The sequence below is a fragment of the Gordionus sp. m RMFG-2023 genome, chromosome 2 (genome assembly GCF_954871325.1).
Source record: "Gordionus sp. m RMFG-2023 chromosome 2, tfGorSpeb1-WG-v2, whole genome shotgun sequence".
Taxonomy (NCBI): Eukaryota; Metazoa; Nematomorpha; class Gordioida; order Chordodea; family Parachordodidae; genus Gordionus; species Gordionus sp. m RMFG-2023.
The window spans coordinates 39,941,586-40,008,691 of NC_088776.1; the positions used below are offsets into that span (position 1 = coordinate 39,941,586).

A 67,106-nucleotide genomic window follows, 5' to 3' on the forward strand; every position below is an offset into this window, starting at 1 on the left:
TTCCCTAAAAATAGGCTAAAAAAAGCTTGCGTTATTTCAGGTTTGTGATCTGCAAGAAATATATATAAGTAAGTTCATAATTTTAAAAATTAAATGTGTTCGCTTCTCTTCTAGACCCAAGATTTTAAATATTGAAAATTATGTCAAAGCATATATAGTGCAAAATTACTCAGCTTCGGATTTTATTATAAAACATCTTAAACTTATAGAGTATGATGACATGCATAGTATAAATTTAACGATTGAGAATCAAGAGGAAATATTATATTCAAACAATTTGACAAAATTAGCAACTAAGCTTCAAAACAAGTATCAATTATGATTTGGCTTTGAGTGATTTAGAACAAGAATGCCATATTCTTCTCGGAAAACGCCATTCACAAGATATGAATCTTTTCTGGAGAGAATAGAGGATCGAACTTCCTAATCTTTCTTAAGCTAAAGAAAATTCTTTGTGATGCGGCAACTAGCACACTTAGTGAAAAAGTTTTCTCTACCGCTGGGTTAAAGTTAAATTCAAGATCATCATTAAAATTTAAATAAAATTTATTTTAAACATGATAATTATAAAATTATAAAATCGATTTCAAATTTATGAGATATCTCTTCAATAAAGATCTGAATATATTCCAGAATATCTGTAGTATAGTGTATATTTTATTTATTTTTTTAAAATTAATTAGCAATTAAAAAAATATATGTATTAAAAAATTTATAATGATGCGTCGATTTACGCCACAGAGGCTAAAAATCAAATCACCTTCAGCTGCAGATTAGATTTTATAAACTCGCGCCGACCGCTGATAGTTTCGTCGGCTCACACAGGTCTATATATATATAATGAATCACATAAAAATTCGGGTCTGGTCTAAATTGTTGTATAGCAATATCAAGTTCTTGGCGAATTTTTGTAAGTAGCTTCGCTTCAATTGCTAATGTTTGTACAATATGGTAGAATCTATTATTCCAACCCTTGCAAAAAAACATTGTTAAAGAATAATCTGCCAAGAATATTGTTTCTACCTTAAAAATAAGTAATTATTGTTCATTTATTTTTTTATCCGATATAATAATATCCAATTTAAATTTATTAACAAATAATAGTCACCTTAAAAATGTTTTCTCCTCCTTATTAAAAAGATAGAATTTTTGTTTCATGTTTATTTATATTTTCTCTTTAGAGATTTTTCCCCAGTTTTTTATTCTTAAGTTTTTTCGGTTGTTATTTATTGTACAAGCTTTTTATTATCATTATCAAGATGGAACATATTAAAGACTGGTATATAGGCTACACCCGTTTGGACCTTTAGACAAACTTGTAAAAATATTAATGAAATATGACCCGTAATTTTGCAAGGAAAAATCTAGTTAGCCTTTAATAAGTTGAAGATGAGATTATAAGTTTTTATACAAGAAAAAGAGGACCGATTGAGCTTATATTTCATTAATTAATTTGATAATTCTATTTTAATAAAAAAAAATTAAAGTATATACTTGTATCTTTCATTATAATTTAAGATTAAGAAATATTTTTGAAAAATGAGGAGGTTTTATTAGTTCAACATAATGAGGAACCCTTTTAAGTTTCATATATTCTTTAATAATATTAAATTTCATTTTTTTTAAGAAAAAAAGTTGCTAGTTTTGCAGTTTTGAAGGCTAAAAGTAATATTTTTCTAGAGGCGCCCGTGTAGGGATGGTGGGCTACAAACAAACTAATTTTTATAAAATTTGATCTTTTAATTTTGACTAATCATTAATATCTATATAAGCATTTTAAAAAATGATTACTTTTGCTTATTTTATTTATGTAATATTTTATTATTTTTTAAAATGACGGGTAATTAATAAATATTTTTGTAGACATTTTAATTGAGTGAAGTATGCGTCAGGACACCGATATAAGTCAAAAAATGGTTTTAAATTTGGTTTAATACTCTTATTTAAATTCGCAATAATATTCATTTTAGCAAAAAATATTGACTAACCTTTTTCCGACTAAAATATATATGTTAGATTTGTTTAACAGGGGCTCCCAAATCTGATTTTTCCGTAAAACTTTGATAGCCCTGCTAAGGCATTAAAATTTATATATATTTTTTTTAGGTCTGTGAAGTTGACCGACTTGAAGATCAATTAACATAATCTATGCCAATATTTAGAGTCTTAATTGATCCTAATTGTTCAAACCAAACATCAGCGGAATGAGTTATAAGCATGAAGAATTGTCATAACATAACATCTTTATTCTTTATATAGTTAGATAAATTATGCAGAATTGTGATACAATAACTTTTTTATTCAATATATTATTACAATTACAATTTGATTATTCATATTAAAATAAATTACATTTTTTTTAAATATTATTATGATGAATTACATTTTATTATTTCTTTTAACCAAAATAAATGTTCATTTTATATCTTTTTTAAACAATAAATAAATCATGAAATAACCAATTAAATGTTCGTTTAAATTTGAATTTAAATTGATATCAAAAAATATATCAATTGTCAAAATAAATTGATTTTAAAATAATGTTAATCTGATAAAATAAAACGTTAATATAAAGTAATCTCGATCACTTATTTAACAATAATGTTATACGATAAAATAAAACGTTAATATAAAATAATCTCGATCACTTATTTAACAAAGCAAAATAAGGAAAGTGTGAAATTTTGAAAACCGCTAACTTCACACTTTTAAAACTGATATAACTCGGTTACGGTTATTGATACAAATATGCGGTTTGTAAAGTGTTGTTAAACAGCTCATTTTGAGCCGATTTTTAAAAACGGCTAACTCAATATTTTATTAGGAAAAATATTATGCAAGCCTTAAGATTTTGCTCATCGGTGGCACAAAGGTTTGAACATCTATCGACGAAATCTCGAGGCTGACAATAATTTTCTGGCTAACATTAGCCGCTTTAAAAAATCGGTTCAAATCGAGCCGTTTAACAACAAATAGTACTTACTTTTTCAGGCGAAGATGATTTAACCCTTCCATGACCCTAATTTGAAACATATTTTACACCAATAAAGAAAATTAAGGGTACAAAGTCTACACTTTGTAAATGTAAAGTCAAGCTCAATGTCCAGCTGTTCAAACTTAAAAAAACTTAAGAAGGTAAAAAAGATAAATTAATATATTATTATTTTAAACATTACTTTAATAATAAAATATTAAATCATGGGTATTATAAAATAACCATTAAAAAACGTATTCTTTTATAATATTTTGAAAAACTTAATCATGAATTAAAATAAAAGCAATTAAATTATACAATAATATAGGGCTGGGAACCAACATTAAAAATCCAAGATTAACAAAATATTGGTATTGTTTCAAAATATCATATTGGGTTTAAACAATATATTCTATTTCTTGTTTTAGTATTGCTATTGGTCAGTGGCGTCACAAGGGTGGGGAGGGGGCGCAGGGGCTCGAGCCCCCTGCAAAATTTGAATAGCCACCTGAAGCTAAAAAAATTTTTTTAATGGCTCCTTAATATCCCCTTGAACTAAAAATAAATATTTTTTGATTGCCACCTGAATGAATTCTTTTATAATTCTATTAGGTAATAGATAGATATAATTTTATTATTTAAAAATTAATAAGACTATCTAAATTTTTATTAAATTAATACTATTTTAATTATTAGATTAAGATTAATACATATAAATTATATTTTCACTATGTCAGCTTGCAATCAAATTCTGTGTTAAAAATAGAATATTAATATCACTCACTAAATATTAATTTAGCATTAACAGTTGAAGCTTAATTTACTTTTATTATTTAAATTATTAACCCTAATTAAATAAATATAATCATTTAATAATTGAAAATTAATAAAATTAATATTGTAATCAGCCGAGTTCAAAATCACTAATCAACTATATTATTCATTTTTAAATTTAAAAACCATGCCTCTTCCTATAAATATTTTCAAGGTCCAAATAAGTATAAAAGATATCTTTATAAAAATTAGTAAACATATAGTTTATAATCCTCTATTATATATAATTGATTATAAAATATTAGGTAAACCCCTTCAGACGTATTTATAATATATTTTAATTAGTGCTGTGAAGTAACGTCGAAAAAGAAACGCCATTCATTACCTTCTTCTTGAGGTAACGAATAACGGTAGCGCGTTTCTTTTTTTGAGTAAAGGTAACGCAAAACGTTACTCGTTACTTTATATTTTTTCTTAAAAAATATCAACAAAAAGAAAAATATATTTTATTGTATTATAAAATTAGTTTTATTTATTTTTTAATTCTTAATATTAATAATTTAAGATGAATTTTAATTCATATCAACCACTTCCTTCATTTTTATTTTAAATTCTCGTTGTTAAATTTTCTTTCGAAATTGATAATCAATCAAAATTCAAAGTAAATGTTAATAATGATATTATTATTCTTATAATTTATTTTTAGAATATTATTTCCATAGTACTTACTTCTTCAGATGAAGATGATTTACCCCTTCCTTGGCCCCAATTTGATATATTTTAAACCAATAAAGAAAATTAATAGTACCAAGTCTACACTTTGTAAATGTAAATTATATCTCAACGCAAATGTTTCAACCTCAATATCCAGCAGTTCAAACTTAAAAAAGCATAAGTAAAATGATGAATTAATATTATATCATTATTTTAAAAATTACTTTAATAATAGAATAATATTCTTTCATAATTTTTAAAAGCTTAATCATAGAATATCGGATCGGATCGACATCGATATTTACCGTTTTCCAAAAATATCGGATCGAGCCAATACCTGTAAAAAACCGATCCGATCTTTTTACTTTTTTAAATTATTTTATGTTATTTATTTTACGTTATTATAAAATTTTCTAAATAATTTTTTTTAAACAATGCAAATGCACAACACCTTCTAAATTTTATTTCTTTTTTAAAATAGATTTATAGTATTTTAAAAATTTTTTTATAAAAATAGAAAGGAACACCCAAAGTTTTATTTATTTTAAATCTTTTTAAATAATAACGCCAATTTTATTATTTATGCTTTTAATAAAAGAATTTTTTTAAATATGGTGCCTTCAGTACGGCAGGGGATATAGATAGTCCATATCGTAGAGGCTTATTACCAGAAAATCTAGAGCCTCGTATCTAATATAATTTTATATATTAAATACAATTTTATAATTCATATCAACATAAAATGGATATATTATCAAATATATGTTTTTAGTCTTAATTGTAAAAATAAAAAAAATTAAATTAAATGCATAATTTGATTTTTTGCATAAAAAATATTGATTTCTTAATTACATTTAATATAAATATCTAATCAGTATCGGATCGGTTTTGAAGCAATATCGGGTCAGATCGGTGAAAAATATGTGGATCGACACAGCCCTAAATATAAGCAATTAAATTATACTACAGTATTGGGTGGGAACCAACATTAAAAACCAATAATTAACAAAATATTGATTTTGGTTCATAGTATTATATTGAGTTTTTTAACCAATATCTTCTATTTCTTGTTTTAGTATTGCTATTGGTTTGATTTGACTATAATTGTTAATAAATTTAAAGTATAATTTAAAAACTTTGTTTAAATAATATATATATGGAATAGTGGCGTAGTCAGGATTTATCCAATAATAAAATTTTACAGAGAATTTCATTATAGATTTTATTTTTTATTAAAATACTATATATAACATCCCATTATTTAACTTGCTGTGTTGAGCACTTAGCGCTCTTGTTTGTCTGATCAAAATTTCGAAATCAATTGTTGCTAATGTTATATTATAGAAATTAATAAATTAATATATTATATATTTTGGTTAATAAATAGTATATGTTTATAATGTAACGCACATTCATTTAATTCTGTTTATTCAAATCGCGCATTCATTTAATTAATAACTTATTCAAATTATATTTTTATTTTAGTTACCTTTTATTTTTATAATTTAACTTTTTTAATATTTCTAATTTTAGTTTGTAAAAAATATATAAATAGTAGATTGAAAAAGTAAATAAATGAACATTTTAATATTTCTTTATTTTAGTGTTCCGAGGACGTCTTCCTTCATTCTTTCTTTATGGTACCCCGGCTCTGGGTGGTGGACTTGAATTAAATGACTACATAACCTAATGAGATGACTAAGAATCAAGAAAATTCCCTAGCACGTTCTTTCACGCCAAAAGCTTCTTTCTTCATGGTGTCCCGGCTCTGGGTGTTGGACTGGAATATGATAACCAGCACCTAACCTAATGTGACAATCTAGAAAGAACTGATATGGAAGTTGAACGATAGGCTATGACTATATAGTGAGACCAATGATGATATACTAATAATTCTAAAATCCATGTAAGAAGAAAAGTTATTATAAATTAAAATTATATGCCGAGATTATGGTATAAATTATTAAAATAACTTAAATGTAAATCAATCATAATGGACATATTTGAAAACATAAAAAACCTTAAAAAATATTTACTTAATAATGAATTAACAATTGAATTTCTTAGTGAAATGCCTATTGAAATTTTTCATATTTTTGATTTCTTTAATTATGACCAATTGTGGAAATTAAGTGAATTACCTAAAGATGAATTCGATACAATTAAAAAATATTTACTTAATAATGAATTAACAGTTGAATTTCTTAGTGAAATGCCTATTGATATTTTTCATATTTTTGATGACCAAATGTGGAAATTAACTAAATTACCTAAAGATGAATTCTTAGATATAATTAAAAATATTATAAAGTTAAACCATTAAAAATCCTAAACAAGAAGATAAAACTATAATTTTAAGTCTATATCAAAATATAATTGAAACATACGAATTAAAAGATAAAAATCATATGATTGATTTAAAAAATTATAAAATTAATATAGCTCTTATAAGTAATACTTAATATGATAAAAAAAGTTTATGAAATTTAAAGCTTTGAAGACAAGAGTTTATTTAACATCTTCATTTTAGATAAATATTTAAATGATGTGATGAGGAGATCATTTTCTAAAAATTATCTTATGAAGAATTATTATTTAAAAAAAACACTTTTTGAATTAAAACTAGGGTGTGAAATTTAAATTTTTTTTTTAAAGAGAGGGAAATGTGAATAGGGGAGACCGGGGTAAAGCGATTGACGGGGTAACAATGTTAACGCAAATAACTTTTTAACCATTGAGTATAAAGACCTTAAATTTGGTGTGAAGATGTATTTTTATATCTAATTTCTTACCTATGTTCATCTTTTAAAAAACTTACCTGGTTTTATATATTTTGTCAAAAAACTGTTTTTTACCCAAAAAATATAAAAATCATTCTCTAGTATATTTTGCTTTTAGTAAAATTTACATATCCTCAGGATTCAAAATTTGTCACACATGTTCCTTAATGTATTAGCTATAAAATAAAATTTATCTGACATCTTTAGCTATATTAGAAGTCACGCAATAACGATATTTATAATATATGTCACCTAGGGGTAAAGCTGTTATGGGTAAAACGGTTAAAATATAAAATTATTCACATTAATTTTTCATTAATTCATTTATTATAATTTTTATTGTATCAATCAAATAATGAGAAATTATAAAAGAAAAACCATATACAGAGATGTAAATATAATAAATGAAGCCATAAAATATAAAATAACAAATAATACTTCTTTAAATTTGTCTGCTAAAAAATTTAACATACCTTATACAACGTTGAGAAGGAGATGTAAAATTGGTATTAAAAGTTCAGATCATCATAAACAAATATTTACAAATGAAGAAGAATCTAGATTGTGTGACTACATATTAGAAGCAAGTAGGTCATTTATGGGATTAACGCCTAAACAAGTAATTAAATTATATTGTTTGTATTATATTGTATTTCATAATTTTAATAACTCAATTTAAATATCAATATTAATTTGGTAACTTTAATAAAAATGCTCAATTGAAATTATATTGTATTTCATAATTTTAATAATGCTCAATCTAAATATCAATATTAATTTGGTAACTTTAATAAAAATGCTCAATTGAAATTATATTGTATTTCATAATTTTAATAATGCTCAATCTAAATATTATTAATTTGGTAACTTTAATAAAAATGCTCAATTGAAATTATATTGTATTTCATAATTTTAATAATGCTCAATCTAAAAATCATGTGGGGCAACAATTTCAGATTTATGATATTCCAGGAGTGTTAAAAAATGAAATACCAAGGGCAGTGACATCAAATAATATATTAAATGGATTCTTAGCATGTGGCATATTTCCTTTAAACCCAAATATATTTACAGAACAAGATTATATCTGCTGTAATAATTCAAATGCTAACTCAAATATTGAATTTGAAAATAATGATGAAAATATTACAGTGACTCAAAATAATGATAGTGATTTATCTATATTATTGAACGAAAATGTTCCAGATGATATTGATGAACCTTATCATGATATGTTACCATCATGCTCAAAAAATTATAATAAAGTATTCAATCCTTCATCTATAATACCTATTCCAAAATTATTCAATATTTCATCGGATAAAATATCTAAAAAAAAGAATTCAGAAATATTAACATCTACACCTTATAAAAAAAAATTATTAATTCAGAGAAAAAAAAGATATCAAAAAATAATTGTTTATGTGTTATTTGTAATAAAAACTATAAAAATAGTCGGGAGGACGATGAATGGCTAAAATGTACAATGTGCCTTGAATGGGCACATTCTAAATGTGCTAATTATGATAATTATTTTACATGTCATTATTGTATCTACTAGTTTTTAAATAAAAATCATAAATAAATCTTAAATTTGTAATATTTGTTAAATAAAACAATAAATATGTAAATATTAATTTAACCACTTTACCCTAGTGCTTATCCATTTTACCCTGTACCCAGGGTAAAATGGCGAAAATGAGTAGTTTTACACAACTAATCATAGCTCCTAAAATATTATAGGTAGAGGGCTACACTTTTTTTTATCTTGTAGAAGAGAGATGGGGCTACACATTGATCTATAATTTGTTGTGTTTGACTCTTGTTTAAAATTTTTATGGTAAATATGCAAAATGCCTATCGTATTACCCCGGTCTCCCTTAATATTTTATTTGCATATTTAACCTCGTGGATTGAAAATATTAATATATAAATAAAAATAAATTAAATACTAAAACGCAAAAAATTAATTAAACACTAAAACGCGAAAAAATAAATTGGACACTAAAACGGGAAAAATTAAAACGCTAAAAATATTATATAACAATCTTATTGATTTATCATTCTTCACTTATTTTTATATCCAACTTGATGAATTATTATTTCTCATTATTCGCAACTTACTGATGATAATAACAATTTTGAAAAATGATAATAATAACAACTGAGTACTACCAAGCAAGCTATATGACAAAATCATGATTTATGGAGACAACTTTCGATAAGGATATCAAGCTTACGATTTAAACAAAGCAACGATTTGGACAAGCCAACGATTAAGATGTGACTGATGCAACATTGACAACCAAAACGATAAACCATTTGGACAACAAACTCTCTATGACTGCTTAGATAAACTTATGAGAAGGCTTTTTTAGAAGAGGGAGGATGTTATATTATAGAAAATAAATTATATATTTTGGTTAATAAATAGTATATGTTTATAATGTAACGCACATTCATTTAATTCTGTTTATTCAAATCGCGCATTCATTTAATTTATAACTTATTCAAATTATATTTTCATTTTAGTTACCTTTTATTTTTATAACTTAACCTTTTTAATATTATATTCTAATTTTAATTAGTAAAAAATATATAAATAGTAGATTGAAAAAGTAAATAAATGAACATTTTCATATTTCTTTATTTTAGTGTTCCGAGGACGTCTTCCTTCTTTCTTTCTTCAGCTAAAAATAAATAAAAATTGATACATAAAGATGTTATCTTATAATATATTATTTTTGCATAATTTTATTTATATTATAATTATATATATGAAAATTTTTTTTATAAAACGATCTTATATATTCTTTATGTATAGTTTTATTTTATTATATATTGTCGGAAAAAAATAAATGTTATTTTGTATATATTTAATTTTTTTAAGTAACCAGTAGCCCGTTACTTTTTTGAAAAGTCGGTAACGCGCGTTCCTTTTTTGAAAAGGTAACGAGTAACGGTAACGCGTTCCTTTTTTCAGATGTAACGAGTAACAGTAACGCGTTTCTTTTTTCTAGTAACGTTTACAGCACTAATTTTAATAAATTTTACTAATAAATGCTTTTGATCAGGGATCCAAATCGAAACGAATATTGGTTCGGGTTCCTGTTCAGATAAAAATAACGGTTCAAGGTTCAGTTTCAGTTCGTAAAAAATTAAAATAAAGGTTCGATTCGAATCTATAAAACCGGTTTGAACACTTTTATATTTAAACCTGCATTCGAATTATGTATAGGGAAAATATTTATTTTATCATTAATTTAAAAAATACATGTATAAAACCTACATTTTTATTAATTGCACATTATAAAATAATATTTAATTTATTAAAAATAAATATCAATGATTAATTTTAATATGAACAATATTTTACTTTTTTTTTACTTAAATTTTTTTTATTAAGCCGCACAATTAATATATTTTCAAAATTCGCCCCACTTAAATTACATCTATAAAGAGATAGTATAAATTATATTGTTGAAAAACATCTTTCCACAGTCCACACTAACTTGGGTAGCCGGCACTGCCAATATGATATCAGATTTGATATGTGATTTACAATAATATTTTGGATTTAATTTTTCTCTAAGCATTATAATTTATAAGCTTAGAGGAAAATGTTGTTAAATGACAATTTACTAGAGTTTACAAAAATTATGACCGATACTTATCAATCAAACGTGATTGATGATAATCTTTAAAATAATTTGAATAATTGAAATTTTTTCAATATACTAATATTAACTTACATATTATTTTATAAGCATAAAATAATGAGGCAACCGGTTTAGAGGCATTTTAGCGGTTCGGTTCAGGTTCGGCCAGAATTTTTTTTAGTGGTTTAGGTTCGGTTCAGGTTTGATATAAAATACCGGTTTAAGCGATTTAACGATTCGGTTCAGGTTCGGTTTGGATCCCTGCTTTTGATAATAAATATAAGTAACAATTAGCATTCAATTCTTTAACGCTATCTATTTATTTAAAAATATTATTAAAATAAAAAATCTTATTATTCACACAATATGTAATAAATTTAGATATCTTTTATTCTATTTTTTACGTGTTAGGAAAGCTATTTTTTTTCTTCTTTGAAAAACAGTCTTGAGTTAAATATTTAATACGAGTATATTATTGATATTATTACAATACTATTATTTTAAGATATAATATACCAACTTGAGGTGGTGCGACAATAATATATAAAATCTTAATTGATTTCATCATATCACTCTGGTTCTTATTTTATAGTTTCAAAATGTTTCTAATATGGTATCCTTGCCATGTAAATAACTCAAGACTTCAATATATTTGCAAAATTTCTTCTAATTATTTTTAGTGTTTTTGTTTTATCAATTTATCAATTTATCTAACATACAGGGTTTCCCAATAATAAAAGGAAAAGTTTCAGTCATAAAAGGAAAAGGCCCAAACAAAAAAGGAAAAGTGTCAATCAAAAAAGGAAAATTCCCAAAAAGAAAGGAAAAAGTCCGCAAAAAAGGAAAAGGTTCAATCAAAAAAGGAAAAGTGTCAAACAAAAAAGGAAAATGTCCAATCAAAAAAGGAAGAGTGTCAATCGAAAAAGGAAAATTCCCAAAAGAAAAGGAAAAGTGTCAATCAAAAAAGGAAAATTCCCATTCAAAAAAGGAAAATCCTAATTTTTTTTAAAAAAATTATAAATTTTTCAATTTTTCTTAAATTTTTATTTATTTTTGTCATTCCTTCTTATTTTATTTCTAACTCTTTGCGATTTCTTTACTTTATTTGTATCTTTTCTCAATTAATTTTTCTTACTATATTTTTTCTCAATATTTTTTCTTCTCATTTTTGATAATTCTTTTGTATTTTTAAAAATAATTTATAAATTTAGTTCCATTTTTTAAACAATTCTTTACGTTTTTTTTTCATCATACATATGTTGTATGTTTTTAAAGGGATCATAACTATCCGGGATCTTCCCGGGATTTAAAGGTATCCCTTTAAAATTTCAATTTTTTAAAGGATAAAGAACTTTACGGCATTATCACGTTTGAACCATGATATAGAAAAATCTTATTTTAAAAAGCGTTTTCCACGCGTTTCGTTTTTTAATTTTATTGTTATTTATTAATTTTCAATGTTGTTTTTTTGGCCTTATGAAATAAGATATGTCGAATATAGGATATCAATAGATTGCTAATCAAAAGATCTATTCAACTGGAAGTCAATCTCTCCCATCAATCGATAGCTAACCAAAAGATCTATTCAACTGGAAGTCAATCTCTCCCCCATAATGGGCGGATCTAGGTCTTGGGGGGTCAGAAATATTTTTATCAACACAAAATATCGATATGGGTTTCAAATAAAAGCTAATTTTAATATGGTTTGACTGAAAGTCTTCATTCTTGGTATGGATGGGTATAATTTGGTCTGAGGGTGGGGGGGGGGGGGTGTATGGAGGGAGGGTATAAAAAATAATTTTTTGATATGGGTAACAAATAAAAGTTAATTTTAATATCTTTTTACTGAAAGTCTTTATTCTTGGTCTTGATGGGTATGACTTGGTCTGGGGGGTAAAGGTGGAGGGGGGGGGGGGTAAAAAATATTTTTTTTGGATATGGGTATCAAATAAAAGCTAATAAAAATATTTTTTATTGTAATAATAACATGAAAGGCGGGTATAGGTCTTGGGAGGTCAGGAATATTTTTATCTCCACAAAATATCGATATGAGTATCAAATAAAAGCTAATTTAAATATCTTTAGATTGAAATTATTCATTTTTTGTCTTGATGAGTATGACTGTCAGGCCCTCACATTGGCGTACGCAACGGGGGGGGGCAGGGGACAAATCCCCCCCCCCCCCCCAAAGCCAAAATGCAGATGCCGGACATATTTTTCAAAAATATTATTTTTTATATTTTTATATTTTTATATTTTATTATAATTATTCATATCTATTTCTTTTTAAATTTTTATATTATTACCTTTTTCATTTACTAATTAATTTGTCCTCTTAAAAAAATATTTTTTAATATTTTTTTTATGTATATTTATTATTTCTTAATTCACTCAGCTTGATTATCAACAACTTATTATCATAAAAATATAATGAATTTTTTATTTCCTTATTTCATTTCTTAAAATGTATGAAGCCTTAAAATCGTACTTTCTTTCAATTAACAAATCCAACAATTATCAGAAATTTTTGGAATTGATTTAAAAAACGCATATGTGATTTGCCCATTCCTTGATGTATAATTCATTAAAAATGGACAAAAAATTCAAGTCGATGCTTTAAGAGATATGTTATAGACATTGCATGTAATGAGTTGCTCTTAGGTCAGAATCTCTAGAATAAATGGATGGAAATAAAAATTCCAAGTAGTCACATTTAGAAAAGTCTATATAAGCTTTGAATATAAAAATTTTTTTTTAAGTTAAGTTGTTTAACCTCAGACAAGTTTATAGATAAAAATAATCAAAATTAATTAATAAAAAATTAGACATCTGACAAGGATTACTGCTAATCAGGTAGTGTTGTAAACGAACGCGTTTATAAAGAACGCGTTCAAAACGAACGCGTTCGTGAAAGAAGTTCGTTTTTTTGAAAAAAATGATGAACGGCCTTCCTTTTATTATTGACGAACTTTGAACGTGAACGCGTTCTTTTTTTATGACGAACGCGTTTGAATTTAACGTTCGTTCAATTTTAAAAATACTTTTTATTTTTATTTATTTGAAAAATTTAATATTAATCCGAATTTTTTAAAAAAATGTATTATTTATATTTTTTAATCGGCTGTATTTCCTTTTCACATTTATTTTTTTAATACGCCATTATTATAATTTATTAATTTGAATATTTTTGTTTATATTTTAATTTAATAGATTAGCATAAACATGGATATTTAATCCATCATCTGATTCTGAAAATCCAAAATCAGATGAATTATCATTAACATGGCCAAATATGATAAATGTTTTACAGTAACATCCTATATTGAAGGAACTAATTCAATGCTTACCAAGTGTAAAATGTGCCCAAAAAGTATTATATTGTCAAAATCTTCAGGTTCCAATTTAAAACGACATTTGATTGTAATATTAATTATTTTATATAATATAATATAACTAAGTAAAATCATTAAATTTAAAGAAAAAATGCATTTGAGTTATTTGACCCCAACAATAACGATAGTTATTTTAAAATTAAAAAAAAATTAGTGGCCTCAAATATGGTCAATTATTGATAGACGCCGTATTAAATGGGATTAATAAAAAATATTAAACTTATCACTCTCAATTAATTACATACATTTTATTTAAATTTGAACATATATATGAAGATCAAGATGTTCTTTCTGCAATTATACATCCAGTTTTCAAGCTTCAATGGCCATGAATAAAACTTTCACAAAACGAACCTATTAAAAATAAACTTATATTGAAAAATATGCTTTGAAAACCCTAGAAATGATAATGCAAGAACTGTTAATTTCGAGATATCCTTAAATGGATTGGAGGAGGATAACTTATCTCAATTTTTTGAAGCAAATAATAAAACAATAAATGTTTTTAATAAATTCCTCACGTTAAAAGAGTTATTTATTAAGTGTATTACCACAATCTCCTCATCTACCCTTGAGCGCGTTTTAGCATAGCTAATGCCGTAGTAACTGCCAAGCGTTTCTGTCTATCAGATAAGAATTTTGAAAAATATTGTTTTTAAAAATTAATAAGAAAAATTTTTTATAAATAAAAATATCTATTTATTTGCTATATTGCATGGCTAATATATTGTGTTAAAAAATGTAAGACATTTATTTATATTAGATTAAATTTAAAAAAAAATTTATCATAAAATTTTGAACGGTTCATGAACGTGAACACGTTCCTTTTTTTTGAAAGTGAACTTGAACGTGAACGCGTTCGATTTTTGTCAATGAACGTTGAACGCTAACGCGTTCGATTTTTTTAGAAATGTTTACAGCACTACCCTCAGGGTTATATTATAAATATAAATAAATTTTAATAAATATAAATAAAAATTGTGTAATGCTGACGCATAATTAGCCGAAATCCTTAGCCAATGCCTAATTAGTTTAGCTGATTTTTAGGCTAAGCCTAATTAGCATAGTTTTTGCCAATTATGCAACATAAGTCAGACCACAATAAAGCACTTATAAAATTTGAAAATAAAAATTTTAATCATAAAAATTTCCTTTCAAAAGTAATGAAAACAAGGATTACGTTAAGTGACACACAATATATTACCAACAGAAGCTCCTCGTTAGATTTTAAAAATGGGAAAATAAATATTATTAATGGTAATTACCATATTTTAAATTTTTCCCCAAAATCTACACACAACTGATTATAATAATCTCGATTATTTTTATGAATATTTTAACATTATAATTTACGCAATTGAATTGTGAAAGAACGTTTAGTAAATTTAAAATAGGCTTAGGGCAAATATGAGATTCAATAATTTATATCATTTTTTTATTGAAATCCTTAGTAAATTTTTGCTAGAAATAATTTTCTTTATTTACGTTAAAGTTCTAAATTAATGAGATATAATAGTTTTAAGAATTTTATCATTCTTTTAAGTAATTTATTTAAATTCTATTTGGGAAATGCGTGATTTTATACAATCAATCTTATTAAAGGTTTAATATGATTTGTATCATTTGTATTTTAAATTTTATAGTATTCTATATGTAATAATTTTAAATATGGAATCAATAATTTTAATTGTGCAATTTAGTGTTGTTAAATGGATAAGCCAAGTCGACTTAGCTGCGACTCGAGCCTAGTTTCTATCGAAGATCCATATTTATTCATAATTATATTTATCAGAAGATTTCATATTTATGAAAATAAAAATATATATTCTTCCAAATCATTATAAAGGTTTCATATTCATAAAAATAATTGAATCTCCTCCATTCTTTGTTCTTCACCAGCTGGCATCTTCTCCACTCCAAATCCAAAACAAAAGAATATTCTTTTTAACAACAACCCATGTGATGATCACGTTTTCCCCCCATCCACCAGGAAAACTAAATTCTCCTGTCAGAAAATAACTGACATTTGATGTATTAAATTAAATCTATTTCTACTTTTTTTCAACAGCTACAACAGTTTCTAGTCGAAAAAACGACTTCGATTTGAGTCGACATAAAAATATTATAAAATTATATATATAATATTTCATAATATAGTTTTTAATATATCAGACCTGCAGAGATATGATTAGCATTAAAAAATAAAATCATCCTCTTTTTATTAAATCTCTTAACCTTATCCCTTACTTTTTTAGACATCCGCTTTTTAAATCACTTATTAAAATTGTTGCAAACGAAATTATATCTTTGCATTTCCTTATTAAGTTTAATATAAACTCAGGTAAATCCTTAATCAAATTTGCTTGATCTCTTAAATATGATTATATGCTAATAAAAAATTTCTAAACCATCCCTCCCTTCGTAACCTCTTCTCTCAAAAATGTTTACAATATATAAAAGAATTTGTAATTTTTGAAATAACTACCATAATTTAAAATTTTTAGAAAAAGCATTTGTATAAAAGATAAATCAAAAATAATCACATCATCGACTCGCTGGGTCGGCTCAATTTTTTAAATTTATTTATAAGTAAATTATAATTTTTTATATCTTTTTATCTTTTCTATCATATTGGTCATAGACCTGCCGAAAGTGAAAGATTGTGTATTATAAGGAGGCCCAACCTCCCTATTATTTTGCTTTTTTTTTCTCAAGGACACCAACAAACCTTGTAATATAGATGTATATTTAATATCAAAATGAGTGGAATTACGCCCTATCCAATTTGTAGTTTTAGAGTGATAGTTATGAGTGTAAGGAGAAAAAGGTAAAAAAAAGAAAAACTATATCTTCCAAATACAAAATAGCTATTAATTATCTAGTTAAAAAAAAATTTCCCGTTTAGGTATAGTATTTTGTAAACCTTAAGACGATATTTAACTTCACTTTATCGGAAAATTTATAGTTTTATTTGCTTCTCATAGTTTATTTCTAACTAATAATCAAATTTATATCTCTCTTTATCATACTTTATAAAATATCATTATAAACAAAATTATATCGGTTAATTTGGAAAACTAGATAACATTAATTTAGAAACTAACAGTCAATATAGTATTAGATATCTTTTCTTAAAATTTTTCCTCTTAGCAGTCATCATTCATTTAGAAAACTAGATATTATTTATTAGAAAACTAAAAGTCAATAGAGTATTAGAGATATTTTCTTAAAAATAAATTATTTATTTTCAAAAAAAAAATAAAACTTTTTCTTCCCTTTTTTGCCGTCTAGTTGGCACCACAAAATTTTATTTTTTAGATTTTTTTCTTTATTCGTTATAAAATATCTATAAATAATCAAATAGGGTTGTAATAAGAAAAAAATATTTTGAAAAAAAAATGGTAAACAAAAAATTTAAGAGTAACCAAAGGCGATATTAGTCTCACTCATTCGTTATTTTCCATTATTTGTTACTCAATTTATGTATATAAATTTTTGTTTTTTATTTATGAAACTAATAGATATTGATAATGTGGCTTATTATCAGGGTTTCGAACCGTTTAGTATAGCGGTTCGGTTCGTTTCTTTTTAGTTTAAATACGGGTTTTTTTAAAATTTACATCGGTTCGGCTTAAAATTTATAACGGTTCTTTTCGGTTTGTTCTGGTTTTTATAAATTTGATTTAAAAAATAATTAATCATAAACCATATATATTAATCTTAGAGAAAAATCTTTTTAATTTATATTTTTCTTATAATTTAACCATGATAATTTAATAGATATTTTTATAAAGTTTAGTAAATATAAATTTGACAAATTAATTAATTTTATTTCATAAATAAATAAGATAAAAACAAACAAAACATGTGCAAATACAATGACGAATAAAATAACATAAATATAATGAAATTTATACTATTTATGTTTAAATGGAGATATATAAAGGATATAAAATATTTACTAATATTTCAGGATTTAATTTAGTCCTCTGCGCAGAGAGTATAAACTTAAGACTAGAAAATGCTCTTTCTACAGATACCTGCTGGAACTGCTAGCACAGTAATAGCTAACAGTTCTGTCATATTATTCTTTACATTTTTCCAATAATTCAAAAGATTAGAATCTTTTTCTGATCTCTATATTATCAAATGACCGAATTAGGAGACCGGGGATGGTTGGGACATTTTACGTTCAAACCTTAATAATTTTAATATTAATAAACTAATCTGAATAAGTGGAACATCTTCTGAATCCCAAAAGTATAAGCTATTTGAAATAATTATTATATATTTTATAAAGAAAATATTTTTTTAGAAAATTGGATTTAAAAATTTTTTTTTGTCCTAACCATGAAAGACTCTGTGTACATGGGACACACATATGTGATAGTTACAATAATGAAATAGAGGTCTAATTTAAAAATTTTAAATCAGTAATCCAGTAGGAATAGAGAGTATAACCCATTTGATTTTATTAATAATATTGTAATTCATAACCAATAACTAATTAAAAAAATTTTAGGAAAATATTCAAATGGCGTGTCCCAACTATACTTTGACCAACTATGATCGAGTCCACTAACTTTATAAATAACATCCAAATCATATTAATTCATTTTTTTTGATTCTGAAAGTTTGCCAGACTGAAAAATAGGGTTTAAACTTTCCTAAAATCTATATTAAAATTTTTAAAGCTCTATTTATAAATATAAAGTTTGCAAATATTTGGTATGCCAAAACACATTTTCTTCTGTAAAAATTAAAATACTAAATATTTTTCAAATCTTAGACGTAATTATCTATGTTAGGCTCAAATTTCCTGTCTTATAAAATAATGGCTCAAATTATAATTTGAGTTATCTAACGTTCCCCTGCCCACAATGTACCCTGGTCTATATTCTATTTCTATACATTTATTATAATTTTCTATGCTCTGGGAATCATTCTTATTAAGGCTTTCATGCGATATTAATAAATCTTGAAAATCATCATAATTATTTTGAATGTGAACACGTAGGCATAGCATCTAGAATTGATTATTTAAATTTTGTATTAAGTTCCAAGTTTAAGAAAGATGTTTTTTGGCGATCTCTTTTTCTTCAAATGTTAAAAATGCATTATATCTCAGGTCTATCGCTTAGTAAAAAATTCAAATTTATTTCACGTGCTTTTATCATGAAATCTAAAAGTCTGGCAAATTGAGTGTCTACTTTGCTCATTTGCATGATACATTTGATCCACACGGCATAAAAATCGCCCATTGTCAATTGTTTTGTATATATTTTGTCTAAATATAAGCTGGATATAAAGCTTTTAATATATCAGTAATTAATTTTCCATTCTTCTCTGATAGACATTTTTCGCGATCATTGCTTTGGAGTGATATTTCTTGGCAAAAGTTTTTTTTAACTCTATTAATCTCTCCAACATTAAATAGATTAGGTACCATCTTGTGCAATAATCTATCAGTGGTTTTAAATTTAATTTGGACAGAATAGCCATTGTATTGATTGATATGTAGATAATATAAAAAAATTTAATTTGAAAAGAAATCACGAATTTAAAAGTTGCCCCCAAGGAAAATAAAAATTTCAATTTAGGTTAGTAATTTAAAATTAATTAACTTTTAAATCCGTTTTAAATATTTATAAGGTTCGTTCTTCTTAAACTTTCTTTATAACGGTTCGGTTACGGTTATGGTTCAGAAAATTATAACGGTTCGGTTACGTTTATGGTTCAGAAAATTATAACGGTTCATTCCGGTTTGGTAGTTCGGTTCGAAACCCTGCTTATTATATATTTTTCATTTGAAAATTTTTACATAAAATATAAAAGAGCCTACTTGCGATAAATAAATATTTTTATAAATTAAAATTAGAGCTATTATATTTTCCAAAAAAAGGGGAAGGGGTTCATAAATAAAAATTTTTTAATTCCTTCTAAATGTTTCAAAATTTTCCCTATTATAATATTCTTAAGCACGAATATTATACTTTTGGATAAGTCATCCACACAATTTCCTATGGAAAAAAATCAATTTATAAATATAATAATTTATAAGTCACTACCTAACAGATATAGGGGAACCAATCATTGTTATTTTATGATGTAACTTCCTGTGAATGAATAATAGTCGTCCGAGAATTGTATGTATTTAAACACAATTATTATGAATGAATAGAATATATAAATTGTTGTATTATGACAGAATCAACCTTATTATATTGTGATTAATATGTAACATAATTAATGCTTGTAAAACTCACAAATTATAAAAAATAGTTCAAAATTTGCTAAAAATTATTTCCATGATCTTAAATCAAATAATAATTATAATCCTGTGTTTCAAATTTCCCAAAGTTGATGTAAAAAATTTAAAGTAATTACATATTAATATTTTTAGCATATTTTAAAATTAATTTTAAAATATAATCCTTGCACAACTTTACTCGTTTTTCTTATAAAGTGTCAGTCTCCTAAAAAGTTTCAAAGCAGTGTCAATATTTTATTAGACCTAATGTTTAGAATATTTTTCTACTATAAAAAACTTTTACTGGGCTCAAAACAAGTATATAATTTTATTTATATTTCCAGATTTTTAGGGGAAAGTTAAAAAGTAATGGAATCAGAAATTACTTACTGAACCCAAGGGTTATAAAATATCTTTCCAATATCAAAGTTATTTAAATAAGCTTAAAACAAAGATCTAAAATAAAATTTTTCTTCGTAGAATAAATTATAATGCCAGTGACACCATATTAATAGATCAAATGGTTTTAGAAAATATTTATTATATCAGAAACTTTTTATTTGGTTCTTAGCATAAGTAAATAATTTTTTTATATTTCTACATTTCACGATTAGAGTTAAGAAAAATGCACTATAAATTTATTTATAAACATAAGTTTAAAACATCTTTCTAAAATTATAAACTATTAACTAGGATAAAAACAAAGTTTTATAAAATTTTTGCAATTTTTTTCCTTATGGACTAAAATATAATAACATTGCTAATTTATTATTAAACCCAAAAGTTTTTGAACATTTTTTTAGTATCATATACTTTAAACTAAGTTTAAGACAAAATTTTAAAAAAAATTTATAATTTAGTTCCTCGTGGAGTATGCCAATTTATTACTAAACCCAAAAGTTTTAGAACATCTTGCTAATATCAAAAACGATTAACTAGGTTTATAATCTTAAAAAATTTACAATCTTTTTTCCTCGTGGACAGCAGTGCCATTTATTACAAGATCCAAAGGTTTAATAATATCTATCTAGTATCAAAAACTTTTAACTAAGCCTAAGATAAATTTTTTAAAAATTTTCATTTATTTTTTTCTCGTGGAGTAAAATATAATGGCAGTGCCAATTAATTACTAGACCCAAAGGTTTTAAAACATTTTCTAATATCATAAACATTTAACTAGGTTTAAAAAACATCTCAAAAAAATTCATAATTTTTTTCCTCCTGGAGTTGAATATAATAGTGCTATTTATTACAAGGCCCATAGGTTTAGGAAGATCATTCTAATATCAATAACTTTTAACTAGGTTTAAGATAAATTTCTAAAAAAATTTCACAACTTATATTTTTCTTGTGGAGTAAAATATAATGGCAAATTTATTACGACCCAAAGGTTTTAGAACATTTTCCTAATATCTTAAACAATTAACTAAGTTTAAAACAACGTCTTAAAAAATTAATAAATTATTTTCCTCGTGGAGGAAAATATAACAGCAGTGCCAATTTATTACAAGACCCAAAAGTTTAAGAACATCTTTCTAGTATCAAAAACTTTTAACTAAGCCTAAGTTAAATTTTAAAAAAAATTCGCATTTATTTTTTCTTTGTGGAGTATAAATGGCAGTGAAAATTAATTACTAGACCCAAAGGTCTTAGAACATTTTCCTAATATCATAAACACTAGGTTAAAAACAACGTCTTAAAATATTTCATAAATTTTTTTCCCTGTGGAGCTAAATATAACAGCAGCTCCAATTTATTAAAAGACCCAAAGGTTTAAGAACATCTTTCTAGTATCACAAACTTTTAACTGGGCTTATGATAAATATTTAAAAAATTTTCACAATTTATTTTTTCCTTGTGGAGTAAAATATAATGGCAGTGCAAATTTATTACTAGACCCAAAGGTTTTAGAACATCTTCCTAATATCATAAACATTTAATGAGGTTTAAAACAACGTCTCAAAAAAATATACAATTTTTTTCCTCGTGGAGTAAAATATAACAGCAGTGCCATATTATTACTAGACCCAAAGGTTTTAGAACATCTTCCTAATATCATATACATTTAACTAAGTTTAAAACTACGTCTGAAAAAAATTCACGATTTTTTTCCTCGTGGAGTAAAATATAATAGCAATGCCAATTTATTACTAGAACCAAAGATTTTTGAACATCTTTCTAATATTAAAACATTAACCCGGATTAAAACAAACTAATTTAATTTTCTATATATTCAACAAATTGACCCAGCAGGCTGACCCATCAAGCCAACCATGCAAGCCGACCCATTGGGTCGGGTCTGATCTATGGCCAAATAGGTTAGCAGGGTAGTTTTTTTCGGCTCAAATCTTGCTGGGTTTTTGGCCAAGCCGACCCGACCCAGCAATTTAACAACACTAGGTCCATTCTATAAAACATTGTGTAAAATGGCAACAGAGTTATATTAGTTTCATGACTTGTCAATGTGAGTTGCTAAGAATTATATTACCTTATGTTTTTTTAAAAAACATTATCAATTGAGGCATATGTATGAATTAATTAACCTTTTTTTATCACTTGTAATTCTTTAATGCAAAATTTTTTTTATCAGCGAAAATATTTTATACTGTAATAAATAGATTTTGTATTAAAAAATATATTTAGAAATGTCTTGTATTATTTTAATTATTTATATGCTAATTTATTTATCAGGCCGAAGGCCCGCTAATTGGGAGGAGGGGGGTATGGGTGCGAAGCTCCCCATAAATTTAGTTGAGCCCCCTGAGATTGTAAAGGCTAGTGACGCCCCTGCTATTGGTTTAACTTCAAATTGTTAATAAATTTAAAGAATAAAATAATGATTTTAAAAAAACTTTGTTTAAACAAATATATATTTTGAATAAAACTATGAAGCTATTGTTTTAAAGAAACCTGGATATTTTTCCTAATTCCTTTTAATTGATAATTCTGAAGCGAAGAAAAAATGCATTTGGGATATCTCACTCTCATAATAACTATTATATTAAAACTTAAAAAAAGGCTTTAAATAATTTGTTTTGTAAGCCGCTTATTATTTCAATCCTGGAAAGCTTAGACAAAAGGTATACAGTTCAAATATTGCTTACAATTTATATTTTGATTATCTTTTATTTTCAATAGATTCAAACACATCTATAAAGATGAATATATACTATCCGCAATAATTCACCCGCTATATAAATTTGAATGGCCCTGGATAAAATTAGAGGTCAACTAAGGAAGATTGCTAGCACTTATTTCCAGGAAAAGATCTTGTTAAAGAAAGAGGAAACATATTTCCTTTATCCAACACACATACCAGAATATTTTCTGATAAAGATAAAAATTTTCTTGATGAGGAAATTAATGAAGATCCTTGTGAAAATGATCTATTAAGCTTCTTTCAAAATAAATATTATTCTTTTAAATATTTTTAATAAATTCCCCGAATTAAATATTGATAATTTATTAAATATAATACAACTTTCCTATCCTCTGCGCCAATAAAACGTGTGTTTAGCACGGCGAAAGCTGTGTTGAGCACTAAGCGCTCTTGTTTGTCTGATCAAAATTTTGAAAATCAATTTTGCTAAAAATAAACATTATTTTTGTATAATTTTATATATGAAATTTTTTTTATAAGAAGATCTTATCTTATATATTCTTTTTATAGTTTTATTTATATTATTTATTGTAGGAAAAAAATAAATATTTTTTTGTATATTATATTTAATTTTTTAAATAACGAGTAAACAGTTACTTTTTTGAATAGTAAGTAACGAGCGTTTATTTTTTAAAAAGGTAATGAGTAAAGGTAACGCGTTTCGTTTTTGTAGTAACGCTTACAGCACTACTAAAACGCATAAATTTTATATAAAATGGTATAAAATTTTTATTCATAATTATAATTTGTAAGAAATGTCTAAGCATAATGTTTGTAATCATATTAAATTTAATCTTTAAAAAATAAACGATTTAAATACACCCTGCAATATTATAAAATAAAAAACAATTGATTAATGTAATATTGACCTAAATGCAAATAAATTATAAATAAATATCACAAATCCCAACACTGGCCAAATTTTAAATATAGATTATATAAAATAATTAAATGAAAGGGCAACGTGTTAATAAAAAAAATAGGTGCAAAAAAATTTACTATAAAAATTATAAAATGATACATTTAATTTATGTTAATAAAATAAAAAGGAGGAAATATTTTAAACGAAAAATATTTGTAGGAAATGTAATAAAAAACATGATTTAGATAGTTTTTCGGAATCAATACACAAAAATTTCATTATCACTGTAACCAAGTTTAGAAAGGGCTGGGCTAACGGCAAATTTAATCATAGGCGGAGGGCCACAGGTTAGTATTAGGGTTTCCAGATTTTCCACAACCCCGTTTGAAGTAGTTTGAGAAGTAGAACCATTAGAAACAGCAGAAGGAGATGGTAAATGTTGAGATATCATCTTGGCATTGACATAACCTATATCGTAGGGCCATTCTTTGCCAGAATCCTTAGGATCTTCAGTTAGTTTGTCGACAGTGTACCTAATATAGAGTGAGTTCAAATTAAGTTATATTAAATTAAGTGTTTAGAAAATTAGAAGTAAAATAACTTTTTCTGGTCAAGTAAACAATTTATAACTCAAAATCAAGTACAAACTCCATTTATTTAAATTGCCATGATTTACAAAGATAAATTTAGAAGAAATTAATTATTTCGGTGGATGTATTTATTATAATATATATAAGCAAACGATGTGAATAAATTATAAAAATTCTTATAGAGAATTTATAAAAAAATCGCCAATTATTTATATTTTTAGTCATACATATAGCGTTTTTTATGTATTAAAGTGACTAATCTGGATCTAATTAATAAAAGGGGCACATATGTTACTAAAAAGGTGTAAATCAAAGGATAATCCATTTTACCAATAACGAAAACGAGTAGGAAACATTTTAGCTAGTGCTTCAATTTCATCCTTTAATAAAATATCTTTTTCAGTTTGGTTGGCAAACAGTAAATCAAATTGTATGTCCTTATTTCCGGGAGTAGGGTTCAATAAAATTGCTTGGAGCATTTGAAACATAGGTGTAATACCTTTTTATATATTTCATAATATGGTAAATTATTTATAATTTTCGATCCATATTTCACGAAAGAATTTAATATATATGATGTGTTTCTTCTGATGTTATTTTTTTCAACTTTAAATCATTTTTTAAGCGCATTTTTTTTAAATTTAAAAATCTAATTTTACAAATGTATTCCAACATGTTTAGATTACCTACCCTATAAATGTCAGACAATATTACTATGAACTTTTGAACTTAATAAAATTTATATTAGATTTTCCACTTTTTAAATAATAAATTACTCAAATTTAACAGCAAAATTGTCTACAATTCATAAGATAGGTATTCCAAACATATGGAATATATTTCCGATAAAATCAGATTTTTAAATTTAAAAAAATGCGCTCAAAAAATTATTTTAACTTGAAAAAATAACACGTTGCCAGAAAAAAATGTATTGACGCTAGCATATATTCTTGATTTATTGTAAAATATTTAAGTTAGATAACCATGTAAAATCGACCGATTAGATTTTTTAAAAAAATTAATGTAACTTAGTGCGTATAAATATTGTAAAATTTATATAAATCAAAATTTTAAAGCTCTAGCTCATGGATCTGAGATGCGATCTCTGTTTTAAGAATCCCAAATTACTCGATAAATGTCCTTAAATTATATATCATTTTGCAGCCATTTAAATTGACTTTAAGGAAATGGCCAAATGAGTTGTTTTTAGGGTTGAGACGATGACTTCAGATATGTTTATTACCAGTATAGAAGATGCTATCGTTAAGTTTTTATAAAAAGATACACATTTTTTTTAATAAATAATAATATATATAAAACATCAAATATATTATAATTAATAGTAAAAGAGATACCTTAAGAGATACAAAAAAAAATCTAAGGCCCGGCTAGGATTTTTTTAAAATATATTATATTTATTCTTTTTATAGCTAATAATGGCGATTTCATTTGGTTTTAAATATACGGTTCGGCACAGACATTCAAAAAAAATTTCAGACCCAGTCCGGTTATATTTAAAAAATTAAAATACACTCCGGCCTGTGTACTTGGGCCGGCCATGCAGGTCTCCATGTAAAATAACCTTTATGTATGCCAATTCAATATATGATACAGCTACGATTATCAAACATTTGAACGTTATTGATAAAAATTTTACAATTTATGATAAAAATAGAAAACAGCGTTTATAAGAAATTTCTAAAAAAATCCTTCTTTTTTGAGCTCTTTAATTTTTTGGACATCAATATAATTCCTTGGGATAGGGCCTAACATATTTTTTCCAATCTGGACCTCATAGAATTTTAAAATAAAGGATTTACTTAAATCGGGTCAGAGCAGGCTCAAAATATTTGCCTCTGCTATATTCAACCGTATTTAATATTTTGTAATAATTATACATTTGAAAAAAATATTTAACAATATAGTTGCCTCTATAGTTGGATTTTTTAGTTTTGTTAAATGGTTCAAGTTGAGTTGAGCCGATTTTTTAAAATGGCTAGCTCTATTTTAGACCGAAAAACATTGCCCAAGTCTCGAGATTTCGCTAATAAATTTCCAAACCTTCCATCTATGACCGAAATAATCTGGCTTGTAATATTTTTCTGGATAAAATATTGAGTTGGCTGTTTTTAAAAATCGGCTCAAATCGAGCCATTTAACAATATTAAGTTTTTTCATTCCCAAAATTATGAAAAACGAAATAATTTTAAATTATAATTTTCTCCATTCTAATTCTTATTTGAATACATTTGCAATAAAAATATTTTACAACTTTCATCGTCATGGGGCTATTTCTAAAAAATCATATGGGCAAAAAATGATATATAATATGATTGAACCAAATATTTATCAAATTCTACAAAATTATTAAGACCGATCGCGCACCAGTATTTGGATTTTGAGAATTTATAATTCTGAATCCATTTGAGCTAGAGTATTAAACCTATAATAATTATATAATCTATACTCTATATAATTATGACATAAAGTTTAATTCGTTTTCAAATAGGTTTTTTGGAAAATGAAATGATTAAATATGTGCATAATTAGTATTCGATTCGAATGATTCAACTAATTCGTTTTTTAAAAATGTTAATTCATACAAATATATTGATATAATTATTTTTTTACACATCTAATTTTAAACATAAAAAATTATTGTAATAATCTGATGCTAAAGAATAGGCCTATTCAAAAAAAAATCGAATATTCGATTCGAATAATTCGAATAGATACGAATACGAATAATAAATTATTTGTTTTATCCGAATACGAATAATCATTTATTCGATTCGAATAAAACGAATTATTCGAATAAAACGAATTATTCGTAATATTTAATAAATTGCTTTTTTTTAAAATAAATCTAACATTTGTCATTTCTATTTTATAACCTGCCAATCTGACAGGTGATGAGTTTATAAAAAGACTAACAAAAATTTTAATTTTAATTTCCCGTATTTTTTCAAAATTATTTATATTAAAAATTACACAAACCAAAAGTATATAAAAATATATACAAACCAAAGGTACATAAAAATATATTAAATCTTTATAATAAAATATTGTTAGCTAGCCTAATTATGTTAGAGGAGAATGATTCTGATGAAATAGTTATGGTTGATGTTGACAAAATTTCTTCACAAAAAAGAGCGATTATATGGGATCAATATCAACTCAATGGTGAAAAAGGCTGCTTGCAATCATTGCAAGAGCATTATTAAATGCAAAGGCAAAACAACATCGCCTCTTATTAATCATTATAATAGGTTTCATTCACATCTCTGTAAAAACAGTAATAAAATTGACACTTTTTTAAAGCCTATATCACCTTTTTCTTTATCTAAAAAAATTAATTATAAAGATAACTTACTAAAATTATTTATTAATAATAATTTATCTTTTAAAATTGTTAATTCACCTGATTTTAAAAATTTTATAAATGATCTTGATTCTTCTATAAAATCAATATGCTCCAATACTCTTAAATTGCATATGTAGGATATAATATCCAAAAATAATAGTCAGATTAATTTTTCATCTGATATTTGGACTAGCCCAACTCAGGTTCCTTTTTTAGGGTTAACAGCCCATTTTATTGATGATAATTTTAAAATAAATAACATAATTTTGGATGTTGCTCCAATAAATGAACAACATTCAGGTGAAAACATATTTAAAGCCTTTATTAAAATAATTAAAAATTATAATTTGGAGAATAAAATTTTTTATATAACTCTAGATAATGCTACTAATAATAAAACATTTATTGATACATTTTCTTTAAAATATCCATCAATAAAAATAGGGCACATTCGATGCTTTGCTCATGTTATTAATTTAATATCCAAAGAAATTTTAAAAATTTTAAACCCATCAATTTTAAAACTACGAAACATTATTAGGATGATACGTAATTATCCTAAAAAATTAAATTTATTAAAAAATATATGTAGTTCACTACATCCTCCTATAAATTTTTTAAAACCCAAATTGGATTATGAAATAAGGTGGAATAGCACCTACCAAATGAATGATTGACGAGATTATTGTTAAAGCCTGCTATAAAAAAATTAGTTAATGAAGTTATAACTAATATTATAATTCTTCAAGAAAAACAATTATCAGAAGTAAACTAAAATTTATAAATAGGTAAATAATACTTTATTAACATAAGATACAGGAGGAATGGGACGATCTTGTAAAAATTAAATCTATCCTATTGCCTTTGTATGAGACTACAAATATGGTTTGTGGGGAAAATTATCCTACTTATAATTTGGTTATACCCTATTATATTCTAATTCTTAAACACTTAAAAAATGAGAAACCTTGTTTCCATAAAACCTCTAACAATGATTTCAAAGTGGCATGTGATAAATTGTTGGGCTATTACAATTTAATTGCAGATGATGCAATAATAGCTACAATATTGGATCCCAGGCTCAAAATAGAATATTTTAAATCAATATCTCTTGATTATGATATTGATATATCCAGGTTAACAGACAAGTTTAAAGAGATTTACAGCAGATATACAGGTATTTAATTTACCCCCATTTAAATACATATCATTTTATTTTATAAGCTGCTGATAATTACAACTCCCAAAATAAGAATGAAAGTCAACAAAACAGGCTTCATTGTTTTTAAACAAAATTATGTTCAACTATGTGTAATCGATTTTTACCTGAGTGAGCCAAGATCAAAGAGTGATACTGGTCCATTAATGTGGTGGAAGACAAATGCACATAGGATCCCCATACTCTCAAAAATGGCAAGAGATTATTTATCTATACAAGGAACATCAACTGCGTGTGAAAGACTTTTCTCAGTTGGCACTAATTTGTTGTCAAAAAACCGCATGTCGTATAAAGAAGAAAATATAAGAAAAACCCTTTGCCTTAAAAATTGGCTTAAAATTATAAATTAAATGAATAATATAATATTTTAATTTTGTTTATAACTTGATTATATTTATTTGTCATCGGATTATTATAATTTTTTCTGTTTGAAATCAAATTTGCAATAAAAAAATTTGTCAATATATTTGAGTATGATTTATTTTATTTCAATTATATTCGAATAATTCGAATCGAATACAAATAGTAGATTTTATTATTCGTACGAATTCAAATAGTAAATTATTCGATTCGTTACGAATAATGCACTATTCGATTCGAATACGTTTTTGAATAGGCCTACTAAAGAACATGCGATTAAGTTATTAACGAAATCAAAATGCATATTAATTTAATTTATAAAAGCCAACTAATTTTTAAAGCAATAATTTTTATTGTTTCTTCTTTATAAAGCATGCGATATTTTGACCTACAATTATCATTATAATCCAATATTTATTTATCAATTTTTATATAAAAATGAATTTAAATGATTTTTAAAAGATGAGAGAACAAACGTCTATCTGCTGAGGTATAGTTGGGTAATTACTATATTTGCCGTTTAAGCCAATTTTTAGCCATATCATTTTTGCCTCAGAGTTTTTCTTAAAAATATAGTAGCTAAAATTTGAAAGAAACTAGTATAAATTAAAACGCCTTAACTTTAACGGATTTTCTCTGATATGCGCCTGTAGATTGAGTCGAATTATAACATTTAGGTTCATATAACGTCCTAAGATCCTTAAAAAATTTATATAATTTAAAACTTAATTTTTAAAAGGTTTAATAAATAGTCGCAAGCTTAACTTTAAAAGCGATTAAGCGTCGTCAAGGTTATAAATAGAGAACTAATTATTTATTTATTTTTATATTACCCAACAATATAAAATATTAAAATTCATAAATGGGCTGAACTCGTCTTTTGAGTAAAATACTGAGTACAAATCATCAACGATTAGATAATAGGAATAGAAAAATTTTATTTTTATAAAAATCTTCGCCGGTTGTTAAGCCAACGTTAATTTGAAATTAATTTATTTTGTCAATTTTGTAAAATTGATTATCGTCCTATTTCTGTAATCAATTTCTACATAAATTTTTGAGATAAATAATATTTTTTATAAATTTTCAACAAAATTTATTTTAAAATAGTTTTTGTTTCATCAAAATTTTTCTTTCCCTTCTATTTATTTAAAAGTAAGAATTTTTTTTCTATTTACTCTTGCAACACTTACCCTGCATTTACAGATTGCGCGAATTGGCGGCGAAGTATATAATAATATATTGTAAGAATTCGTGTTAACTGTGAATGCATGGTTACTTTTTTTTATTTAAACAATATATTCATATGATTTTGTCTTTATTTATTAAAAAATGATAAATTTTAATATTTGGATCCACAATGTTTTTAAGGTAATAAAAAATGTATACCAAAAATATACATCATATCTAATATTTTTATTTAAAAAATCCTTAATTACCAGGGATGTGAATTCGATCCTCGTATTTTTGCTGAACCCAAATCCCTTTAAAAATTGGAAAGTTCAAGGGTGCTAGGTGTCAAAATAAAAAAAGATTTGTGGAATCATTTTTTTTTCTTCAGATTTTTCAATTTTCTGGTTTTTATATTTACATTTTATAGGTAACATTTTATTATAAATGATATCTTATTAGAACAATTATTGATTTTGAAAGATTTCTGTCTAGATTATATAGGCATGTGTTAAATCGAATTGTCGGAATATGATTGTAGTTAAATAAGGAAAATAGTGATCTGCATCGAGCCTAATTTGCCAAGCCCGGTCAGACATAAAATTTTTTGAAAAAATTTGTCCGGCCCAAAATAAAAATTATTTGACTGCCCAACCAGACCTGAATTTATCTAAATATAGAAAAATTTAATTTTTTTTATCGTAAAAAAATATTTAACAAATAAAAATTAATAGCGACATGTTTCTTGCAGGAATTTTAAAATATATCTATTTTTTTGACAAAATGTAATATCCTACTTAAAATTTTAAACCTGACCCGCGTGCCTAAAATTTTTAAAAAATATTAAACCCGACCCTGTCCGAACCGAAATTATTTCGTGATTTGCAGATTTCTATATTTGGAACTCAAAAATAACAACGCCTAGATTGAAATCAGAACAATTGTGATTGTCCATATTTTTTAATTCGTTTGTAAATAAAATTATTTAACTTGTAAAAATTGATAAGAATATATAAACATGTTATTTTAACAATTTTTTGCAGGTCAAATAATTTCATTTTCAAATAAATTAATAAATATGGAAATGTTTTGAATTAAATCTGCACAACACTGTAGTTAAATGCCAATTAAATTTTAAAAAACTAATTAGTCCTTTTTCATATGAAATATTGGAAAATATGAAAATTCGAGAGCAGAACTATTTGCAAAACAGTGTAGTATAAGCCTCTATAAATTTAGACCCTTGATAACAAGTTCTATTTAGTAATGAATTGATTAAAAATATATGATAAAAGACCATTTTAAAGAATTATAGCATAAGCTACACTCCATTTTTTACAAGATATTAGAGACCACTACCACATCTACTGGTTGTATTGATAATAAAGATAATACCTTTAATGACTTTGAAAATTTACTTTTAAGATAGAGAAAAATAAAAATAAAATTATCATCGGATAAAAAGGGATAGCACAAATAATTGCTATTACATTTTTAATTGAACAATTCTTACAAGTTAAGAGAATAAATAAGGATGGAAATTTTTAAATTCTTCATATTCCAGAGCTATATCTTCTATTTAGAATCGTCATGAGTGTACCAGCGACACAAGTATAATAATTTATAATATATTTAGATAGCTATTTATGTTAGGAGCGTATAACGTGCATTTTCCTCTTTGAAAACTGCCAGATTTGCATGGAAATCTTGAGCTATTAAATAAAACATTTAAGATATAAATAATAAAATAATTTTTAAATTTTTTACTTAAGGTATGTGTATTTATATGGAGTGTAAAAAAAGGGGAAAAAAATGAGGTTATTTTGACTCAATATTTCTTTATTCTTCAAACCTTGAACCTGGATCCATTTTTAAATTTTATTCCTGAACTTAGGCCACATTTTTGTCGAAGAGTTAACATCGAGTTACATTAATTTTAGTCGGCATATGCCTGCTGGCGGTAATTTTTATACAAAGAATTAATAAAATAAATTTTAAAAAAGAATCAAAAAAAAATTAGTTTAATATAATTTGGGTTGGGTTTTCATAAATAAATTTTAATAGTACGCCGCAATTTCTGCTCTTTGCACCTTTAACTATGTAAATTATCTGCCTTGGTATCAGTGCATATCTGCCTTCTATTGCTTCTATGGTCGCTTTGTCACTGCAAATTAAGCTTAATTTGCATTGTCTAACTATACAAATTATATTCTTTTTATCTCATAAATTTATAAAATATATTAAGTTGCAATAAAATTATATTTAATCAAAACAATATTCAATAATAATAATAAAAAGTAAATTAGAAGTAATGTATAATTTAACTCACAGTCAATTTAATTAAATTTATAAACGTATATTTATATTTCGTGATCAATATTTATAAAAATTATTCTCTCCAAACCCAATTTGGCATTGCTAACATTTATATGAAAAATTTTTAAAATAAGCAAACAAAATGGTAATTTTCTAAAATATGAGAAATATATTTTCAAAAAACTTTGAAATTCTTAAATCCAAACGTCAAAAAAATATATAATTTTGATAATTTAATATAATTTTTTTTATATATTTATATCCTAAAAATAAAAGAACCAGATGGGATGGATACTTGACCTTCTTTAGCTAGCGATGAAATATAAAAGTATTTTCAAAATAACAATTAAAAACCTGGAATAATAAATCTAGTCCTTTAATAAGCTAAAATGGATATTAAATTTAATAGATAAATTATATGTGCTAACCAGTGCCTCCAGCTATCATCCCAATTCTCTTAGTCCTGACAATTCTGGGGGGACCAACATTATCTTTATCTTTAAAGGTAAGTTTGATAGAAAACTTATCATCCCCCAAATATCTGAGTCTTCCACTAGGTCCCCTTACTTCAATTCCATCTCCTATTTTGAGACTATTTAGATGCTGAGTCATTTTCCCTCCATCTGGAAATTTGGGATGTACATCTTTGTGATAAATCTATTTATAATTATATTATATAGTTAATCTTTTATCATTAAATAAAATTGGAATTGCAACATTATGATTAACAACTCATTATAATAGGGCTGCGTAATCCACAAATTATTCATTGATCCAATTCGATATTTTAAAAACCAGTTCGAGAACTGATAATAATCCATTTATTTTTATTTAAATTTACTATCTTTGAAAATGTCATAAAAATATCGATTAATTTTTTTATTAACTGTAAGCTATGAGCAAAACAAGAAACACTGAATTTTTTTCTTTCCCGGGGCCAAGGCAAGCTTGCATGGACTGCCCGAAACCCAACCTGAATCTCGAACTGAAGACTTTTTCCAGGCTCAGGCCAACTAAATATTATACTCAATAATCATTTTGTTTAAGTGAAATGTGAATTAGAATAACATTTTATTTTTAATCTTAAATGACTCTCATTCAGTTACGTAATTTTTACCAAATTTATAATAGTCTATTTGTGGGAGTTAAATATGCTTTTATTTAAGGTAGCAATATGTAAATAAATACACCTAATTTTAATTTTTTCCTAGATATTATAATCTTTAAGCTCAAATTCCAAATAATTTTAATAGGGCAGGGCTCAGGCTGAAAACAAAGAATTTGTTCAAGCAGAGACCTGGCTTGGATAAAAAAAAAATTTTAAACTCGGGCTAGGGTGGAGTTCAGGCCACAAAAATTTCCCAGGGTTCTAGTGAAGGCTTTTAATTATTTTTCAGTCTGGGTCATGGTCTAACCCAGAGTTTTTAAAGTAGCATGCTACTTTTTCCCATTTTTTTAGTAAAATAAATTTTATATAATAAATATATTAAAGATCTGCAAAGTGTTCGGGCCTAATATTTTTTAAAAAATAGGTCTTGGAATTTTTTTAAAAATATATCTAAATTTATCAATTTTATGTTGAAATTTTGGGTATAATAATTTTTTAAAAAATTTTAATTATAATTTTAAAAAAATTTATTTCTAAATTTAAATAAATTCGGGCCGGGCTGACAAATAATTTTAATTTCGGGACAAATAAAAAAATTTTTTTAACTCGGGCTAGGGTGGAGTTCGGGCTACAAAAATTCCCCTATTTTTCAGTCTGGATCATGGTTCAACCCAGAGTTTTTAAAGTAGCATGCTACTTTTTCCCATTTATTTAGTAAAATAAATTTTATATATTAAATATATTAAAGATCTGCAAAGTGTTCGGGCCTAATATTTTTTAAAGGTCTTGGAATTTTTTTAAAATATATCTAAATTTATCAATTTTATGTTGAAATTTTGGGTATAATAATTTTTTAAAAAATTTTAATTATAATTTTAAAAAAAAACATTTCTAAATTTAAATAAATTCGGGCCGGGCAGACAAATAATTTTAATTTCGGGACAAATAAAAAAAAATTTGATTCGGGCCGGCAAAACTTTTTTAAATAAAATTCAGGTTCGGGTTGGCAAAACTTTTTTAAAAAAATTCGGGCCAGGCTGGGTTTGAAAAATCAGGGTGGATACAGATCACTAAAATATATACTATAAAAAAAATATTAAAATTTATTTATAATCTTTACTTCAAATTTATATTTCAAAAAATACTTTATAAATCTAAATTATTAAGTTATTTAAAATTTTAATATGCCGCCAATAGATAGACTTGGAAGATAATTCTGAGGCAGATGGTAACCACAAAAATTCACTAAACAATAATATTATGGAATTACCTTTTACTAAATTTGCAAAATATTTTGAACTTAAATAAAAACAAAATTAATATATGATTTATTCGATGCATAAAATAGTGAAGGACATTTTGGCTAATTTTTAACAAATGAAAGAGGATTTCATATTAGAATAATCAGATACCTCTTACATCTGTGCAACAGCAGATTGTTGGGACTCATGAACGTAAGTATTTAAGTTCTGATTTTTTATTAACTTAATTGGAAAGATCAGCTAAATAATTGGTAATGTTGATGAATTTATTCCCAACAAAGATACATTAATTAATAAATCGTTGTGGTATTTTTAAATCTAGAATAATCAAATGAACATTAATTTTTATCAGACTTGAAACCCTGCCTGGATACACTAGCCGCGTATTTTTAATTTTTAAAAATACCCAGGACGTCACGGGCCTAAAAATTTCTTTAAAAAAATACCCGGGCCGGGCCGTATATTTTAAATCGCCATCATTGGTTATAATAATTTTAAAAAATAGGGCGGGCCTGAAAATATAAAAGGCAACAAATTATTCGGGCAGTCTTTTTTATTAAGAAGTGGGCAATAAAATAAATCTAAGTGAGCAGTAGAAAAAACATTTAGTTGGTATTTTAATTTTTTGGGTAGTTAATATTTAATTCAAGTTCTTTTTATTGATTTGAGCGGTAGGCAGATCTGTGCGTGGTTACGCCGAAAACGCCGCCGTTTAAGATAATAACGCCGGCACGGCCGGCGCAGAAATTACTTTCATATTTTATACCTTTTTATTCTAATAATTGGTCAACATCACTATTGTAATTTTTTTAATGTCAATCAGTTTGATGAATTTTTATTTTCTACTATTTTAAAATCATAATTATATTGACGTCATTATAGAATTCAATCAATCAAAAATATAAAATTCTATAAGTTACCATAATTTTACATATTTTTAAAATGGAGGCATCTATATTTAATAATTCTATAAATAATTTTAGTATCCTAACTCTAGAAAATAAAAAATCAATAGTCTGGAAATTTTTTGGTTACTTACACTTAAAAAGAGATAACAAAACAACTTCCATAAATTCTGACAAATTTTACTGTAATTGTTGCTTAGAAAAGGAGACTATGATGATTCAAACAAGCCATTTTCATAGTTTATTTTTTTTAAATATTATTTTCTCATATATAGCCAAAATCTTTTCTAAATTAAAATATATTTTTTGTAAAATATAATCTAGCTATAAAATTCAAAACTTTTCAATAAACATTAGCACAGGAAATTTGTTAAAACACTTCTGAACATAATATTAAAGCAGATACTTCATCAAAATAGCAAGATTTAAAAAAATATTTTATATCCAAACCAAAATTCCAGACAAATTCTAAAACCTCTAAAACATGGCTTCTAGCAAGATATTGCGTTATTATGTTGTGCTGACTTATTACCTCTTCAATCAATTGATCATATAGGAATGAAAGATTTTTTGAAGGTATCAAATTTATAGATATATTATTTATTATAATAATAGATCTACCTTTATGTCTTTTTTGTTCTATTGAAATAGCATTGGCTACTGAGGAAGATTTATAATAGTTAAATTTTATAGCCATGCTAACAATATTATTACAGATAGACATATATGATTTAAATAATATTGGATAATTGCATATTCTTTTGTTTTAATCTCTGTTTTTGTATAGCTTTGCAACCCAGAATAAATTTTTAACAAATTTATTTCTTCTTGAAAAATTCTCCCTAATTTGTGCAGTACAAAAGGGGCCTACTTTAAACTTGGCGTTACTTTTTAGAAGTGAAATTGAAACATATTTAATAGTAAATGATAGTGATAGTTCTGAAATAAAGAAAATATGCTAAAAAAAACTTGTGCTACGATTTCCGGTTTGTAATCTGCAAGTAATAATATATAAGTATATTCTTTTATTTTTATTTAAAAGGTATTGGCTTCTCTATTAGACCCAAGATTTCAAAAATTGACAATTGTGTTAAAGTAATTAATAGAGCAAAAATGCTCAGCTTCAGAATTTATAATAAAACATCAACTTATAGAGAATGATGATAATCAGGTAGTAAATATAGCTAATGAGGATCAAGAGGAATTATTAAATTCAAGTTATTTGACAAAATTGGCAAATAAACATTCAAAAAATATAAATTATGATTCCAAGTTAGGTACTTAGAACAAGAATACCACAGTTTTTTGGAAAATCACAAGATGTTGACGTTCTAAAATTTTTAAGAGAAAAGAAGAGTAAACTTCCCAATCTTTCCAGGCTCGCCTAAAAAATTCTTTGCATTCCGGCGACCAGCACACCTAGTGAAAGAGTTTTCTCTACCGCTGGATTGACGTTAAATTCAAGGATATCATCATTATGTCCCGAAAATTTAAATAAAATAATTTTTATACATGATAATTATAAAATTACGAAATCGATTTTGGATTTATAATGAGTTTTCTATTAAATAAATATTAAAAATTATGCCGAGATATCTGTAGAGTAGTGTATATTTTTTTTTAAATTATTAAGCAATTAAAAAAATTTATGTTATAAAAATTTATAACTGCGCCGATTTTGTTGACGGCGGCTAAAAATCGGCGCGCGGCTGGCCGTCGATTTGAATTTTGAAAATTGAGCCGGCTGCCGATAGTTTCGTCGGCGCACAGGTCTATCGGTAAGTAGTTAAAATAATTTGGTAACTATTCAAAATTTTTCAGTTAATAAATAATTTTTCAGTTTTTATATTTACTTAGACAGTTTTAATTAATTACACAATTTTTAATAAAGATTTAATGAAACCAATTGATGAATATTGTTCCCATCTGATTACTATGAAGAACCTGGTAATTGTAAAAATGTAAAAATAAAAACTCAAAGATATTGCTGGTTTAAGGAAAAGATCTTCAAAAATTCTAAAGTCCAGAAATATCTAAATGGTAATTCCTGGGGACAACCATAAACAAATGATACAAATGGGTAAGAAAATTTATTTTAGATGTAATTTAGTATAAAAAAAAGAGCAATATGCTGCAAGAATTTATTTCCTTTATAATTCCAATGATGATAATGTAGCATACACATCTCAATATCATACTCATGAACTTATTGAAACTAAAATTCTCAAAATGCCTAGTGATATAAAATTAGAGATAGCAACTTTATTTAAAATTGGCCTCAAACCTAAAATGATTATGGAAATTTTTTTTAATATTTATTACCTTCAATAAATCAAATAATAAATTTTTAAATGACAAAAAAATATAGGCTATCAAATTTAAGTTTAAAAGGAATTGGGAGAATGGCTTACTGAAAAATCAATAATACATTTTCTGAAGATGCTGCCTTTATAATAAATTTTGAAATAAATGATGATAAAGTTAAATTTAGATTTTTTAGATCTAGAAAAAGATTTCTCAAACTAGCCAGTCTTTCTACTAAATTCATGTGAATGCTACCTATATTGTAATGTGGCATGGGTCAACATTGATAGTTGTAGGTACTTCTGATGCAAATAGCCATTTCCATTTTTTGGGAATTGGAATGCGTTATAATAAAAAAAAAGATTACAAATTTGTTTTTAAATCTTTATTTAATGGTGTAAAACAGATATCTGGACATTGTGTTAAAATAGAAGTATTAATATCAAATGCTGCAAAAGCCATTCACGGTGTAACAAACCTCAGGATCTAATTTTGATATATTAGATAATTTACTTATTTATATATATTTGATATGTTAATTTTCATAAAATATTCTTGATAACTTATATTAAAAGAGATATTTGTATAAGTATAAATACTTAAAAGGCCATTGTTGTACAACATGTAAGTTTTATTATCTTATCTAGAATGTTAATTAAATATTAGATATAAAAAATATTTTTAATAGAATGGTAATTCCATAACAATTTTATATTTTATTTAATTCATTAATTTTTATATATTTGATATATTAATTTTCATATAAAATACTTGATAGCTAATATATCAATATAAATTCTAAGCAACTATCAAATTAATGCTGTATGATACAATTTTAATTAGAATTCAACTTAATATTTTTTACTGCTCAATATTATAAAAATACTGCCCAAATTGTTTATTTTTTTTGATAAAAAAATACTCATTTTGATTAATTTACTGCCCAAAAAAATCATAGCCAATATAAAACCTGGGCTGGGTTAAAAAAAAAACCTCAGCCATGCCGAAAATTTTTTTTTAAAAAAATCCAGGCCAGGCTGTGCAAAAGGTGCGCCGATCTCTTTTTATTATATAAAAGGTTTATAATACAACATAGCCCTCAAATGCTACAAAAATTATTTGGTAAGGCAAAATTTATACTTTCTGATCCTCACTCTAGACTTGGAGATGATAATAAAACTGATGTATTAAATTGTTATTGTTATATTTTTAAATGTTAATTTTCATTATTATATTATCATATTTGAATAATAAAAAGAACATATTATTTTTGATATGAAATAAAAGAAAAAGAATTGCAAGAATTATTAATTGACTTATATTTCTATTACTACTAACAAGACTTTTATTTCTATTACAACTAACAATTGCAAGAATTAATGACTTATATTTCTATCACTACTAACAATACACTACAAGAATGGTGCAGTCGATAAAAAGTCTAACGGACAAACCTGTGTTACAAAGATTGGTACGACTAGTGTTATAAAATGGCTCAATTTGGGCCGATTTTTAAAACGGCTAACTCAATATTTTATCCAGAAAAATATTATGCAAGCATAAAGATTTTGCTCATAGATAGCACATAGGATTGAACATCTATTGGCGAAATCTCGACGCTTAGGTAATATTTTACTGGCTATAATGATATGTTAGCCGTTTTTAAAAAATCATCACAAGAAAAATCCCTGTTATTAACATCAATTGGATGTGATACTTATAAAATATTGGTAAATTTATATGCACCAGATAGTCCAGGAAATAAAGAGGTATTAGAAATACATAACATTTTAATCAAATTTTTTCATCCCACTCCTAATATAATTGTAAAAATAATTTTTATCAATATAACAAAAAAAATGAGAAAAAATAAATAGACTATACACAAAATCTTCAAAAATTAGCAACGACTTGTGAATTTGGGGAATATTTAAATACTGCAATAAATTTATATTCGGAATAAAAATCATAAAATTTTACAAAGATTATTATCCAAAAATGATATAAACATCAGAGACCTGCAGAGGTACCATTTGCACGGCCTGGCCCGGCCCTGATTAAAAAAGTTTCGGCCCGGATATTTTTCAAAATTTTTTACGGCCCGGCCCGGGTTTAAAAATTTTAGGCCCGACCCGGATATTTTTAAAAAAATTTTTGGGGCCCGGCCTGAATTTTTTAGGCCCGGCTCGGAATTTTTTAAAATTATATTCGACCTGGTATATACAAAAAATTCATCTATTTCGTATTTTCTCATATTTTTCGGCGAGTATTATCATTTAATAAGCAAGTATATTCGCTAATGTTGTTAAATGGCTGGTTTTGAACCGATTTTTAAAAACGGCTAACTCAATATTTTCGCCAGAAAAATATTGACTAAGTTTCGAAATTTTGATACTATATGTTTAGACATTTGCTCCTTCTATGAGCAAAATTTTCAGGCTTGCATAATATTTTTCTGGAAAATCGGCTCAAAACGAGCCGTTTAACAATACTACATATTTTTTTTTTTTATTTTAAACAGATATAGTATATTACAAATTGATACTATAAAAAATTTGTGTAAATAATATTTTGAGAATATATTATATTCATTGTATTTATAAAAAAAATAAAACTGATATTTTAATTAATAAAAAATATAACATATAAATCCTTTGCGTATTTATTCCATGGCAGAAAACTATAATAATATTATGTAATAGATACTATGATGTTAGCTAGTGTTATCTTTCACCAAACATTATATTAATCATAACTATATATAATCATTATTATAACCATATTTAATTGACGAATATAATAATTCATGTTAGTTACTGCAGTAAAAACAGCTATAAAAAATACAAAATTAATTTAGAAAATGATGAAACTTATATCAAACAGTTAGAAGGAGAACATAATGATAATATAAATAAAATTAAAAAAAGTTAATAATGATAATGATAAACAATCAAAATCATATAATAATTATAATACGAGCTACAAAAAACCAAATCCCTGCCACTCCTGAGTCAGAAACCAAAGGAAAAATTGTCTTTTCAAGAGTGCCACATGTAAATGCAACAAAATTGGGCACATTACTCGAGTAGTAGAAAAGAAATAGTGAATTTTATTTTAAATCCTATTACTTAAAAATTAGCATGGATGGTATAATAAAAAGAATATAGTAAAATATGTCATATATAAGTTCAAGTTAAAATAAAAATTAATATAAAGCATGAGAAAAAATTTTTTAAAAAAAAAAATATATATATATTTATAAAAAGAAAAAAAAATTTCTTAAAAAAAATCAGGTGGCGAGGTCTGGCCAGGATGTTTTAAATATTTAATAGTTAGATCTAATTAAAAAGACGGCGATTTTCTGCTTGAGTTAATGGAGAAAGGTATGATTTTTTGATTAATTTGGATATTATTTTGAAGAGATTCAATGCCGCTTGTCCAAAAGAGCAGGTTGATGTAGCTGCTATGGGAACAAAGTGGTTATCATAGGAGCGAGTATTTTTGATTTTTTTGAGATTCAGCTCTATTAAGGGGATCATGCAAATTATTAGATGGGGCCATGGGATCAATACAGGTATCCCACATTAAGGCTTTCCCATTAAAAAGGTACGATTGTTTTGCCGTCAAGGCGTTTTTTATCTACAAAAGATGTCGGTTCTAAAATACAAGGAAAAGGCGAAAATTGGCTTTATTTAAAAAAGAATAAATTTTTTTCATCATGCCGCCTGATTTTTTATATAAATTTACAGTGGAGAGCGTATCTCCCATACGCGTCTGCCGATTGATCGCATTTAATGCAAGTATATTGGTTTAGGAAAGGTACGCCCAGGCGTAAATTGATTGCATAACGAAACGAGTCGTTATCTGTTATTTGGTTATTTAAAATGCTGGGATATGAGTCCAACCATTCATGGCCAGAGTTGTTAAAATTAAGTGTTCTTAGGAGGGATTTATATTGGTGATCATCGCTCAAGTTGAGGTAAGCTAAGGAACGAGATACCAATCCTTGATCCCAATCTTTTTGTTTCGTTGAATCTGGTGGGGCTGTGTATGGTAAAACATTAATATTCCAACAATGTAAAGCTTCATCTAATAAATTATCTTTATCCATGGTAATAATTTGCGAGGTAATATTTTTTACTGATATGGTTGATGATATGAAGAAAACAAGGGCTATACTTAATGCCGATCTTAGGCCTATTCTTCCAAATTTACAAGAGAGAGTTGCCTGAAGCCATGAGTTAGAATCGAGTTTGATGTTTAATAACTCTGTCATCATTTGTATATTCGTATAAAAGAATTTCAAAAGAGAAGGCACAAGAAGTTTTTAAACAATACTAGATTTGTGGTATTAAAATGGCGTTTTTGAGAATGAAATATGCTTGATTGATGGGTAATTTTTTTAAGATCGATAGTTTAGGGAATAGTGATTGAAGGTGATTATTAAAAAAATTAAAAACTCCCTTTGCACCTCCCAATGGGGCTCCTAATATACTGATCTTGTAAAGGTGTGCGTCTAGTTATCTAATATGGTGTATGTTGGAAGTGGAGAAGGATAAATTTCGCATTTTTTTATAAGAATAAATTAAGTTCATCAAAGTGTTCGTTAATTATATCCAGACAATTCTGGATTGAAGAAATGGTCCCCGAAATAGTACAATCATCAAGATACCAAACGTATAGATTGAGTTTGCATGAGAGAGAATATCACTTATTAGGTGTTTAAGGGTATAGCAAAAAAGTGGTGGTCCTAATAGGTCACCCTGTTGGAGGCCTTCTGCAGAATTAATAATATAATCATTAAATCTGAGTAAGGAAGGATTGCAATAGCTAAGATGGATGTAATTGTGGTAGTCAGGGAATGTTTCCAAGAAAGTATCGATCATTTTATTCCTATTAATTGAATTAAAGGCATTGGATATGTCGTTTTGCTATAAAATCTTCAGGTTTGAGATTGGATAAAACTAGTCGACTGCAATGTATTGCGGCTTCACAGCCTACTTTTTCTCCCAATCCAACTTGGTAAAGAGCTAAGTTTAAGGTTATTGTAGATTTAATTCGATTACAAATAATTTTTGAAATGGTTCGTCGGTAGAAAATTCCAATAGCTGTTGGGCGCACTTGATTTTCAGCTTTTCTAAGGCAATTGGTCGAGCATTAAAAGTTATTGGGAGAAGTTTATGTGGTAATTTCCCACTGATAATAAGATTAAAAATTTTTGTTAAAGAATTAAGTAAAAATTCGGAACTGTCTAAATCCAAGAGGTCGGTAATAAATGAAGGTCGAATGTAATCCAGTCCTAGAGCAGAATTGTTTGGAAAATTTTTAATAGCGATTAAGGCTACTTCGGGAGTGATATTTATCTTTGAATTTATTATAGGCAGTATTTGAGGAGTGTATTTAGGGTTCGGATGTTTTCATTGGCGTACGCAGCGGAGGGGGGGGCAGGGGGACAAATCCCCCCCCCAAAGCCAAAAAATGCAGATGCCGGATATATTTATCAAAAATATTTTTGTTTATATTAATTTATATTTGTTAATATTTCGTATCTCATATTAAATATATATTATATTACATTTATAATCACATTCATAAGTTATTTTATCAATTAATTTCGATTTCAAGTTTTCCGGCGTAATATTTACTTATTATTTTCAAATTTTTAGTGGCGTAATATTTATCTACCATTTTCAAATTTCTAGTCAAATAATAATTATTTCTGAAACTTCTGGCCCAACAGGGAAAAAGAAATTGCAACCTTGTCCAACGAGATAGAGCCTCTTCCATCAAGCACTAACAGCTATTAAGGAGTTAGAAGAGCCAATTATTTGCTATTACTGAAATATTACAATGGCCTGAAAGAAATATTTCCTCAGAAGCAAGAAAATTATTGGATTCAATGCTTATTCCAAATTTTATTTCTCATTAGAATGTATTATTTAATTATACAACAATTTTAAGTATTACTTTTAAAAAACATGACAATGATTTGATTAAGAAGATGAGAATAGCGGAGAGCATTTTATCAGAACTCAAGGAAATTAGGGCTAATGTTGATGAAGAATTTCATATTTTATATTTTATTGTTGAGTCAAAAGCAGAGCTATACATGTTTAATATTTGTCTCCCTCGACAGCAAGGCAAGCTCATCGTTAAAACATTAATATATGATCAGTAGAAGAGTTTATCTTAGATGCAGATACATTTATAAACCAAATAAATGAATTTTTAATATATCATGCAGCACTTACATCTGCAAATATTACTTCCACAAAAGCCTTCCCAACCTTTTTCAGATGGTGATAGAAAAAAAAATATATTTGTTAGATTTTTATAATGAAGATGTTAAAGTATCTTATGATGCCTTACACTAGCTGAATAACTATGTTTATAAGATTAACAATGGTTGATATAGTCCCAAAAAATGCTATGGATGCTCTGCATTATTTCAAACACATCTTAGATTAAATTCCCAATGTATTAAAAGGGTTTATAAACTCTTCCCATTAGTAAACTAATGAGAGAACACTCTCTTTTTTAAGAAGAATAACAGAGGCCTGCAGAAGTACCATTTGCAGGGCACGGCCCGGATTTTTTTTTAAGTTTTTTACGCTATTTTTAAAAAAAATTTTAGGCTGCTCGGCTTTTTTTTTAAATTTACAGGCTCGGCTCGGCTTTTTTTAAAATAAAATTTTCAGGCCCGGCCTGGATTTTTTAAAAATAAATTATATTTATTTTTGATTTTTATAGCTAATAATAACGATTTCAAATATAGGCTGTTTTAAAAAATACAGCCCGGCTTGGGTGTTTTTTTAAAAAAATTTAGGTCCGGCCCGGGTGTTTTTTAAAAAAAATTTTGGGCCCGGTCTTGGTATAATTAAAAAATTAAAATTTTGTCCGGCCCAGGAGCCGGGCCTGCAGGTCTCTGAAAAACATACCAAGAAGTACAACATGTGAAAGTAGATTGAAAGGTTTGGATTTTTTGAATATTCATAAGCATTTGATGACAAGCAAGGATGAGATAATTGAAAATTAGCTCAATTCCAACGAAGATTGGATTTTACATTGTAAATATATAACATACAAAATACAATTATTCCTAAGAAACTTTTTGTGTAAAGGCTCAAAAAATTCAAATTTCTATTTTGGGTCATTTAAGTGATTCTTTACACATAATTTTTTTATAATTCACATTAATTTAATTGTGTATTAGGAATAGTTATTAGTCCTAATAAATTTATGCTTGATATTTTTAAAAAACAATAATATTTCTCAAAAAAAATTATTATCCCCCCCCCAGACCAAATTCCTGCGTACGCGCCTAGATGTTTTTCTAAAAGTTGGTTTCGTGGTGATGTTATCGGGTGACAAAGTGTTTGTTTAGCAAGAGCTCAGAGGGCTCCTTTTAGATTGAAATTATTAATCTTATTATATATTAGTCTGTGTGAGGGGTTGCTTGAAGGCTTTTTAGGAGGATCGTTGATATGTGGTGTTAATTTTTCAAGTTTTCGATTCTTTCTTTGATAGTTTGGGTTGGATTATTTTTTGGTGGAAATATAATCCAGAATTTTTGAGTGTAGTATTCTAACTTCTCCTTTTTGTTCCTCTGTTAGAATATTTGGTCTAAATAACGATAAATTGAATCTAAAGGAGAGGAAGGAAGAATATAAAAGTCAAGATCGTATCCGAAAAGAGTACGAACAAAACCAAATAGATTGGATAAATGATATGTATTGAATTGTTATTTTTATATTTTTTGTAAAATGTTTATTATCATTATTATAATAATAGAAAAAGAACATATTATTTTTTATATGGAATAAAAGAAAAAGAATTGCAAAAATTATTAATTGTATTTCTATTATTACTAACAATAGCAAGAATTATTAATTGACTTATATTTCTATTACTACTAACAATACACTAAAAAAGAATGATTTTATATGCAATAAAATAAATAATACATATTTTTATATCAATATTTTTAAATGTTTGAATTTAAAATATGAATTTTATGGACTTAAATTAGTTGTATAAAAAATATATTAAATTTTTTTATAAAGTAGAATAAAAAAAGTGAAAGCTAGAGATATGCAAATTCTGCCCCAACATGTAGCTGGCCTGATTCTTAAATGATTTTGGTAGATTTAATTGCATGTATAATTGTTCCATGTTATCAGGTTCATTAGATATTAGTCCCTCAAGTAGCTTATCAAGTGTCTCCTGAGGAACTTTACACCCTCATTCTTTTAACTCTGCAAACTTTGTAAGTTTGAAAGTAGGATGTAAACCTAATGAAACCGGGTCAAACGGAGGTTGAATTACAATTGAAATTGTAGAATTAGGTTGATTACCATTCATTCACTGTATGCTTATTATTATTTTAATTATAATTAATAGGCATTGGTTTTGATGAGTGTTACTCCCCTTTCTAGACATCATGGGCTTTTATTGGTCCAAACAACTGATTTCTTTTATCCAGTTGTTGATGATCCTTATATGATGGTTAATATCAAATTATTATATTTATAATTTTATTAGGGTCTAATTATCTGGTCTGGACCAAAGATAAGGACATGACATTATCATTTAAGTATATTTTGTTTTATTTTTATTTCCCAAATCAGCTAATTTTATTCATTAATTATTTTTAACAAAAAAAATCATATTTTTAGGGTTTTTCATAAAATATTGACTTGATTCAATACTTAATATCAGCTGAACCCTAATAAAAAAATCTCTTAATTCTCTCCTTTTTAAAATAATCAATGGATATCAACAGATAATATACGCTACAAGTTTATAAAACTTCTTAAATGATATAAATTATCAACAAAAGCATAGCAAAAAATCTTTCCCCCTATACACGACAAAATATTAATGGGGCCTCTACATAATTTGAGGCCACTTGAGGCACATGTATCTGCAAAATTTGGCTTGGACCTAAGTTTTTATACCTTTTATTATAAGTATGGATAATTTTTATATATAACAAATATATTAGAAACCTTTATAACAAGATCAAAAAACCCTTTGGAATCTTCAAGAGATATAGGAGTATATGGTCTGATTACTTTTTTCCCATCAATATCTGCATTTAAATATAAGTGTTGCCCTGTAGGTAGGCCTAAAACATGGCTATTTGTGGGGAGTCCAAATTTAAACCTGTTATTAGATAAATTTGTCAATTAAAAACGATATTGTTTACTTTTTAGTATCATGACTAACTTCATCTATAGATTTTAAATATGCAATATATTTTATATTAGGGTCCTGCAAAAATATGTTTTTCTTTTTACGCATATAGAAATAATAAATCCCATATCCAATAATTGGTAGTGTAGTAAGAGTTATATAAAATGTTGAAGTTTTATTTTTCATGCTGAATATCATCTCGATAATATCCCAATTTAAGGAATCTGCAGCTCAAGGAAATATTTAAAGGCAGAGGATGGATACCCACAGAGGGGGTAAATAGCATTTTATGATATTTGCCCAAGTGGTTACCAATTGTATCTCCTGATGATTAAATATTTACAGATATCCAATTGAATAACGCGATTGCTTAAATTTAATTTATTACTAAAAAATCACGATTGATTAAATTTAAATTATTACTTTAAATTTAAAATATATAAGTTTAATCAGTAAGTAGTTATTTTAGAAAATACGACAATTCATTCACAAATTATAATAAGTCATAACTATAATAAAATAGTAATTTATATTTACATGTAAGACATATCAAATAAATAAATATAGCCTAGTAATTAAAATACGATTAAGATACGTTATGATTAGTTAATTCAATATAAATCATAATAGAAATTCCCTTTAAAGAACCTCCTTTTCTAGAAAATAGCTTGTCTTAATAATTTAAAATAGTTGGTAATGAATATAGTTTATTAATTTTACCTTGTTTAGCAGTTATTTGTCATATGCTCGTAAATAAGTCTCAGAATATATATGAAGATTTTCTTATCCGCCCTTTTTAAAAATTCCCAAGATAGATCTATTTCCCCAAGGACCTTATAATTCTGCCAAACCAACTGCCTTTATAAGATAAGAAAGACTTAAGAGCAGTCTCTTCCGGGGATTTGTTTATAGGTGCCTGATGGATTAAGTTGTTAGAGGAGATATCTTAATATATTACCAACCATCTCAATTTTCCTATATTCGATCATTTTATGGAGAGGAAGGATATCGCATCTAGCTTACAACATAGAATTAGTAGTATTTAGTGGGTAAAAGGTCTTGATAATATATCTTAGACATTTATTTATAAATGTCTGCGTCTTGCTATTATCTAAATTGAAATCCTTCCAAGTTTCCACACCATAATAGAGGGAAGCCATTATTAGAACTTTAAATAATCTAATCTTCAAGGGAATAGATAGTTGTCGTGATGTCCAAATTTTCGACAAGGACCTGTACTTTGCTCTGGATTTGTTTAATTTAGCCTACTGATCCTGTTTTGTAAACCTTTCTTATCAAGCAATACACCTAAATATTTTAAAATAGACACTTCAGTGATCTTTTTTCTTTCTATTTTTAAGGTTACATGTGGAGGAGTATAAAAAGACATCATCATTTTCGTTTTGTTTATATTAAATATTAAACCAAAATATCCTGCTCTATGATGATATAATTAATGACTAATTGAATAACCAACACCGATTCACCAACGAAGCATGAATCGTCAGCAAAAGCTATAATGTTTAATTTCCCAGAAGACCACTGAGCTAAATGTAAATCTCTGACTTTTATAATGATATGATTGGCAATAAAGTTAAATAGAAGAGGCGATAGAACGCATCCTTGCTTCAAACCAATATTTATCGGAATTTTAGAAAAATTTTTCCCAGGATGAATAATTTGCATTGAATAATCTTTATAAATTAATTTCATCAAGCTTATCAAAGCAGAAGGACTACCTACCTCCTCTAAAGTCTTCCATAGTTTGGAAAGTATTATTGAGTCAAAAGCTTTTTTGAAATCCAGGGCAACAATTAATAACTATCTTTTCCCGCTCTCTCTAACTGAATTTTTATTGATAGAACTCTAGTGCATTTCGACCAAACGAGACCAATGAATCAACAAAATATGGTTCCACTATCGGTCTTAACCTATTTAGTATAACATTCGCGAAGATCTTATATACGGGAATGACTAAATACTGCGTTGATAAACTGCATTGTTAAAATGCATTGCTAAAAAGAAATTAATCATAATCAATCAAAATTTGATTATATAATATATTTTTTTTTTATTTTACATAAATCAATTTTTAATTAAGTAAAAAATTGATATTAAATTTCAAATAATTTAAAATTCTATTTTTACTTAATATTATTGGAAAAAAAATATATTTATTAGCTTATTACAACTTATATTTTATTTTTCAATTACAAAATTTAACAAATTTATGTCCATAAGAGGGCGTTAAATGCATAAATATGAAAATATATTCTTAGGAAGCCAGAATAAATATTGGATAGCGCTCTTTTTGTATTTGGGTGTAAATACATGTGAAAAACCTAAAAAAAATTTAAAAAATACAGGTATCTTTGACATTTAATTAATGAGTAGGTTTAGAATCGAAAAATAGTAGAAAGTTTGTAAGGAACATATTGCTGGTGTTATTGATCAAAATCTCTTCATTTTTGGTTTATACGTGTATATTTAGGTGTTAAGCATTATCCTAAAAAATATTTTGAAAAAATTATGATTTGACCGAATGCCGAGCTCAAAACCGACCACTTACTAAATATTCGATCGAAAAATTTGGTATTAATATTATTTGGAAAATGATCATTTTTGGTTTATTTATCTATATATACGTGTAAATCATTATCACAAAATATATTTTAAAAATATTGTGATTTGAAACCGTACTGCGTTGCTAGCGCTCTCCATGGAAAATTCTTCATTTTTGGTTTATAAGTGAACAATAAGGTGTTAAGCATTATCCTAAATGATTTTTTGAGAATATTAAGATTTGACCGAATGGCGAGCTCAAAACCGACCACTTATTAAATATTCGATCGACCAATTTTGATAGTAATATTATTCGGAAAATGTTCATTTTTGGTTTATTTATCTATAAATACGTTCAAATCATTATCTCAAGAAATATTTTAAAAATATCGTGATTTGACAGATAACAACATTATGACCTCGGCCTGTAAATTTGTATATGATCATTACTATGAAAAATTTTCTTTGTATTTTTATAAATTTGTAAAATAAGATCCGAAAAAAATTTTAAACCCTCTACTATATGATTTTCCAGTTATTGAATTGATATTTATTAAATCCATTCTTTTAAATTGGCAAGGTCAATGTTTAATTTAATACGATCTTAGGACCGGGGCATTTGAATCAGGACATGGGTAACTTGTATAATATTATAGAAACGATTATTAAATCAATTAGTTTGAGAAAATATAAAAAATATAATATATATCAAGTCTATCTAACAATGAGTGAGAGGGTGTGATCGATTTATAAAATATTAAAATTGGTATAAAAATTCTTGTTTTCATCCATAAAGATAACCTTTTCAACTAAATTTTTATTTAAAAGCCTTATGTTTGCAAGAAACTCACGCTTAAGAGGAATTTAAATATTTTATGTTCGAAAACATATATAACAAATATAAACAAAATTATATATATATAAATTATATTTAGTCTCTCTTTAATAAATACTTTTTGTATTTTTAATGTATTTTTTGTCTTCTCTTATATTTTGGATATAGCTATGTTATTCAAGCAAATATATTTTTTATAAACGTAACATCGTGTTTAATTATTTAATAAAATATTAAAATCATAAAATATACAAAGATGCTTTCTACAATTTTTATAAAAATAATAAAGATTTATATAAATCACTATTTAATTATTGTCATTAAATTTTATAAAGTTTGTGGCTAAAGTTAAATGGATTTCATAATAAAAGGAAGGACGCTTTGCAATGTTCTGAATCTATAATTACGTAGAGCATATCTTCGAAAAATATATGATTGAGTTTTTGGATAATCAAATTATTTGAAGATCGACCTTTTCACTAGAGATTAATTATAATCAAAACGAGCGAAGAAATTGAATATTTCAAGTATCGGGATTCTAATTTACATTTATTTTGATCATAAGTAACTCGATACTAAGAAGGCATATTGGCTAGAATCTATACCATCTCGAGAAGTTCATAGTGATAGGCCTAGAAGTTCTGGCCATGCTTACCACTATCATATTCGGTTGCAGTCTCTACTTTCTAAAGCTCTCAAACTTCGCACATAATTTTCAAGTAATAAAAAATCTTTAAATAATGCTATTTTTTATAAATATCTATTCGCAAATATCGAATATTTTATTTTATTGTTTTCTATTTCGAGTATAATAAATTGCTGGAATTTTCATCTATAAATCATTGATAAACTGGTATGATTAGAAAGAAAAAAGATGAGAGAAGATATAAAAAGTAGCAAAAAAGGAAGAGAGAAGAAAAATGTATGAAGAAAGAATCGAGATGAAATAAGATAAAAGAAAATCTAAAGAAGTAAGACAAAAGAAAATATGTGGTCGGCTTTGAGCTCGGCATTCGGTCAAATCATAATATTTTCAGGAGAATGCTTACCACGTTATTGTACACGTATAAACCAAAAATGAAGAATTTTCCATGGATAACGCCAACAATGCAGTATTTCGGTTTCAAAACGGTTATCGGTCTAATCACGATATTTTAAAAATATTTTTTGGGGTAATGTTTTACACCTATTCATAGATAAATAAACCAAAAATGAACATTTTCCAAATAAAATTACTACCAAATTTGGTCGATCAAATATTTAGTAAGTAGTTGGTTTTGAGCTCGCTATTCGGTCAAATCATAATATTTTCAAAAAATTAATTAGGATAATGCTTAACACGTTATTGTTCACGTATAACCCAAAAATTAAGAATTTTCCATGGATAACGCCAGCAATGCAGTATTTCGGTTTCAAATCGGTTATCTATCAAATAACGATATTTTTAAAATATTTTTTGGGATAATGATTTACACGTATATATAGATAAATAAACCAAAAATGATCATTTTCCAAATAATGTTACTACCAAATTTGGTCGATCTAATATTTAGTAAGTGGTCGGTTTTGAGCTCGGCATTCGGTCGAATCATAATATTTTCAAAATATTTTTTAGGATAATGTTTAACACCTAAATATACACGTATAAACCAAAAATGAAGAGATTTTGATCAATAACGCCAGCAATATGTTCCTTACAAACTTTCTACTATTTTTGGATTCTAAACCTACTCATTAATTAAATGTCAAAGAAACCTCTATTTTTAAATAAATTTTTAAGTTTTTCACATGTATTTACACCGAAATACAAAAAAAACGCTATCCAATATTTATTCTGGTTTCCTAAGAATATATTTTCATATTTATGCATTTAACGCCCTCTTATGGATATAAATTTGTTAAATTTTGTAATTGAAAAATAAAATTTAAGTTGTAATAAGCTAGTAAATATATTTTTTTTTCAATAATATTAAGTAAAAATAGAATTTTAAATTATTTGTTATTTAATATCAATTTTTTACTTAATTAAAAATTGATTTATGTAAAATAAAAAAAAGGTTTTTTAAAAAATATTATATAATCAAATTTTAATTGATTATGATTAATTGCTTTTTAGCAATGCATTTTAGCAATGCAGCAACGCAGTATTTAGTCATATCGCCCACCGAATTCAGTGATATTCCCCTCCAGTCTTCAAGAAATTTAGGATTTTTAGTTTTTAGGAAAGTGATTAAGATAGCTGTAATCCAATCATTCGAACAGATCCTTTCAAGCCTGAATATAATTGGGAAAAGAATCTCCGCGCATAGCATGGGGTCGGTCTTCAAGTATTCACTATGTATTGAATCCTGACCACTTACTTTGTGATTTTTCAGTTTGTTAATTATTCTAACTAATTCAACTTTCGTTGGTTGAATGATCCTAACATCATTTGAGGTTTGCGCCATTGATGATCGTTTTACAGGGTATGACATTGGTTGAACGTTACTCGAACTTGTTTGAGGAAACCAAATTTTCGATGTAGTAAAATTTTTATTAATAATTTGGATCATCTGTTTCGCTTCTATCCTACTTTTGTATTAAATCCTTAGTTTTGTTAAACTGTTAGATTTGAGCCCATTTTTAAAAACGGCTATATGCAAGCCTAAAGATTTGCTCATAGATGACACAAAGGTTTGGACATCTATTAACGAAATCTCGAGGCTTAGGAAATATTTTTCTGCCAAAAATATTGAGTTACCCGTTTTTTTAAATTATGGAGTGGAATTACACCCGAGCCATATATATGTTGTAATGAGTATAGCAATGAAAAAAGAATATAAAAGGTTTTCCTTCCAAAGATCTTATAAAATTTAATAATTATTTTATTTAAATAGATTTGATTAGAGATTTGTATATATTTAATATAAAATTTTTTTTTGTTTTTTTTAAATTTATTATATAAGTATTAGATAATATTAATTGCTCTAATGATAGTAATTATATTTAGGGTCAATAACAATGGCGTTACTAGGGGAGGGCGCGCAGGAGCTCTAGCCCCTTGAAAAATTTGAATAGCCCTCTGAAGGAAAATTATTTTTTAATGGCTCCTTAATATCCCCTTGAACTAAAAATATTTTTTTTTGATTGCCCCCTGAACGCTTTCTTTTATAATTCTAGAAAATAATATATAGATTTAATTTTATTATTCAAAAATTAATAAGACTATATAAATTTTTATTAAATGAATACTATTTTAATTATTCGATTAGATTAATGCATATAAATTATATTTTCACTATGTCAGCTTGCAATCAAATTCTGTGTTAGAAATAGAATATAAATATCACTCACTAAATATTAATTTAGCATTAAAGTTGAAGCTTAATTGACTTTTAATATTTTAATTATTTTATAAGCTCAATTAAATAAATATAATCATTTATTAATTGAAAATTAACAAATTTAATATTGTGATTAGCCGAGTTCAAAATCACTAATCAACTATATTAATGATTTTTAAATTTAATTACATGTCTCTTTCTAAAAATATTTTCAAGATCGAAATAAGTATAAGAGATTTTTTTATAAAAAGTAAATAAATTTATAGTTTATAATCCTCTATTATATATTATTGTGTATAAAATATTAGGTAAATGCCACTTTTACAGACGTATTTGATAGTTATTTAATATATTACAGTTAATATTTAATAAATTTTACTAATAATTGCATTTAATAATAAATATAAAAGACAATTTGCAATCAATTCTATATCACCATCTTTTTATTAAAATATTATTTAAAATTAAACATCTTATTATTCATATCACAATAGATTTAATTAGATATATTTTCTTCTCTTTTTATGTGTTTTTAGGAAAACAATTTATTCCTTCTTTGAAAAACAGTCTTGAGTTAAAATTTTAATACGAGTATATTTTTGATATTATTACAAACTACTATTATTTTGAGATATAATATATACCAACTAGAGGTAGAGAATAATACATAAAATCTTAATTGCTTTCATCATAACACTCTGGTTCTTATTTTATAGTTACAAAATGTTTCATTTCTAATATGGTATCCTTGCCATGTAAATAACTCAAGGCTTCAATATATTTGCATAATTTCTTCTGAATATTTTTAGTGTTTTTGTTTTAACAATTTATCTAACATTATAAATTCTGATATGAGTTAACATCGTGAGTATCATGTATGACTTAAAATTAACTATAATCTATTATTTGTGTGGCTATGTAATTTAAAATTATTTCTACAGCTGTTGAGAGCATATGATAGCATATTTTAGATAAGTAATAATGATCAACTGTGTAGTCGTTTATATATCATTAAAAATGGAAGATAATCTTTAGAAATTTAATATCTCATTATAATTTTATCGATTACTTATTTAGCTTCCATTATATCATCTACGAGGAAGCTCTAACCACCATATAGTATTTTGATTTGGATTGGACGTTTATATCCTCTTCTTCAAGAATTATTTGGTTAGGCCTATATATTTTTCCTTATTAGGCCATTCTATATAAAATTGTCTAAAATGGTAACAGAGCGTTTTATTAGTTTCTTGACCTTCTGTCAATGTAAGTTTCTAAGAATTATATTGCCTTATGTAGTTTTTAAAAACCATTATCAATAGAGGCATATATTAATTAACCTTTTTTATCACTTGTAATTCTTTAGCAATATTTTTTATATCAGCAATCGTATATATTTTATATTGTAATAATTAGATTTTGTATTAAAAAATATTATTTTTAGAAATGTCTTGTAATGTTTTAATTATTTATATGCCATTTTATTTTGTATGCATAATATAATAAATGACAAAATATGAAATTCAGAAGTCTAGAGTTAGAAAATTTTAATATATAATATATTAATAAAAAACCTGGTCGAAGGTTGGTTGAGCCCCCTGAGATTGTAAATGCTAACTAGCCCCTGGTCAATAATAATTTATATTAAGATTTATAAATCAAAAATATATAAGAAGATATTAAGATATCATTTTAAATAATTAAATTACCTTTACCTTCAACAGATATTCTTTAGATGGTCATAAATTAGGTTCATAATCTTCTTTGTAGCAGTCCATTAATAAATTCCCAAGAAAGATCCATATCTGCTAGGGATTTATAAATTTTGCCAAACTAGCTATTTTTATAGGATAGGAATGTTTTAATGGATGATTTTTCAGGGATGACTTTATCGAGTGCTTTGTAGATTATGGTATTAGAGGCTTGTCTAAAGATATGTCCCATTAATTCAATTTTTCTGCATTCAATTAATTTATAAACTGGAAGATTATTACATCTAGCCTATAAAACTCTGTTAATGGATAAAAGGATTTGGTTATATAGCTTAGGCATTTGTTGATAAAAAATTGTATCTTCATATTATGAGAAATAGCAGTATGTTTTCTATTCCATTGAAAAGTGAGGAAAGTATTAGAATTTTAAATATTCGATCTTAAAGGGATAGATAATTGGTTCGAAGACCAAATTTTCTTAACTGAACTTGTCTTTATTTAGTTTGTCTATTGATTTTCATTTATAAAAGATTTCCTATTTAAAAAGAGTTCCTATCAGGGATCCTAACCGAACCTAAACCGCTAAAAAAAATTCTAACCGAACCTGAACCGAACCGCTAAAATGCCTCAGAACCGGTACGAGCCTCATGATTTTATGCCTATAAAATCATGTGTAATTTATTACTAGTATATTGCAAAAATTAATTATATTTTAATTGTTTTATAGATTATTATTAATCATATTTGATTGATTAGTGTCAGTCATAATTTTTATAAACTTTAGTATATTGCCATTTTTAAAGCTTTTTTATATATTTTAAGCTTAATAAATTATAGTTCCTAGAGAAGAATTAAATCCCGTATATAAATATTTTACTTATAATATTATGAATGACACATCAAAATGTAATATTACTGATTGTCAAATAAATAAAAAAGGCAATCATGGAGCAAATCTTGAGCGTCACCTAAAAAGAAACCACCCTCCAGAATTTGATAAAATTAACAAAATATCACAAAAAAAGCTTAATAAAATTAAAAAATCTAAAATGTCAATAAGCCAACAAACGATAGAAAAAGCATTAAAAGAACTGTTAATCGAGATTGACTTTTAAATTTGTTTAACTTAAATTGCTTTTATTTTAAACATGGTGCCCCGCTTTGTATGGTAACTCACGCACAATGATATATAAAAAAATCTCATATATATTGTGCATATGCCGATAAATATAAAAAAATATAAAAATTTTTTTGGGAATTATGTAATAAATTATAAAAATTATTTTATATAAAGGGCACACACAAAAGTAAAAAAAAAAAATTTATATGACTTTACAGCGACAATATATATCTTTATGTTAATGTAAATAAAGTTTTAAAATGAAAATTTGCAAATTGGATAAAAATCATAATTATATGACTTTATAGTGAAAATATATATCTTTATGCTAATTTAAATAAAGTTTTAAAATAAAAATTTGCAATTTGGATAAAAAAAAATTGAATGACAATATTTATCTTTGCTAATTTAAATAAAGTTTTAAAATAAAAATCTGCATTGATGATAAAATTAGCATATCCTCCAACAGGGAGGTTGAGTTCCCAAAATTGGAGGGATGCTTGACGGACACCTATTTGGAGAGACTTGACGATAATTTCTCTCAAACAATTTTATCCGACTCAGTAAAAATTGAAACATTGATGAGAAATTTATCGATGACCTATACGATAAAATTAAGTCATTATGTACTAAGGAAAATATCAAAGATTATAAAATTACTATTAAAAAATTAAAATTTTTATTACCCAGTGAAGATGTTTGGATATTGACTGGGAAGTTTAACCTTGCTTCACAAGGTGTTATTGAATCTTTTTTGGATTGGTTTTTTAGACTGTCTAAGTTAAGTAGACAATGTAATTTTATTAATGATGATCGCATAAAAGAAAAATTGAGAACATCTAGTTTAAATGACAATATAAAAAATAAATTAAATAAAAATATTAACTACACATTAGACGAAATGATTGAAATAGGAAGAAAATTAGATAGTATTAACATTAAATCAGAAAGTGACAATGTTAATTATGTTTTTAGTAGGGATAAAAAATTTAATAAAAATAATGACAATAATAGATAATGATAAGAATTTAGATATCCAAAGTACTTCTAATAGGAATGAGATTAATAGTAACTATAATAGACCTAATTATTATTCGAAGCAAAATTTTGACAGTAGGAATAGAAATTATGGTGATAACAATTTTAGTAATGTTAATAGGAATTTTAGTAACGTTAGAAACAATAACAATTATAATAATAACAACTATAGAAATAATCAGTATAATGATAGTAACTATCAAAATTACAATTATCGGTATAACAATAGCAACAGAAACTTTCATAATAATAATTATCAATCTTATAACAACAACTATGGTAGGAACAACGCCTGGTTTAATTATAATCAGAGGAGACAGATTCAATGTGAGGATCAAAATCATAATAATATCTTATAACAACAATTCAAATAATTATGGAGGAAACAACAGGTGGCATAATAATGATAACCAAAGAAAACAAATCGAATATGACGATCGTAATCGGTGGAAGGATTTTAATCAAAGAAAACAAATCCTGTATAATAATCAAACTTCTACGATAGCAATAATTGTTATATGAACATTGAAAAAGTTGGGGAAAATAAAGTTGGCACTGCCAAAGACAATAATGAAAATGATTTAAATGTCAACAACCTGGCTGAAAATACAAACAAGTGATGACAGTGCTTTTATGACTACTTTGAAATTAAATGATGTTACTACAACTATGCAGGTTGACACTGGATCAAAGTATACCATCATACCTCTATGGCTAAAAAAATTGGTATAAGGGAAATGAAGAAATCCAGTTTGCGGCCTACAGCCTACGACGGAAACTTGATTAAAATCATCGGAACAACTCAAGTTAAAGTAAGTTATGAAGGAATCACTAAATATTTACTAGCAGTAGTTGTAGGTCGAAAAAGAACGCGTTATTAGGAATAATCTGGATCAATGCCTTTAAAAATATTTTAAATAAATTCATAGGAAATGTCGACACCAATCATGAAGACGAAAACAATAAACTTATTAAAGATTGTGAATCCAAATTGACTAGCGAACCAATTAACAAAGTAAATGACAAATTACATTTAAGATGTGACGCACAACCTAAAATAATACCACCAAGACGTATACCGTACTCAAAGATTGATCTTGTGGGCGAAGAACTGAATAGATAGATACACGAAAATATTATGGAGCCTGTAAATGATGTGCGATGGGCGAATCCAATAACCGCCGTATACAAAGATGATGGGAGCATCAGGCTTTGCGCAGATTTTAAAAACACTATAAACCCAGCTCTCGAAGACTTTAGATACCCACTTCCAAGTATAAATGATCTTAGAGCTAAACTTTCTGAAGGAAAAAAATTTACCAAAATCGATATCAAAAATGCTTTTCTACAAGTTCCGATCGATAAAAATAGCAGAAAATTTTTGACTATATCTACACATAAGGGATACTACCAATTTACCAGACTTCCTTTTGGGTTGAAAACTTCATCTGCTATATTCCAACAAATCATGGATCAGATTTTCGGTGATATGAAAGATGTTATATTTTATATTGATGACTTATTAATAACTGGAAATAACGATGAAGCACATTTAAACAACATCAAAAAGGTGTTTGAGAGAATATTATCGTACGGGTTAGTACCTAACTTCGCCAAAAGTTAATTTTTAAAAACAAAGTTAGGTTCCTGGGTCACGATATAGATGACAAGGGGATTCATGCTAACCATGATAAAATTGAAGCAACACCTATTAAGAGAATGTTAAATCGTGATATTAGAGTTAAATGGGACTTATTGAAACCGTTGAAGGAGAAGGAGAACAAAATAAACGTTACTTTACCACGAAATAGAACCTTTAACGTAGGAGATTTTGTTTGGTATAAAGTACAAGGAAATGGCAAAAGGGACAATCAGTTTGAAGGAAAGTGACACTATGTACCAGGTTTATACAGAAAAAGGTGTTACAAGGAAACACCTGGACCAATTAAGAAAGAGAGAATGCTATAGCACATTACCACGACTCTCCTAAGAAGGGCGGAAGTGTGGACAAAAATGTTAAAACTAGTGATAAAAATATTGTAACACTGACTTCTAAACCGATACGAAGTAGACAAAAATCTGTTTATCGAAAAGATATTATAACTTAAAATATTAAAACATGTAAAAATAAATTAAATACTAAAACACGAAAAATTAAATTAAATACTAAAACGCGAAAAAAATAATTTGAAAAACGCAAAATAAAAATAAAAACGCTAAAAATATCATATAAAAAATAAAAATATTATCTAACAATCTTGTTGATTTATCATCCTTTTATTATTCTAACATCCAAATTTGATCAATTCTCTAATTATTCATATATTCCGAAATCCTATTTAATAATGATAATTTTACAATTGGTGATAATAACAATTTTGTAAAATTGACAAAATGATAACGACGGAGTTTGACGACGAGCCAGCGTACTCGAAACGATATTAACAAACCAACGTGATAGAATCAAGCCAACGACTACAACTTATGAACGACTTGAACAATCAAAATGAACAACCATTTGAACCACATATTTTCCATGACAGCTCAAATGGATTATGGGAAGGCTTTTCAGAAGAAGGGGAATGTTAATCGAGATTGACTTTTTAAATATGCTTAACTTAAATTGCTTTTATTTTAAACATGTTAGCCTTTAACCATGTATTTCGTTTAAATTGTTTTTTTATAATACATATATATATATATACCTTATTTTTATATTTATTTTTAGTATCATTTTTAGGTTTAAATAAAATTTATAATAAATAAAACATTTTTTCTTGTCCATACAACACCACCGTTATTGATATATAACAAGAACAAACAATATCGGTAAAACTATATTAAAAAATAATAATCGATGATAGCGGTTTTAGAAAAATTCTTGATCCTAGATTAGAAGGCATTGGTAATATTAAAATTAATTCTCAAAAATCCAATGTTGCAGAATTAGCCTTAAGTATTCGGCAAAATATAATCAAAAATAAATTGTAGGTCATTATCTCTAAAAATTGATTGTGTTACTCGTCTATACAGGTCCATTATTGGGATTAATCTTCAGTATATTTAAAAAAGCAAAAATTGTTCTGAGAACACTAGCAATGAAAGAAATTTTTGAAAGGCCACAGACTATTAAAACATCTTTTAATAAAAGTATTAAATGAATATGAAATCAAAATTTCACAAATATACACTATAACAACTGACAATGGAGCAAACTGATTAAGATGGCAAAATTATTTATGGAGGATAGAGGACAATCAAATGTCTGAAAATGATGAAGAAGAACATATACAAACTATAGATAATTTGAATGATGTTTCTATTAGTTTCACAATTGTACCTGATGAATTAAAAAGCACTTTTAATGATTCTCAATATAATATTATAAATATAAAATGTGCTTCTCATACCTTATAACTTGTGGTAGATCATGCATTAAAAAGTTTCTCAGTTTCTAATATTATTATTTGCCTGCAAGAAGCTAAGGACATATCAATCATACTAAAAATAAATTAAAAAGCCCTATATTGGATTGTCATAGATGGTTACAGGGGCGGACTGGCCATAAGACCCAGTGGGCATTTTGCCCACGAGGCCGCGAGAAAATGTCGATTTTGAGGCCGATGAGAGGAAAATATCAAAAAAGAGGCCGGTAGGAAAAACAAATATTATTTTGTTCACATTATTTTTTCTTATCATTTATTTATTTTTAATGATATCTATTATTTGAATATAACATTCCCTGAGAAGAATTATCATGTCGTTTACTATATTTGAATGCATAAATACAATTACGTCGCTTGACGCTATATATCATTTACCACGTGCTTTTCGTTTTTTTTTCAAAGGAAGTGAAAACGCTTATGTTTGAGTTTGAGTAGAGTGAAAGCTAAGTTTTGATTAATTTATTATATTAATTTTTATACATTAATTTATTTTGTATTTCTTCTTCTTAATTCATTGATCCTTTTGAGCTTGGGCTTGAGTAGAGTGAAAGCTAGGTTTTCATTAATTTATATTATATTTTTATACGTTAATTTATTGTATATAGGAAACTATTGTGATTAATTATATTTCTTGTTCTTAATTCATTGATCCTTTTGAGCTTGGGCTTGAGTAGAGTGAAAGCTAAGTTTTCATTAATTTATTACATTAATTTTTATACATTAATTTATTGTATATAGGAAACTATTGTGATTGATTGTATTTCTTGTTCTTAATTCATTGATCCTTTTGAGCTTGGGCTTGAGTTGAGTGAAAGCTAAGTTTTCATTAATTTATTACATTAATTTTTATACATTAATTTATTGTATATAGGAAACTATTGTGATTGATTGTATTTCTTGTTCTTAATTCATTGATCCTTTTGAGCTTAGGCTTGAGTTAAGTGAAAGCTAAGTTTTCATTAATTTATATTATATTTTTATACATTAATTTATTGTAATATAGGAAACTATCTTGTTCTTAATTCATTGATCCTTTTGAGCTCGGGCTTGAGTAGAGTGAAAGCTAAATTTTCATTAATTTATTATATTATATTTTTATACATTAATTTTAGAGGAAACTTTTGTGCGCCTAATATTAGTATTACAACAAATAACTGATCATTAGCAAACAAACATAATATAAGAAAGAATCAACTTTATATACTATTTTTACACGTAAATTGAGATGTATGTAAATAGTCAAAAGTAAAAAACTTATTTATATTTCATAACCCAAAGATAGTAATGTTTTTTTATTATTATTACTGGCTGGTAACATAACAGATTACTTTATGCTTTATATTAAAATACAATTCTTTAAAAAAAATTATAAAAAATTTTATTTTAGTTGAATTGATATATTTTAAAAAACTTATTTATATTTCATATCCCAAAGATAGTAATGTTTTTTTTTATTACTGGCCGGTAACATAACAGATTACTTTATGCTTTATATTAAAATACAATTCTTTAAAAAAAATTACAATAAATTTTATTTTAGTTGAATTGATATATTTTCATATATGCATAGAAATGCCAAAAGGTGGAGCTGAAAAATTAAGAAAAAAAAATGCTGCTGGTCTCAAAGCAGCTGGTGCTGATCCAAAACAATTAAATTATCTTTTTTTGATAAATCAATACCAAGTATTTCAAATACTATTACTTCATGTAAATAAACTATTTTTTTAGAGATATCAACAACTGCCTCCCATTAACCACTACCTGAAACAACTACCATATCTGCAACATCTTCATCTATTATTGGCATCAGTTCAATCATTGCCACTATCCTCACACTTGTCAGAAGCAACTACATCAAAAATACCTTCAGATATTTCTCAAAGTGGATTATCAGAATTGGATATGCATACACATGAAAATTTTAAATTGCAATTAACAGCCACTATACTATACCTCATAAACTTAGATTTTTAATGCAACATCCTATACAACCAATAAACATTAAATATGATAAATTATATTATCGAATGGTAATGAGTGAAAAAATACCTAGAAAATGGATTACCATAAAAATTATATGCAATAAAGCCCAAGCTGTGTATTGCTCGATCTGCCTGGCATTTGCAGTATGTGAAAACACTTTCACAACAGGCTCTACAAATTTTCGTCACATGCACTCAGTTATTAAAATACATGAAAATTCAAAAGTGCATATTAGTGCTGTCGAGGCCTACCTCAGAGCTTCAAAAAACCAGTCATTTAATAATTCAATTAGCGTTAAAATATTAAATGAAAAACATAACAATATCCACATAATAAAACAAATATTTGAGATAATAAAGTTTTTAGGTAAACAAAACTTACCATACAGAGGATCAAATGCTACCGAAACACTTAGCCTCTTTGATAATGAAAATTCATGGCAATTTCCTGGAAATGATCCGTATTATATCAAAGAATGATCAAATACTTAGAGATCATTTAGAGAAGGCTATTTTAAAAAGCAAACGTAGTAAAGATACGCTTAAATGTCTAACAAATCAAAATCGAAGGGAAGAGGTTCTCTCATAACCTTGTTGTCAAAAACAACTGTCAACAAAGTTATTGATGCTGTTCTTGATCAAATCAGGAATTTAATAAAAAAAAGGAGATTGGTAACTAACGGTTAAGTTTGCAAATGGATAGTACTCAAGACATTTGCGTTTATGATCAAGCAACCATTTGCCTACGATACATATATAATGGTAAAATAACAAAGGCTTTTTGCACTTACAAAAGCTACAAACTCTTCTGGAAAAGGATTTTTTGATATCTTGAGTGAATGCTTCTTAAAACATGGAATTTAAATGAGAAATATAATTGGAGAATCATTTGATGGTGCTGCAAATATGCGGGGGGAATTTGTTGGGTTGCAAGCTCTTATTAGACACCAGGTAGCTTGTATATTTGGTGTTATAGTCACATATTAAATCTCTGTATATGTGATTCATGTGATAATATTGAAGGCAAGATTTTATTTGGATTATTGAACAGACTAGCAACTTTCTTTGGTGAATCATATAAAAGGATGGACGCTTGGGTGAAACAGAATAACTCAACTGGCCAAAATAAACTGAGAAGGCTGCAAAAAATAGATGAGACAAGGTGGTGGGCACGTGAAAAAGCCCTTAAATGGATATATGGCAAAGAGAGCTTACTACCAATAACGATAAGTGCACTTCGATTTATAATAGATAATAAATCATTTGAGGCAAAAACCTCATCAGAAGCGCAGTCGTTGATAGATAATTTATGTAAATTTAAGACTCTTAGTACAGCTGTAATATATTTAGAAATTTTTGAAATAATGGGGCCATTGTCATTGTATCTTCAAACCAAAAATTTAGATATTTTGTCGGCATGGAAGATGATAGAAGATGCTAAGTCTTCTGTGTCATCGATAACTATTACATCAATTCAAAATAAAGCAATAAAAATGGCTTCTGATTTAAATGAAACACTTTCATATTTAAAGCTTCCGGAGAGTATCTGTGTACAGACTGCTCTGCCAAAAATTCGAATAGGACGAGCAAAGAGAATATATAGTGATGAAGGCCAGGATGAACGTCCTCAAGAATCAATTAGGGTTGAAGTATTTCGTCCTATAATAGATCAAATTATAAACAGTTTGTCGGAACGCTTTTCTGCTAATAGAGAGCTTATTTTGAATGTGCGATATTTGCATCCAAGGCATTTTGATGACATAAATAGTAAAGGTATTTCTGAAATGGCCTTGGGAAAACTGGCGCAATTGGCAAATATATCGAGTGATAAATTACATAACGAATTGTGTTCATTTTCTAGTGTATTCAAAGATTTAATAGCAGAATTAAATTAAACGGACGATGATATCTTATGCACAAGTGAGGAGTCGAATGAAGAAGATGGAATACTACAATATGATAATAACTCGAAGTGTGATAAATGTAACAATTGTTTAATATGCGTGTATGAAATTCTTAAGAGGTACAATATGCATACACTAATTTATTTTTGGCGTACGAATACATTTTAACTTTATCATTTACGCAGGTTAGCGAGAGAACATTTAGCAATTTGAAAATTATAAAAAATAGGCTGAGAGCTAATATAGGCCAAGAAAAATTAGAAGCGTTTTTAATGATGTCGGTTGAACGAGAACTATTATCGCAGATTGAAATAGAAGATATTCTTGTTTATTTACGCAAAGGTTCAAAGTTAATGAGAGATTTATTAACATAAAAATTATATATTATTAATTCATTTATTTAAATCTTATTTATATCTATTACAATATGATCTCTAATTTTATAAGTGCAACAATTTTATTCTCTGTGCAATATTGTATAATTGTTATAATTTTATATGTGTAAATAATTGATTTTATATATTAAGTATGTAATATATTATATTTAACATGTGATGTATGATTTGATTTTATAGTGCAATATCCTTGTAAATCTAATATAAAATATATATGTGCAATGAATTATTTTTTTATATGTGAAATAAATATTTTTTTAAGTGTTCTAAGTGTTCAATGAATATGATTTTGGATATGCAATAAATATTTTTTTATGTGTTCAATGAATATGATTTTGGATGTGCAATTTTTTAAAATAAAATATATGATTATCGTGTCATTATTCTTTTCTTTTTTTAAAATGTAAATTGTTTGAACCTATAAAAAATAA

At 26.1% G+C, this 67,106-nt stretch overlaps 1 protein-coding gene across 2 annotated transcripts; it reads right to left on the reverse strand.

The window, feature by feature from the left end:
• Window positions 1–24,469: 24,469 nt before the first annotated feature.
• LOC135923410 (NADH-cytochrome b5 reductase 3-like) lies at window positions 24,470–48,692 on the reverse strand. 2 transcript variants are annotated; one of them, XM_065458138.1, is made up of 5 exons: window positions 48,372–48,692; window positions 48,238–48,328; window positions 34,013–34,241; window positions 25,486–25,654; window positions 24,470–25,098 (listed from the first exon to the last, which is right to left on the reverse strand). In XM_065458138.1, the coding sequence occupies exons 1-5, from the start codon at window positions 48,554–48,556 to the stop codon at window positions 24,825–24,827; spliced, it is 948 nt and encodes a 315-aa protein (XP_065314210.1). In that variant the 5' UTR covers window positions 48,557–48,692; the 3' UTR covers window positions 24,470–24,824. The 2 variants fall into 2 exon arrangements, with proteins under 2 accessions (XP_065314210.1, XP_065314209.1); XM_065458137.1 differs by having other exon boundaries at window positions 24,475–25,098; window positions 48,172–48,328; window positions 48,372–48,688.
• Window positions 48,693–67,106: the final 18,414 nt, after the last annotated feature.

Coding starts and splice junctions, on each gene's coding strand:
- LOC135923410 (XM_065458137.1), bottom strand. CDS start 48,556: ATGATATTCAGCATGAAAAATAAAACTTCAACATTTTATATAACTCTT. Junction 48,329..48,371: donor GTTAGTCATGATACTAAAAA/GTAAACAATATC, acceptor ATCTAATAACAG/GTTTAAATTTGGACTCCCCA. Junction 25,099..25,485: donor CCTACTCGTTTTCGTTATTG/GTAAAATGGATT, acceptor ACTCTATATTAG/GTACACTGTCGACAAACTAA.